The sequence below is a fragment of the Apodemus sylvaticus genome, chromosome 4 (assembly GCF_947179515.1).
Source record: "Apodemus sylvaticus chromosome 4, mApoSyl1.1, whole genome shotgun sequence".
Taxonomy (NCBI): Eukaryota; Metazoa; Chordata; class Mammalia; order Rodentia; family Muridae; genus Apodemus; species Apodemus sylvaticus.
This window is the reverse complement of record NC_067475.1, coordinates 90,186,180-90,258,268: the sequence shown is the minus strand read 5'-3', so window position 1 is coordinate 90,258,268 and position 72,089 is coordinate 90,186,180.

The window sequence follows — 72,089 nt, the reverse complement described above, 5'->3', positions numbered from 1 at the left end:
CTATGTTTAGATATGGGCTTTGAATTCCTGTCCTTTCCAAGACTTTTAGCATGAAAGGATGCTGAATTTTGTCAAATGCCTTTTCAGCATCTAATAAAATGATCATGTGTTTTTTTTCTTTGAGTTTGTTTATGTAGTGGATAGCATTTATGGATTTCCTTATATTGAACCATCCCTGCATCCCTGGGATGAAGCCTCCTTGATCATGGTGGATGATCGTTTTGATGTGTTCTTGGATTCCTTGGGCAAGAATTTTATTTAGTATTTTTACATCAATATCCATAAGGGAAATTGGCCTGAAATTCTCCTTCTTAGTTGGATCTTTCTGTGGTTTTGGTATCAGCATAATAGTGGCTTCGAAGAAGGAGTTAGGTAGTTAGTGTTTCCTTCTGTTTCTATTTTGTGGAAAAGTTTGAAGAGTACAGGTGTTAAGTTCTCTTTGAATTTCTGATAGAGTTCTGCACTGAAACCATCTATCTGGTCCTGTGCTTTTTTAGGTCGGAAGCCTATCTATGACCCCTTCTATTTCTTTAGGGGTTATGGTCCTACAGAGGGTTAATATCTAATATATACAAGGAACTCAAGAAGGTAGAAACAAGAGAACCAAATAACCCCATTAAAAATGGGGTACAGAGCTAAACAACGAATTTTCACATGAAGAAATTCGGAGGGCTGAGAAACACCTTAAGAAATGTTCAACATCATTAATCATTAGGGAAATGCAAATCAAAACAACCCTGAGATTTCACCTCACACCAGTCAGAATGGCTAAGGTCAAAAACTCAGGAGACAGCAGGTGTTGGTGAGCATCTGGAGAAAGTAGAACACTCCTCCACTGCAGGTAGGATTGCAAGATGGTTCAACCACTTTGGAAATCAGTCTGGCAGTTCCTCAGAAAACTGGGCATGGCACTTTCTAAGTACCCTGTTATACCACTGCTGGGCATGTACCCAGATGATTCTTCAGCATGCAATTAGGGCACATACTCCACTATGTTCATAGCAGCCCTATTTGTAGTAGCCAGAAGCTGGAAAGAACCCAGGTGTCCTTCAACAGATGAATGGCAAAATATGTGCTATATTTACACAATGGAGTACTATTCATCCATTAGAAACAATGAATTCATGAAATTCTTAGACAAATGGATGGATCTGGAGAACATCATACTAAGTGAGGTAACCCAGGCTCAAAAGATCAATCATGGCATGCACTCACTGATAAGTGGATATTAGCCTAGAAACTTTGAATACCCAGGACATAATCCACATATTAAATGATGTCCAAAAAGAATGGAGGAGTGGCCCCTCATTCTGGAATGACTCAGTGCAAGAGTATAGGGGAATTCCAGAACAGGGAAACAGGAATGGGTAGATGGAGGAAGAGGGGGAGTGAAGAGTGCTTATGGGACTTGTGGGGAGTGGGGACCCAGAAAAGGGGAAATCATTTGAAATGTAAATAAAAATTTGTGAATAAAAAAAGATTGTTATTTTTAAATAATGTTGTACAACTAGCAGATTTCAAGCAAATAGAGCCCAGTTAAAAAAAAATATCAACAGCCTCTTTAGCCATCATAGACAGCTGCAGCATAAAAGCTTCCTTCAAAGTAACAGCCAATGACAGTGTAAACTAAAGGACAAAAATATTGTAAGTAGTAAGAGAAACAGAAGACTACTGAAGCAAACAAACCATAAAATGACTGCAAAGGATTTTGTAAGGCTCTAGGGATACAATAGGATTGAATTTGAACCACCTAGAAAAAGATGCTATATGACTGACTCTAAGATAGATTTGATTATGCATTAAATGTAAGCTATTAGAATATGCATTTAATGTGAAAACATGTGAACTCTAAACATTATTACTAAGTGTGGTGGAACTACCTCACCAACTATGTAAGGTACTCTAGAGGCTGAAGGAGAGCTACAGAAAAGTTGAGGTCAGCCTAGCAATCTTAGAAAGTCTCTATATCAAAATTTAATAAGAAAAGACTGGGATTATCTCTGAGGAAATACCTTTGCTGAACATCTTCCAGACCCTTGATTCATTTCCTTATAGGCCAAAATTAGGATATTTTAAACAAGTGAACAAATAAGTACACTCAAATGTGTCTCATATTGAATGTTCAATTTAAAAAGATTTCAGAATATTTTTAAAAAACTTTTGAGTAGCACATATTTAATTAGAGTTTTATTATCATTTGTATTATTTTTGGAATCAGATGATTTTGTTATGTATTTCTACAAATCATAGCTGTATGATTTCTGAATATACTAAATAAATCTAATTTCAGGTTCACATTTTTGCTTTGATAGTGTATTTCTTAGACTATAGGTAGTATATATTTTATTTAGTAAAGTTGTCATGTTCCCAAAAGGCTATTTGTTTTACATACATACACACATATACATAAACACTCACACACACATTTGTGCATACCCAGTGACACATATATGTGTGTGTATACATTGAATTTAAGTTTAACATATATTTTATGTTTAAGTATATATCATTTTGTTATAAATATGAGTAGTTTCTAAATAGGAATATTTATCATATATAAATATTTGGATTATTTACATTTTTGTATTTTGATTCATAAGTAGATATTTGGATTGTTTCTTAATAGTACTTGAAAATTGAAAATATGTTGAATTCAATATTGATGTATTTTGAACAGTATTACAATTTGAATATATATTTCATACCAATCAGGTCATTTTTTCTAATTTACCTTTACTACAAGCATCAAATTTATGCTTCTTTCTGAATTGTTCTCCCCTTTTGTTCACAGTTCTCCTTGGCAATATAAATAGCATATAAGCACTTTACAATTGAGTTACAACTCGAGGAGACAAGGAATACTAATCACTATCATGTATATCTATCATTTCAGTACTCATAAGGTAAAAGCAGAATCATACTCACTTTGAGTCCATCCTGGTCTATGTAGCTAAATCCTTGTCTCAAAAGAATAAATTTGAAAACAGACAAAAGTAAAGTAGCTTCTTTAATGCATAATCTAGCATAAACTCAGTTCTCTAGATAGTTCTTAGAACTAGACACCCCCAAAAGCAATCCGTCAAATAAACCATCAGTTGTATATAGTCATATAGTTATCATTTTCCTAGAATAAAATAACAGCACCTCACTATGGTTGAGAGGATTTCATGTCTTCTGATTCTATAATAGGACTTTAACTGTTGATACAAAGCACACATGTCTACTCACCCCTGATAAGGAACTCAGGACAGACAAAAGTATGGATACCACAAAAGTCAAACTTCGTAAAGTAATGAATTTTTTTAGGGTTATTTGTAAAAGGATATTAACAGAATCAGAAAGGATTCATAGCTATGCCACCAAAGACCCCACGGGTATGAGTGATATCTCAGAAAAACTGGGCAACCTGGACCATAATGCACAGTCCCCAGGCAAGGTGGAATGTCCTTTCTGAGCGACTCAGACAAACTCTCTCAGGCAGATTGGCTGTGTTACATCAATGTTTTGTCTAAAGAAGTCCATATCTGTTGAAATTAGCTCAAGATGGACTATAGAAGGAGTTCTGGCTGTTATATAAAAACCACAAACCCTGATAAAACTAGTGGAATATGTGTTATGTGACTAAAAAGAATAATACACCCTCCTCCCTTGCAGAAGGGACATGTGATTCCATTGAGCTAAGATCGCATAACAAAATTCATGCTAGCCTCCAGGCTACTTCAATTCCCTACTCACATTTATTTTTATGTTTCAAAGCCTCCACACTAGGATCCTAGCACTTCTCACCTCCTCAGCTGTCCAATGGCAAGACTGTTTCTTCTGCTCTTATTTTCTTGTTAATCTCTTTCCAGTACTGTTTTGCTATCCCCACACTATCCTCTCACACTCTCTTCCTCTCTCACAGATATCTCTGGCTGTGTTCATTCTACTTCTCTCTATCTCTTATGGTCACTTCGGATGGCTGTGGGTGTTTCTCTGGTTTACAATAAAAACCTCTCTCTACAATCTTAATTACTGTTTTTAAATGATCTGTACTGCTAGCATACTAACAACAAGAACACAAATTACCTTAGGCATAACTACCTTATTACTGATAACCACAACCCAAGAAGAAGAGGAAGGGAAGGAGGGAGAGGGAGAGGAAGAGGCAGAGGGAAGTATGTTAAGAAAAAGGAAACGCAGTCAAAGGTATTAGAGAAATGAGGGAAAGCAAATTAACAACTACATGTAGATATATAATAATCAGGGGATTAATTGTGATACTACAGTATACACAGTTTAAGACCAAACCTGGTAAAATGCCTGGTCAAGGACACAAGATCATTGTCCCATGTCATAAAATTTGAGGCTAATACCTTATATTAGCATGTAACTTTGTTTTACTAATATTGAGATCTCTGCTATACCATACTAAAATTTTATTACAGAAGCATGGTGGGGAGAAATGTACAAAATAAATCAACTATAAACATGACCAACACCTATGCAAAGGGAAAGAAGTTTTTGAGAAGACAATCAACTCTATAACATTTTCTATTTCCAGTATTGTAATTTTAAAAAGGCATGTTTGTGCTGGAGAGGTGCCTCAGTGATAAATTTCAACTTCCAGAGGATCCACCTTCCAGAGGATCCATGTACACAATGGATCACAACTTCTAGATTCTCCAGCTTTAGAAGATCTAGCATATATGATGTACATGCTGCCCATGTACAAAAAGACAGGACATTATACATATAAACTTAGAATATTTTAAAATAAAAAAGGAAATTTAAGGAATATTGAAAGAGAGAGAAATGGCTCAGTGGTAAATTACCCCTTGCGCAAACATGAGCATTTTGTTCCATGGCACCAAGTGTAGAGTGTTGGACTGTATAGATTGGATTCATAAACAAGGAGATCCTTGCAGTTCACTGGTTAACCAGTCCAGACAGTGATCTGTGCATTCACTGAGAGAGAATGTCTCAAGAAAAAACAATGGAGAACTAAAGAGTTAGATAGCTTGAACTGGTTACTTTTCACTTCCACATACATCACACACACACACACACACACACACACACACACACACACACACACACACACAAGTGTTAGCAGCAGTGTACAGGACTCTACTCCACATCACTAAGAACTCTGAATATATAAGCATTTTTCTTTCCTTTGTGCTATCTCCTCTACCTGCTGTTTTATTCTGAGTTTGTAATCTGGTCTTTGAATTTGCTATTCTTCCTGTCAACTATGTTTTATTTCATGCATGCTGATTCTAGCAATTGAGAGCTTTTGAAAATGGTAAAGCTGCTCTATAAACTGATGCTCCTACAAATATTTTATCAGAGTAGCACATGGGGACCTGAACTAACAGGACTGTGATAGTTCATATTCTTGGTATAAATCTGGATGTTGAGAACATTTTGTAGAATAACAGACTCTAGATTATTTGAAACAAAAAATAAATCTCGCAGCTCATTTTCAATATTTTACAGTGATTTACAGTATCTAGGAAATAGCCTATAGTAAGTATAAAACTAGATTATTTCAAATAGAGTTAAATGGTTTTTACTTAACATTTTCTCCTGTTGTTTCAGTACAGTCTTTTACCTGAATTTAAAGAAACTTAAAGAGAAGGAGAATGGGGAAAAGGCAGTAGAAGAGGAAGAAAAATGCAGAAAATACAAAAAGCCTAAGAAAAGGATCCAGAAGTAAAGGAAGGGCTATTACCCTCTTTAATTATCCAAAAGATTTCGTTCCAGGTTTTATAAATAATTTTTCACTCATTAAATCTGCCACAGAAATAAAATATTTTGTAATTTCTCTAAATTATTAAGCAATTAATAATATTATTAGAATATAATTCACATGCCTCAAAGAAGTTCTTAAAGCTTTTTTTTAAACTTAACTTGAATTAAGACCTAAATAAAGGGCCAAAGTCACATAAGTTATGACAAGTGTTTGGAAAAGATAGCAGGTGCTGCAAGGTCGGGGCAAGATAGACATCAACACAAGCCCTGCAAACCTGAGATCAATCCAGTAATTGTTCTCACACTCTGTTTTTTTCATTTAAAGTAGAGATATCAGATGTCAGTCTGTGCTAAGTGATAGCTGCTCCTGCCACACTGAATCACAATTTGGGCTCTGAAGCAGCAAATGAAATTAACACAATGGCTGGACTATGCACAGTGCTTGGCAGGATTCCACAGGACTGCAAATGCAAGACATCACAAACTTCTAAGGCAGTTCTGAAGTGGATGGAGGACATACCCAAGTTTCCCCTCCCTGAACAGGTCAATTTTAAGAATATCATTGGACATCAGGGTTGATTCCAGTTTCTGGCTATTACGAATAAAGCTCCTCTGCTGTATGGTGTGGTGGAGAATCTTCTGGGTATATGCCATGGAGTTGTATGGCTGGGTCTTCAGGTAGAACTATTTCTAATTTTCTGAGAATTATCTAGAGTAGTTGTACAATTTGCAATCCCACCAGCAATGGAGAAGTGTTCAACTTTCTTTACCTCCTTGCCAGCATGTGCTGTTACTTGAGTTTTCAATCTTAGCCATTCTGATAAGGGTGAGGTAAAATCTCAGGATAGTTTTGATTTGCAGTTCCCTGATCAGTAAGGACTTTGAACACCTCTTTAAGTGCTTCTCATCCATTCAACATTCCTCTATTGAAAATTCTCTGTATATCTCTGCAACCCATTTTAATAATGGGATATTTGTTAGAATCTAACTTTCTGAGTTCTTTTTATTCTCTGAATATTAGCCCTTCAGTCAGATCTGGAGATAGTGAAGAACTTTTTCCCAATCTGTATGCTGCTATTCTGGCCTATTGATACTTTCCTTTGCCTCACTGAGCCTGTTAAGCTTCATAAAGTACCATTTATCAATAGTTTAATCTTAGGGCCTAAGACAGTGCTTTTCTGCTCAGGAAAATGGTCCCTCTACCAATGTATTCAAGGCTATTTTCAACTTTCTATTCTACTAGCTTTACTGAATCCAAATTTTTGATGAGTTCATCGGTCCTCTTGGTTTTGAGTTTTATGCAGGGTGATAGTTATGGCTTATTTAATTGTTCTACATGAACACATATTCTTAAACCAGCACCATTTTTTGAAGATGCTTTCTGGTTTTCTTTCTTTTTTAAAATTGTTATTGATTATTTTATTTATTTACATTCAAATGGTATCCCCCTTCCAGGTTTCCCCTCAGCAAACTATCTGATCACCCTTCTGCCTGGTTCTGTGAGGATAATCCTCCACCTTCAGTCCTTCCCCTAACACCTCTATTAGAGTCCCTGTGCTCAGTCCTGTGGTTGACTGCAAGCATCCACTTGTGTACTGATAAGGCTCTGGCAGAGCCTCTCAGGAGACAACTATATCAGACTTCTGTCAGCAAGAACTTATGGGAACATCAGCAGTGTCTATGCTTGGTGGCTGCATACAGGATAGATCCCCAGGTAGGACAGTCTATGGATGGCCTTTCCTTCAGTCTCTGCTTCACTCTTTGTCTCTGCATTTCATTTAGTCAGGAACAATTCTTGGTTAATATTTTTGGGATGGATAGATGGCACAATAACTCAAACGGGGTCCATGCCCATCTTCTGGATATGGTCTCTATAGGTTCTCTCTCTACTTTGTTGGATATTTAAGGTAATGTCATCCTGGTTGGGTCCTGGGAACTTCTTGCTTTCCTGGTATCTGTGACTTGCCGGTGGCTACCTCCAGTTCACCATGCTCCACTACTATATTCCTCTGTTCAATATCCTGACCTCTGTACATCTCCCCTGTCTCCTGCTACACCTGGTTCTGCCACACCCTTATTTTCCCCTCTGCCTCCTCTCTTCCTCATAAATTTCTCCCACCCTCTAGCTCCCTTGATTATTTTGTTCCCCCTTCTAAGTAGTACTGAAGCATCCACTCTTTGTTCTTCCTTCTTGAGCCTCATGTGGTCTGCGAGTTTTATTGTGGGTATTCCAAGCTTTTTTCCTAATATCCACTTATCAGTGAGTGCATATCATGTGTATTCTTTTGTCACTGGGTTACTTCACTCAGGATGATATTTTCAAGTTCTATCCATTTGCGTGGAAATTTCATGAGATCATTTTTTTTAAGTATAGAATAGTTTATTTATGGCATGGGTAGGAGAGTTAAAGAGGGTAGTAGAGGCAGAGAAAGGCAGAGAGAGGGAGAGAGTAGAGAAATAGAAGAAAATAGGGAAGGGAGAGGAAAGTAAAAGATCCCAAGAGGACAAGAAAGAAACAAGAGAACAAGACTGAAGTCATTGTTTTTAATAGATGAGTAGTAATGCATTGTATAAATGTACCACATTTTCTGTATCCATTCCTCTGTTGAGGGACATCTGGGTTCTTTCCACTCTCTGGTTATTTATAAATAAAGCTTCTATGAACATATTGGAACATGTGAACTTATTACATGTTAGAGCATTTTCTGGTTATATGCTCAGGAGTGGTGTAGCTGGGACCTCAGTTAGTACTATGTCCAGTTTTCTGATGAACTGCCAGTTGATTTCCAGGGTGGTTGTACCAGTTTGCAATCCCCAAAATGGAGTGGTATTCCTCTTTCTCCTCATCTTCACCAGTATCTGATGTCTCCTGAATTTTTTATTTTAACTATTCTGACTGGTAGGAGGTGGAATCTCAGGGTCTTTTTGACTTGCCTGTTTTGATTTGCTTTTCCTGATGACTAAGGGTGCTGAATATTTCTTTAGGTGCTTCTCCACAATTCGAGATTTCTCAGTTGAAAATTCTTTCTTTAGCTTTGTACCCCATTTTCTATTAGGGTTATTTGGTTCTCTCGAGTCTAATTTCATGAGTTCTTTCTATATATTGCATATTATGCCTCTATCAGATGTAGGATTGGTAAAGATCTTTGCCCAAACTATAGTCTGCCATTTTATTCTGATGATAGTGTCCTTAGCCTTACAGAAGCTTTATTCAGTGTTTAAAAAATAAGTGCAGTACTAATAATATGTTCATTGACCACCAGAACTGTCAATGTGGCAGACAGTTGCCACAGAACTACTTCTTCTCAGACAAAACATGATTTCCAGGAGGGCTGGATCTAGAGAACCATAAGACTCAGGAAGTTAAAGAAATTTCCAGAACAAAATCTTCCCAAAGTTCTAAGACTCACAAGTTTCTGTACCAAGGTTATGATAAACGCATACATACATACATACATGCATAATACATACATACATAAATACAGACATGCATACATAAATGAATACATTCTTGGCAGGGAAGGATCTCTAATTATGCATGGAGCTCTAGGGATTCAGCATTTTCAAATGGTCATTCCTACTGAGCTGGGATATTCAGTGAAGCAGCACCCTATGTCTATGTTTTCTGTGCTTAAAATAATATCTCTCCATACATTTCTGTAGCTAACTGGAAAACTTCCTGGTTCATTACACTCCACTGAGTGAAGTCATTTTTCCAGTCTTATATGGATGAACTCTATCTTAGAATAAAATGCTAAATAGCATTTTATATTGCCTCCAGAAAATCACACAATAGCAAAATATTTCCTAATAACACACCACAGAACTGGAAAAAAAACACAAAACAGAATATGGAGATGACAGGGCTAGGATTATTCAGTATTTCACTACACAAGGAAATTAATCAAAACCAACACCAATAACATTAATAAAGAAAATACTGTCTTCGAATAATTGCAATTTAAAGAGTATAAGACTTACTTATCATTAACACTTTCAATCATTACTCTCACTAGAGCTTGCAGTATATTGGCTCAAAATTGGACTCCTCATAAATAACCAAAGACCTAGGCATCCTTGCTCAGGTTGAATTTATTTTGTTTCATTTTTCAGGCAAGATCTCATTCTAACCAAAGGTGACAAAGAACTCTGACCAGGCTGCCTTTGGACATAGTGAAAATTTCTTATCTGGCCTTCCTATGGCTGCATTTATAAATGTGTGATATCAAGAAGAACAAGCTTGAGTTCGTGTACAATATTAACACAAGCATTTTTACTCATACATGACAGCATAGAAATAAGAGAGACAATTAACATATAACGCAAGGAACTCTGTACACTTTGTTGAGAAGTTCTTATTACTTAGGAAAAAAACATTGGTATTCTGAATCATGGAATTTCAAGGAATCAAAAAAGCCATCTATGAAAAAGGATGTAACTTATCTCATACAGCAGATGCCAAATATTTAAGATGTTTCCCTAAACTTCTCAATGTCATTTGTGTTTATCTTCCAAATTTTCTTGGAAGGTAGGATAATCTATATCAGATATTGAATGTCGATACATGATTTGATTTGGGAATCATTTCTGTTATTATGGGAAACAAAATTAGTTTTTGTTTTCCAGCTCTACAGAGTCCTAGATGCTCTTGATTCATTTATAAATTGTTTATCCTTTTTGTAAAACATTCATGAATGCTACTACAGCTGTGTGTGAACTTCATTCCAATCTAGTACTCCTCAAATTCTTTTTGCTTCAAGTTTCAAATTCCATTTCATCTCCTTCCAGTGGCATAATTAGGAAATAATTTATGTTGAAACAAATGCTTTGATTCTCCTAATATTTTCCAAATTATCTATTTCTACCTACCACCTCAAGTTGGTATATATATACCATACATTTCAGTACTTGAAAAGCGAACCAACTTGAATTTTACCTTTTTCCATGAAAATCAAGCATTCACTCAGTGCTGTCCTTTTCATTTTCAGTCAGTGTTCATATAGCATAAGATGGCTGACACTATCAAATGAAGATCAGATATACCATTTTCCAATGAAAGTTTCCTGTTAATTTATTTTGAATAGTTTTGTTTTTTATTAAGCTGCAATATTATAACTTTATATCTGTATAAATACTCAATATTTCTCTGTTTTGACTTACTGTTGGCATGCTAAAATGTATGCTATTTCCTAATTCATACAGAGAATTCAAGAGTGGTAAGGATTTGAAAGAAAATTATTATAAATGGAATCTCTGGTATTAAACATTTTAAATTTCTTATATGAATTTAAACAAAATTTATCTGTTTGAAATTATTTTTTTCTTTATGTAAGACATTTGTATTCATAAAGTTATATATATATATATATATATACATATATATTATGTGTGTCTGTGTGTATATGCACATTGGAATTTCATGGAAATTGTTAGAATTAAAAGAATAGCTTAATTTTGAAAAGTTTGTCTCTGACAGATGCTAAACTTTATATGTCATTTCAGGCTTTAAGAAAACCTGAACCCAAAATTATACTTTAGATATAGTCCCACTCTCTCTCTTTTCTCTCTTTGCTTTCTTTCTTTTGATGTTTGTACCAATCTCAGGTCTTCTCTCTTGCTAGGGAAATGCTCTATTATGAAGCTATGGCCATGGTCTGATCTTATACCAAACTTATTCATTATATTTGTAACAGTTATCTAAAAACTAAAGGTTATCAAATGTAGCATATTATCTACTTAGATTTTAAAATATTATCTCTCTTGATGAAACTATAAAAAGAAAACTTACATGTTAACTACTTAATCTGTTCATTTCAGTTTCTAATTTAATGCTTGCATTTTTCTCATCTTGGAAATATATGATCATTGTCATTTTAATATTGATTTTTTTAATGACACAAATAAAACAATTAATGATGAAGTCATTCTTTCAGCTTATTTCCTCATTGGTATCGTGTCATGATAGAATTCTACAAAGTATTACCTTTTCTTGGATAGTAACCAGAAAGTATTACTCAGGGTAAAAGTCAACAATACAAATAAGACTCAAAGTGCAATCCAACAGATTCTAACCAGATACTTATATCTTAACAAAATTAGAGAATAAGGTTTGAATCCATAAATTATCTTCTAAGATCTCCTGTGCTTTTAATAGTCTATTATTTTGCATGGTCAATAGAACTGCATTGGCCAACAACTTCAATTAGTCAATATTTACACTGAGCTTATTATTTGATGGGTTATGGTTTCTAGAAGAGTGAGTTTTATCTCTATTTTAGAGTAACTACATTTAAACATTCTTTATATGTCTACATTTTAGAAAGCTTCTATAGTACCAATTCATATTGCTTTTTTAAAGATATGACCACTGGTGCTCTGCTGGCACCAATGTTGTTGGAACAACAAACTGCTTTCCTAATTGTATTAAGTTCTATTAACAAGGTGAAACCAATGCCTTATAGCATTACCAGGCCAAGAACCTATATTTATATAGATCACTGCCAATAGCTGAGAAACTATTACTATCATTTTTTTCCTAATGAACACAGTAGTGAGACACTCCCTAAGTTCTTAATATTGTACCTATAATTTAGAATATTTTAACACCCATTAACAAAGATTCTTTTCACAATAGAGGTTGATTAATATAGAAATCCATATCTAGTCATTTTGAAGAAAATAACAGAATGCTTAGTTCAAAATGAAACATCTATATCACAGTCTCAAATGCTAAGTACAAGAAATCATTGAAGAAGAGGGGGCTTTGTAACATCCACAGGCAGTTGATAATTAAAAGGATAATTCATTTTCCAGGAATGACAATACCATTGCACAAATGAGCTCACAGTCATTACAACTAAAAATGCAAGATATGCAAAATATTGTGCCATCCAAAATATAAGAACTTACAGGGTAAAATCTTGTAGGGTAAAAACTTGTAGATTTGAACAAAATGCATTTTGTCCATGAATAAAATTCTCAAACACTGATAAAGAAATTAAAAAACAACAATAAAACCTCTCATCAAAATACTCCTATATTGTAGCTTTGAAAATTCTGTCCTATTTAAATGTTTCTAATAACTATAATAAGTAAAATAAGTAGTTAGGATATTAAAATGGAGCAGCCCATGCCATATGCCCTGCTTTGTCTTCTGCTCAAGTAATTGTGGTCATGTAGCTCTGACCTTTGTTTGGGCAAGATATTTATCTTTCTTTGCTCTAATCTGACCTAATTACTGTGTATCCTACACCACCATCACTCAGGAAGAACCTAATTGCTTTCTCTGAGACACCAGCCCTACTTGAAATCGCCAATATGCTCTGTCACTGAGGGAGAAGCAGAGCATCTGTTATGGCATCACTGCCTCTGCTTCTTGCAAGCCCAACTGCAGCTGTTTTGGAAAGATTTCCCATTTCATGTTCAGAGCTGCAGAGAGGTTGATGTCTATTTTTGCTATGAAATGATCTACTGCAGGAAGACAATCTAAAAAGCTTTTAAATATGCAAGCCTTGCAGTATACTATATTCTGTCCTGAACTCATGCAGAGATTTTATTTGAGCCTTCTATGATGTGTCCACACCATTTATTGATAATTTTCCAATTAATTATAGATTTATTTATGCCACAGTGTGACACTTCTAGACAAGCTGTCAGTGGATATGCAGAAGATATTTCAATCTGTTCTATAGCACTTTCATATAAATGGTGTTATACATTCATTTTTACTGGAAATAATATTTTTCATATATTATTATATTATATAAATAATATAATGTCTTTTGAACATGGTATCCCCTACATCATTTATTCCCAGATCTTGTCTATCTCACTCCACACTGATCTCTATAAATACACACATGCACACACACATACACACACACACACACACAGAGAGAGGGGGGGGAGACAGAGAGAGACAGACAGAGTCACATGCACATGAACACCACAAAAACATGGCAACATTGGCAAATATAATTTATAACAAGAGAGAGTCAAGATTTTTTAAAAGGCTCAAATAAAGCATTATGAATTACAAAGAAAGAAAGAAAGAAAGAAAGAAAGAAAGAAAGAAAGAAAGAAAGAAAGAAAGAGAAAGAAAGAAAGAAAGAAAGAAAGAAAGAAAGAAAGAAAATGTTTAAAAATATTATTGACTTACTTTTGTTGTTAATTTATGATTAGGCATGAAGCAATGAGACTCCCTTGATAAAAACAAAGTTTTCTTTTGTGAGTGGTTATCAGTTGGAGGTAGTTTCTTGGCTAGGGATTGGAACCCTTTTCTGCTTATACCTCAATACCAACAACCAATCCTGCCTTGGTCCTGTGCAGGCTCTGTGCATGCTCCCACAGTGTTTTTGAGATCATACATGTGTCACTCCTCTGATTAATTTTTCAGTAGCACACATTCCTTCTGACTCCTAACATCTTTATGCCTATAGTTCCAGGAACCCTGAGAAGAGGAGTTTTATGAAGGCATCTTATTCAGGACCGAGTATTTCAAGGTCTCTCAGTGTTGTCACATTTTCCAGTTCTGGGTCTCTATATTAGGTTCCATCTAATGTAAAAGGAAGCTTCTTTGATGATGACCGAACTAAATCCAGATCTATAGGTATGTCTGATTGTTGTCAGGAGTCATTTTATTGTATATAATTTAGCAGAACAACAGTACTTGGTTTACCAATATACCCATGGCTTGTCTAGTCTTAGGTTCTTGACAACCTGAGCAGAGATAGGAATGGGTCCCCATGATTTTCTAGATTTTTGTTGTGTCTGTTGTATGTCCCTCATGTTTTCTGAAATTTTATATTTTTTGTTAGTGTTGCTTAAGAATTATTAGTGTTACTGATTTTCTTAAAGAAACAAGTCTTTATTTCATTATCTATATTATTATTTTTATTTCTATTTTATTGATTGATTTCTGCTCTCTAAGAAAGGCCTTAATTATACCCTATACATTTGAGTGTGTTATGTTTTACTGTCTTTAAATTCTAAAAGTTTTTGGATTTTCTTGTTAATTTCTGTCAAGAATCTTTTCCTATTCAGTAGTATGTTTTTAGTTTCCATATTTTTATATACTTTCTGTTGTGTTTTGTTTGTGGTTTGTTTTTTATGATTATTATTTATTTATATTCTACTCATTGTCCCTCCTCCCATAGTTTCTCATCCCATTACTCCTCCCCCTGTATCTGAGAGGATGCTTCTTGCCCCCTTACTCATCAGGCCTCACCCCTCCTCACGACTCCAAGTCTCTTGAGGATCAGGCACATTTTCTCCCACTGAGGACTGACCAGGAAATTCCATTCTATGTATGTGTCCAGAGCTGTAGAGAAGTTCTTGTATGCTGCTTGGTAGGTGTCTCAGTGTCAGGGAGCTCCCAGTGGCCCAAGCTAGTTGAGACTGCTGTTCTTCCTATTGGGGTAGCCTTCTTCTCAACTTCTTCCATTCTTCACCTAATTAAACCATAGGAGTGCCTGACTTCAGTCCAATGGTTGGGTGTAAATACCTGTGTCTGTCAATGTCAGGTGCTGGTTAGGCCTCTTAGAGGAGAGGAGTGCTAGGCTTTTGTCTGTAAGCACAACAGACAATCAATAATAATGTCAGGCCTTAGTGCCTCCCTGTGTGATGGATCCCAAATTGAGCTGGCCACTGGATTGCCTTTCCTTCAGCATCTTCTCCATTTTTGTTCATACAGTTCTTTTAGAAAGTAACAATTCTGGATCCAAAATTTTCACTGTGAGTTGGTAACCCTATCACTCCACTTGAGTCCCTATCTATCTACTGGAGGAAACTCTTAAGCGCTCTCTCCCTACTGTTGGGCATTTCACCTAAGTTTCCTCCCTTTGAGTCCTGAGAGCCTCTCACCTCCCAGGTCTCTGGTACTTCTCGAGTCCCTCTCATATCTTTCAAGGTTACATACTTCCTTTCATTGTGCTGGCCCTCAGGGCTTCTCTCCTGTTTCCCACCCATACCTGATGCTATTTCTCCACTTTCCCATTCCACCCAGGTCCTTCCATTCCTCTGCTTCCCATGATAATTTTCTTCCCCCTTCTAATTGTGATTTAACAACGCTCACTTGGACATTTATGCTTATTAAACTTAAGTTCTGTGGATTGTACCCTGGATATTCTGTATTTATGTTTTGCTAGTAGCCACTTATTTTTAAGTATATACCATACATGTCCTTTGGGGCCTCACTCAGTATAATATTTTCCAGTTCCATTCATTTGCCTGAAAAACTCATTGTGTCTTTGGTCTTAATAGCTGAAAAATATTCCATTGTGTGGATGAACCCACATTTTCTATATCCATTTTTATAGGAACATGTGGATTGTTTCCAGCTTCTGGATATTACAAATAAGACTGCTGTGAATGTATTAGGAGTGTGTGTCCCTATGGTATGGTGGGGCATCTTTTGGATATATGCCCAAGAGTGGTATAGCTGGGTCTTCAGTTAGATCTCTTTCCCTTCTCTGAGGAATCTCCAGATTGATTTCCAGGGCGGTTGTACCAGTTTGAAATCCCAGCAGCAATGGAGGGGTGTTCCTTTTCCTCTACAACCTCTCCAGTATGTGCTGTCAGCTGAGATTTTGATCTTAGCCAACCTGATTGGTGTAAGGTGGAATCTCAATGTTATTTTTATTTTCATGTACTTACTTTGAACATTTGTTTATGCTTTGCTTGGCCATTCAAGATTTCTCTGCTGAAAATTCTCTGTTTAGCTCTGCAACATATTTTTTAATTGAGTTATTTGTTTTTTTTGGAGGTTAGATTCTTTAGGTTATATACATATATATATATTTATCCTCTCTCAGTTGTAGAGTTAGTGAAGAATTTTCCCAATCTGTAGGTTATCAATTTGTCCTATTGACAGTGCCTTTTGCCTTACAGAAGCATTTCAGTTTCATGAGGTCCCATTTATCAATTGTTGATCTTAAAGCCTGAGCCATTGAATTTCTCTTCAGGCAATTTCTCCCTGTGCCAATATGTTTGAGGCTCTTTCCCACTTTTTCTTCTATTCAATTCAGCATATCTGATCCTATGTCACAGTCCTTGAACCACTTGGATTTGAGATTTGTTCAAGGTGATAAATATGAATCTATTTTCATTTTTGTACACACATAATGCCAGTTAGACCAACAAAATTTATTGAAGATACTTTCTTTTTCTTATGTATATGTTTGGCTTCTTTGTCAAAGATAGAGTGTCCATGAGTATGTGGGTTTATTCCTACATCTTCAACAGTATTCAATTGACCCATCTGATTGTACCAATCCCACGTGGTTTTTAGGACTATTACTCTGTAGTACAGTTAGAAGTCTGGGATGGTAATTTCTCAAGAAGTCCCTGCCAGAGACTTACAAATACAGAGGCAGATGCTAGCTGGGAAGAACAATGATTTCGGCCACCCAGTTGCCCCAAGACTCCCAGGGACTGAACCATCAACCAAGGGTAACACATGGTTCTAGCCAAAAATGTGGCAGAGGAAGGCGTTGTTGGGCATCAGTGGGAGGAATGGTCCTTAGTCAAGTAAAGGCTAAACAGAGGGCCCAACAAAGAGAAACCGAGGGGGAGGGGAGGTGGGAGTGTGTCGGGAGTGTGTCGGGTGGAGAGGCATATACCTGAAGGTAGGAGGAGGGAGAATGGATTGGGGGTCTTTGGGGAGGGGGGAAATTGGGAAAGGGTTTACCATGGCAATGTAAATGAAGATGATATTCAATAAAAAAAGAATTTTTTCTCTACAGTTTTTTTGTTTTTGTTTTTGTTTTGTTCTGTTTGGGTTTTTTTTTTTCTTTTCTAATTAAAATTAAGATTTTCTCTTTCCATGTCTCTGGAGAATTGTGTTGGAATTATGATGTGAATTGCATTGAATTTGTAGATTACTTTTCATAGAACTGTACAGTAATGTTCACTATTAATGGAAAGATACAATTCTTAGACGCAGCAGGATGATGGATCCTGTTTTCTAGTCCTATCTGCTTCTCTGTGTCTTTTTATTTGGGAATAGAGGCCATTAATCTTGAGAGTTATCACTTAGCAGTGTTTATTGATTCCTGTTATTTTGTTGCTATGGTGTGGGTTTTTTTTTCTTGCTTTTGATTAGTTGGTCTAGAATTCTGATTGCCTTAACAAATCAGAAGGCATTGTGCTCCCAAAATATTGAATTGGGAACACAATGCCTGCTTTGTTAAGGCATTATGAACAATGTGAATTGTTTTATATCATTCCCAATATATTTTTCATATTTCCTCATCAATGCATCAGTTAATTATCAAATCTAGAAAAATAACACGATAAAAGGCTTCTTGTCATACTCAGACAAATAGCTTTTCTATATATGCTTTGTTAGTGATTCATCCTATCTGGAATTTTTCAGTCTCTATAGTACTAGTCATTGTGATATTATTTTAGACACTAAAGCTCTTTAAAACATTGCTATTATTAGAGTTTTGAGACTTTTTCTCAGAGTTTATTTTCCAGGGAAGCAATGTGGGGGGTAAATGTACCTTTGTGATGTGTGCCCTAATGGATTATTTTTCGTCATTTTATTCATTTGAGCAGTTTCCCTCACAAGAGATTAAAGCAAATTCCCTGAAGGAAATTAATTTCTCCCCAGTGAGATGTGGTAAGATAAATTCCTGACTGGGATGGTGGTACTTGCCTTTATTCACTGTACTCAGAGGTAGGGAGGAACAGAACCCTTAGTTTGAAGCTAGCCTGGTATACACCATGAGTTTAGGACAGCTGGGGCTAGACCCTACAGTGAGAAACCCTGTCTCAAAGAACAAAACAAAAATGAGGAAAGAGATCAAGAGTCATTGATGCAAGCATCACCAACAGAATACCAGAGATAGAAGAGAGAATCTCAGATGCAGAAGATTCCATAGAAAACATTGATTAACAGTCAAAGAAAATACAAAATGCAAAAAGTATTTCCTAGGTTATCTATTCCAAGAGTATTCTCACTTTGTGATTTCTTTATTTTTTTCTATTTTCACTTTTAGATCCTGGATGGTGTTGTTCAATTCTTTCACCTGTGGTTGTGTTTTCCTGTAAATTTTTAAGGGAGTTTTTTTATTTCCTCTTTATGAACTTCTAGTAGTTTACCTCTATTCTCTTGTATTTCTTTAAGGGAGTTATATATGTTCTTCTTAAAGTCCTGTATCATCATTATGAGATGAGAATTTTAAATCAGGGTCTTGCTTTTCTGGTGTGTTGGGATATCCAGGTCTTGCTGTAGTGGGAGAACTGGGTTCCGATGATGCCAAATAGAGTTGGTTTCTGTTGCTTATGTTCTTGCCCTTGCCATCTGGTTATCTGTGGTATTATCTGGTCTTGCTTTCTCTGACTGAGAATTTTTTCTCCTGCAAGCCTGTTTGTTGGTACTCCTGAGAGACCAATTATCTCCAGGAAGAATTTGGGTGTAGAGAGCTGTAGCACATGGTCATCTCCAGGGTACAGATGAAAACTGGAAGAATCCTGTCCCTGGCTGTTCCTTGGTTCCTTTGTAATTATGGCTCTGGACGAGTCCCCCTTGGACCACGAAATTGAGAAGAAGAGGTGCTCTTAACTATGCTCACAGGCATGTAAGCTCTCCTGGGAGACCTGCTCTCTCCTGGAGGCATTTGGTTATGGAGCACTGTGGCACAGGATCAGCTCTAAGCACAGGCAGAAACTGGAAGAATCCTGTCCCAGGCTGCTCTTTGGTTCTTGTATCCTAAGGGTTCTGAGTGGGTTCCTCTGAGCAGATGTGCTAGTCTGACCTGCGGTCATAGGCATGGCTGCACTCCTGGGAAACCAGCTCTCTCCTGGTGGTACTTGGATATGGAGCATTGTAGCACAGGATCATCTCTGGGCACTGTGGCACAGGGTCCATAATTTAGAATTTTTAAAATGCTTTCAGGGCAGTCATTTAAAATTCATTGTAAATATTTTCTAGAAGTATGAATTGAATTTGTATCATTATCATGTTGGATTGCTTTAAAAACTAGACATTCTGTGGAATTAACTTTTTCAAGCAAGTGAGTTATACATAGAACATTTTTATAAAATAATGTATTTGTTTGCAAAATAATGTCAATAATCATTCCCTAAATCTGTCACATATGTACTCAAAAATAGTGTAGATTCCGTGGTAAGTCAAAAAGATGTGGAGCAAAACTTCATAAAAACAATAATGAGTACGAGACATTTTAATATTAGTACAATATTTCATCAGATTGAAACTTTATTTTTTTTAAAATACACAAGAACTCATTAGAAGTGTCCCTACACACATTATTCTCATTCATTATTTTCTAAGGATTAAGAACTGCTGTCTTTACAAGTGATATTTATATGTGCAAGAAAACATTGAATTGGTGAGCTACAGTCTCAATACATGTAGATTAACACTATCCACAGAATCTACACACATTATAAGGAGTGTATAAAATTTTATTTTAAGATTTATGCAACTTCTTATTATAGTTATTCTGGAATTTACTTAACACTCTTTATTTATGGCATTTATGTCAATTATAATTTCATGTTCATTCCATTACTGTTATGTTTTTTTTAAGTGTCCCATAACGATCCATATAGTTCCATGCCTGTGGTAATATTGAGAAGTTGCTGAACCTTTACAATATGAGGTCTATTGAAATGAAATTGGGTCCTTGGGAATGTTCCTGAAAATACTTACTTATTTGAAGTAAGTGACCCAACTTACTTCAAGGCCCTCTTCTCCCTCCCTCTCTGCTCCCAGGTTACAGAGAGGTGAGTAGCTCTTGTACCACTCAGGTTCTACTGTGATATTCTAACTAATCACAGGCCCAATGACAACCTGTATAACTAAATAATAGTCTCTAAAACTTGGAGCCAAAATTAACTTTTTAATTATCACATTGTCTCACATACTTGTGACAATAGTGGAGAACTTGACTAATATATCAACCGAGGAGATGGCAAAGAATTTCTGAATGTGTATCATCTTCTTATATACTTGTAACATATACCCAGAAAATGTAACATCAATGTTGATGAAGTTCCTATTGATGTGATAAAACAGCATCCAAAAGCACCATGATGTGCAAAGCGTTTATTTCAGGTTATAGGTCCACATCACAATGTATCATCAAAGACACAAACCAGGAATTAAATAGAGCAAGAACCTGGAGGCTGAAGATGATATGAACTGCTTACTGGCCTGCTCCTCATGGCTTGCTCATTCTGCTTATTTTGTAAAAAAAAAAAAAAAAGCACACACACACACACAAAATCCTAGGGGAGTCACTATGCATATTATGTTGTTCCTTCCCACATGAAACATCAATCAAGAAAATGTACCAGAGACTTGTTCAAAAACTACTGAGGGCATTTTCTCAATTAAGCTTTCCTATTTTCAAATGATTCTGGCCTGTAACAAATTGACATTAAAATCCAGTCAGTACAATACCTTTTCACGTCTCTGGTGTACTTTTTGTATATTGTATATGAGCAAATGGTCATTTGTGATCTGAAATGTAATATGTAACTGATTGATAAATTTGCCTCTTCTGTCCTGTCACACTTAATATTTTCCATTCAAAAATCTCCAGTTTCTTAAATAAGGGACAAAATTTTGAAGTTCATGTAAGTATGAACAATTTTTATAAGGAATTGTGGGATATTTTACCTTCTAATAGAATTCTCAGAAAATAAATGCATTTCATATTTATTCTCAAATTCTTGGATAAAATAACTACCCCAGTTTTCTCAACAGAATTCAAAGCATCTGGTTTTGTTCAATGTGAACTGGATGGATCATGGAGATTTTTGCCATTGATAAGAAATTACATGACAAATTATTTAAGTACTTTCTAGAAGAAAAGTCAATTATGCTTTGTTGCATTGTTTTGTCTATTTAAGTTCTGAAGAGAGGGTCTCTCTTCTGTTATGGTATTGTTGAACTAGAGATCTTTACTGTTGAAGCTACCTGTACAGCCAGTGTCTACAGATGGGCTATTGTAATTCTCTCTTAATCTGCTTTCTTACTGTCCTGGCTTGACTTTTCTCTTTTTTCTTTTTTTTTAAGATTTCATGAAAAACAACTAAAATCCTTCAAAGCAATTAAGTTCTATTCATGTGTAATCATGGTACATGTTGAACTCAATAGTTATCGATCACACCAACCAGTTTATTCTTTTTTAAAAATTAAGAAACAGCATAGAGCCAGCATATTTTTCCTGTCAGTGTTTTAATTTCTTTCCTTCTTATTTCTATCTTCCTTAGTTCACAGTGCCACTGAATGCAGATGAAAAGGCAATGTCCAATCTACTCAGCCTTGAGATAATTACTCGAAGTACTTAAACTCTCACTGCCCTGAAATATGATGAAATGCAAGGATTCACGGTACCCGTTTTCACAGCAAATAGAGGCAATTGTCAGTCTTATGCTTTGCTAATCCAGTTGATGTTGCTGCCTAATATGCTTGTCAAAGGGTACCTCTCTAACAGCATTCTGGCTTGCTTCATCATTGAGGCTTAACTTTTTTAAATGTTGACATCCAAATACCCTTATTTATAATTAACTTTGAAATATACTTATTCCCAATGGGAGAGCTCTGAATAGGAAATAACTTCACTGAGAAAATAAAACATGTTAGATTATGTAGATAGATTGAAATATCCAAATAGTGATTTCAAGACCAATTCAGTAGAAGTTATATGTGCTGCTAAATATAATTAAAAGTAGGGGGAAATTATGCATTGAGAAAAAGAATTTAGTCATTCTCTAGCCACACAAGGAGTCTCAAACATGCACATATTTCAATTTTGTTTATTTACCTGTAACGGCTATGGAAAGAAAAATAATTATATCTGTCTTTCTATAACATGAAATATAGAGGTGATCAAGACAGCTTTCTCATAAAATTAAAACTGACTGTTGACTCAGATAATACTGTCTCCATTATGCAATGTGATTGCGATTTCCAATAATGACTTGGCCTTGGATCATACAGAAATCACTTTTCTTCATCTCACAGAAAGGTCTTCAATATTGCACTATTGTATTTGTTAAAAGTACCAATCTTTCACTTACACTCATAGCCCAAGAAAAATGAGACCTGTTATAAAGTTGGACATCTTTTTCCACTGTGAGTAGTTATCAGTTTGAGACAGCTTCTGAGTTATAGATTGGGATCTGTGCTCATTTCCCACTTATCGCGGAAGAATCATCTAGCTGGAAACTTGATAGGCCCTGTGCATGTTGCTACAGTCTTTCTGAATTCAGATATACACCAGTCCTGCTTGGTTTTGATAGTCTGTTTGTTTCCTTGGTGTCTTCTATGCTCTCTACCTTTTATAACCCTCTTGACTCCTTTTCCAAGTAGTTCCATGAAATCTGATGGTAGGAGTTTGATGAAGACTTTCCATTTAAGACCTAGTAATCCAAGGTCTCTCACTCTCTGAAACTTTTACATTTGTGGGTCTCTGTATTAGTTCCTATCTACTACAAGGCAAAGCTTCTTTAATGATGGCTAATCAAGACACTGACCTATAGCAGAATGTTCTTAGGCATATTGCAATGTACCTATATCACAACCATAGTGTTGAGTTTTCCCAAAGGGTTATGGCCTATTTAGTCTCAGGTTTATGACTACCCAGTCAGTTTCAAGCATGGGTTTCATCCCATGGATTTGGCCATAAATCTGATCATGGAGTTGTTATTTCTACAACTTTTGTGTCACTATTGCCTAAGTGTAGCATGATGACCGGCTACTATTTTAGATCAAATTTTCAGTAGCTCAGTTGATATTTAGCATCTTCCCCTTGTAGCATAGTGTATCGTCTAATACAATGAACCCACTTCAAGCAGGTTCCATCTCAGGAGTAGACTGACAAAACAAAATGAATTCAGTGATAATTTTGGGCATTTATCTGGTCATTGTCTGATCTTTGTTTGGTCATTTGCTTACTTTATTGAATTTTGCTCATATTTTACATCCAAATATTATATTTAACATTCTATTTGCTTATATGTTATGGTCATATATTTTGATTTTGTAGTTTGTGTTTATATATGTTTTGCATATAACTATGTGCATGCCTTTGCATATGTTTGTATTTCTTATGCTTTTTCCTTATATTTTATTGTTTTCTTTTATTATAATTTGTGTATTTCTGTTTTCTTTGTAGACAGAAAAATGCTTAGAGTGGGTACATGGGAAAGTGGGTAGGGTTTAGGAGGAGATGAGGCAGAGAAAACTATGATTACAATATGTAAAAATTTTATTTTTTAAAAAAATTAAAACAGTACAGGACAGGAACAAAAAATTACACTAGATCTTTTGTTCTCTATAATTTTGGGAAACAGTATATTATTACTTTATTCAGCCAATTTCATAATGAGATTCATTTGCTATTTTCTTGGTTTTAGTCAATTTCAATATTTTTCACAATTTACTAATCTTGCAGGCTTAATAATGGTCAACATTTAACAACTCTTTCCAGTACTCAATAAGATCCATGGTTCCCTGCATATGCTAACACATTCAAATTCTTTCTTTGTTTATCTCTATGGAACCTTGGACAAAACTCCGGGCTTTGGTTGAACAGGTATCCAAAATGACAAGGTAAATAGAGTCACCCCTTTGGATGTTTGAAATACATCCTTATTTTTGTATGAGCAGGCTTTAAAGTATCAAGTGACATATATGCAACAAGATGAGGCTTAATGGTCTCAGCTACTGGTTCAAATTCTTTCTGAGAAATTTATTATTGTATGTTGTGTATTTTCTTATCACCAAAGTCATGTAGTCTACCTGACAAATTGATCTCATCATTGTAATCTAAATTATATCTTCCCACATTTATGAATACATCTTTTTTTCTAAAACTGTTCCTCATTTATCATTATCTTTACAATCTATACTTTACAATTGTTTTCTCTATTTAAGTACAGAATACTTTGATTAAATCATTTTATTACATCTTCAAAGTTTAGCGAAATAATGTCAAATTATGATACAATAATTTTGTGCCTCTTCTCTCAAAGTGTACTTTAAAATATGATATGAAATTCATGTCCTAACATGTAACAATATGAAGTTGTGACATCACAGGTTAAAACCACAGCAGTTGTGGAAGTGCACTTTGTGAGGAAATGAATATAGCCTTTGCACTTCTAAGATGAAAAGCAGAATTCTTATGTAGAGAATATCAGTTAGCTGCATGCTATTTCCTCTGAGAGTGGTAATAACTGGGATGACAGCTAAAGCTTCTATAATGACATCAGGTCTCTGTGATCTACAGAGAACATGAATTCTTGAGTATACTAGGCATTAGTCTTCTTTTCCATTAGATCAGATGGATAAAAAAAGAGCATCTAGGTTGAGTTCAAAATCATCCCAAAGAAATTTAGGAGGGAAATACAAACCAAAGCCAAGGATCATGAATTTCAGTGAATAGGGATTTGGTGTGGCCTTGTATCTGGTGATCTCCAATTTAGAGACTTGAATATGCATACAATTTTACAGCTTCATAAGAACATGTCTTTAACTGAGAGATAATACTTTATCTTCACATTGTCACCTTTTAATATAATACATATAAGAATTCTCAAATGGTTAAATATTTCATCTTAATTTTATTCTTGATGTTCAAGAACCCTTCTGTTAAAGCAGATGTACTGAAATGATGGGTGACTGGGCACCCTTCTCTGCCATGAGTTCTGGCTGATAGTAGCAATCTCTGTGCTTATTGGCATACAAGAGCCTGTAAGGTAAAATCATTTCCATTATTCTACACTTTTAGTTATAAAAGCAGTTAAAAGAGTAAGGATATATTGTAACACATCAATAGACCTTGCCTATCTTGATGGCTATTGTTTTAAACAAGGACTTTTTAAATTGTTAGTATTTGGACATATTCCAAGAGACACAAATAAATCAGTGTTACTCTGTGAAGATTTTATATTGTCATTTCTTTTTTTCCTGAAATTGCTGGTAGTACCTAGTCTACTTATTTTTTGCTGTAGTTCCTACCATCTGCAAAGGTAAGACTATGCTCATGTATTATGGTGAGTAATCTTGGTTGTCATCTCTGATGTCTACTCTTGAATGTCAACTTGACTATATCATGAAAGAACTACAGTCGAGAAATGGAGGGGATGCTCATTAGAGAGAGCAGGTGAGATATACAGCCTTGTAGACTCAGCAACTTCTTGATTCTTAGGCTTTCCATTGATACCTAGGCATTGTTCAATTAGTTGAACAATGTAAATGTAAACCTGTAATTTACTCAAATATGCATATGTGTGTATGCATAAACATATTTTTATTTTGTGTGCATATGTATACACACACAATCCCCCCACATGAATATATATAGAGACATTATTCTATAAATTCTGCTACTGTAAGGAACGTTGTCTAATACATATAATGTATCATGTTAATGGTATCTGTAATCACCTAAGAGATGTGCCTTTGGGTGAGGAGTTCCCAGAAGAATTAACTGAAGGGAGAAGATCTGTCTCAGAGTAGATGGAACATAGTAGATGCTCAGATGTGAATAGGTCCATGAGACAACAAATACTGTTTATTCTGCCTTTGTACATTTTTGGTGACTGCACACATCTTGTTGCTGTTCTTTCACTGTCTACCAGCATTGACCTGAAAAACACTGGCACTTCAGGAATCATCTATTGCATCAATGCCAGCTGGGACACTAGTTCAAACAGCTAGTTTCATGAACTTGTAGCTGCTGGCCAGAGCAGAAATCTGTCCTTTATAATGATGCTTCACTTGGTGTTGGTAGGAATAGAGTCTAGGGCACAGGCATTATTGTATAATAGTAATAGAACAAATCTTTGGGCCATTGAATATTTTCCACTTCCTTTGAATTTGTACCATATAGGATAAACTTAAAATCACATTTATTACTTATAGTTCAATACAACAGTTTTTCTCTTGAGATACCGGGGTGGGGGGCTGGAATCAATCTTAAGCACAGAATTTTTTGTTCAAACAATGGATTCTCATGTTTTCTAGAATGAACTATTTGTGAGGAAATAAATTTGCTGATTGACATGTGTGGCCACAATTGTTCTGTATTTTCTTTGAATACTCTCAACTCCTAAGGGATTCTGCTGATAACAAAAGCTTCTTATTTGTTCTGTTGAAGAACGAATGTTTAAACTTTTTAAGCACCAATACATTAACATTCCTTAAAAACAGAATGAAAATAGAGACTTTATAGAGTCATTTTGCTATATCTAAAGCCAAAGATTTATCTCTATAATATCATATATCATATTTGAATTATCATAGCCTCCCTTTTATAATTGAATTATATTCATCCTCAGCCTTCTCTCTATATATATAGTGTTTAAGCTGAATAGGTATTTACTGTTGAAGCATGTATATTTTGCTAATGGGACCTGGCAAGGGTACAATATGAGAAGATGTCTATTGGAGTTTCAGACTGGAAGAGACACTTAGAGAGTTTGTGTTGCTTTTTCCTGGTTCTGCATGCTGTTGTCTGAACTGAGAATAGTTCTCTAGGCTATCTGCATATTGCTATTTTTATCAATAAAATTTCATTTTAATCTGCAGGCATGTTATGTCATTCTGCTACCTATTATCAGCACCCTGTCTACAAAATTATTCATTCTACTGAGCAAATATTCTTTTCCATCAGTGGAAGGGTAACATAACTTTGACCAGAACTTACGTCACTGTGGAGGAACCTAAAACTTCATTTAAATAAACAAAAGGAACTTCATGGAGGAATTATCTTAATATTATAAGCCAATAGTTTGAAACAGGTAGTACTGACAGAAGTCTCCATCTAGAACACATAGAAACCCAGGTGTTTTAAATGGAAGGCATTGTCATTAGTTCTGCTTATTACCATTAGTAGGAATTACACATTCATATCAGAGCAGCCATGGCCCCACTCAACAAAGTAAAATTTTAATTAAAAAGACATATTCAGTGATCAGCCAGTCATACCAATGGACTTGGTAAAATGCCTATGTAAGCAAAACTATAAATTAGCACAGCTTATGGAAAATATTTAGTAACAATACTGGATTAAAGATAGGCCATCTATTAAACCACTAATACCTTCAGCTTCTGAGGGTTATTTAGAGAGTGATAAAAAAGAATCACAAAAAAGTCTTCTGTTATTCACAGTCTCAAAACAACCATTAAGTAAGTGTTTTCTAAATAGTATTATTAAAGATGGTTGACAAAATATCCTCAAGAAAGCTATTGTAAATTCCATAAATCTATGGAAAGTAGCCTTTTATTTTCTAGAGTTTTCGAAAAAAAATACGATAAATTGCACCAAATGTAAACTTGTAACTTTATAGTCATTTTAGTTTTGGATTATGTGAATTGGTTCCCATTTCCATCTTTTGTGTTTCTTTTTGAATAATCCTGAAATTCTCCACTTGTTACTATTTTCACTTCCACAATAAATCATATTTTGGTGTTGATAATAGTGCCCTATAGTAGCATTTGAGCATCACATTATTTCTGAGATCAGTTCTACAGCTAAATGTTTTTATATGGATCCTGCCTATTCTTGCATATGCAAGATTAGAGCTGAATATGAACATTAAAGAATTGGTGAAGATTGACAGATGAAGAAGAAAATACTCAATACTATCCATGTTAATTTTGGCTGCCTTGTCCTTGATTGCAGGCCCAGACCATCAATATGCAGCGGCCATAGTCTTTCACTAAGGCCATAGGATGTCATTCTAATCTTTATTGTAGCTTGCTAAATAAGAGATAAAGGAGACCTGGATATGGTTTACCAGTGGAAGTTATACGATTCTTCATTTTAATTGCTTTAATTTTTATTTTTCACATTTTACTTATGAAATACACACATGCACACACACTCACACACACACACACACACACACACACATATATATATATATGTGTGTGTGTGTGTGTGTGTGTGTGTGTGTGCATTGAATATGGATTTGTACCTTTGTTAGCATTGCAAATCTTAGAGCCAAATAGGCAGGAACTGTTCAATGACTTGATATTTAGTTCAAGAAACACAACAATCTAAAGTTTCTAAATAATTAGGTACTTAAATAAAACATTTGTAAAACACAATATTTTCTTTACTAAGTATTATATGTTTAGAGGTTCACAAACCCTGCATTTAATAAAGCAATGTAATTTTAATGAATTTTCTATGGATAGTTGTAAATCTTACTCATTTCAATAACTAAGTGAGGTAACCCAGTCTCAAAAGATCAATCATGGTATACACTCACTGATAAGTTGATATTAGCCTAGAAACTTTGAATACCCAGGACATAATCCACAAATTAAATGATGTCCAAAAAGAATGGAGGAGTGGCCCCTGGTTCTGGAAAGACTCAGTGCAAGAGTATAGGGGAATTCCAGAACAGGGAAATGGGAAGGGGTGGATAGAAGAACAGGGGGACGGAAGAGGGCTTATGGGACTTGCAGGGAGTGGGGACCCAGAAAAGGGGAAATCATTTGAAATGTAAATAAAAATATATCAATAAAAAAATAACTTCAGTGATTCAAAGAATATCTGTACTTGTTTCTGAAAGGAAGTTCTCTAAGACATTAACATGTTGATATTACAAGTTTTGAATTTATCTGTATGTAATACATACATACACACACATAAACACACACACACACACACACACACACATATATATAATCTACAAGAACTCTAGTTTCTATTATTTATGTGGAATATTATCAATTTATCTGACCTGCAGTTCATATTCTATTAATCTTGGCTGTCACTAATTCTCCCTCAAAATTTTCTAAATTAGACATTCTCTTTACTGTAGATATATCAGCTGGTATTTCTGTTAGCAATCTTGTAAATGGGAAATAGCTTGACAATCATAAGAAAGTGCTTCCCTTGCTGTTTCCCTCATTGGATTTAATTTCTTTTATTCTATGTTCATACAGATCTTTTCCCACATGATATCCCCTTCATTTATGACATCATTTCTGTCTCTATGGATATCTTTATTAACACGATGGTTATCTATGTACACGTACATAATGTTATTTTATTTAAATGTTTGTTTCTAAGAAATAATTTAAAAACAATAGTATAACATGGTGTTTTGCTAGATATACATTGTATAATTTTTAAAACATAGTGCTATATTTAGATATATAGTTTAGATATCCAAATGACAGGTAGAGGAGGATTTTTCACAGGTATTGTAGTCTAGCTGCAACTGAGAAGCTATTGATCTGTTAAGAGGTAAGGACAGGCAAAATGGTCATTTTAACTATATTAATCCTGCCAATCCATGAGCATTTTGCCAAAAGCAATATACAGATTCAACACAATAACCATCAAAATCCCAACTCAGTTCTTCATAGAGTTAGAAAGAGCAATTCTCAAATTCATCTGGAATAACAAAAAACCCAGGATAGCTAAAACTATTCCCAATAACAGAAGAAATTCTGGGGGAATCAGTATCCCTGACCTCAAGCAATACTACAGAGCAATAGTGTTAAAAACTGCATGGTATTGGTACAGTTACAGGCAGGCAGATCAATGGTACGAGATTGAAGAACCAGAAATGAACCCACACATCTATGGCCACTTGATCTTTGTCAAAGGGGATGAAAAGATCCAATGGATAAAAGATAACCTTTTCAACAAATGGTGCTGGTTCAACTGTTGGTCAGCATGCATAACAACGAGAATTGATACATCCTTATCTCCTTGTACTAAGCTCAACTCCAAATGGATCAAGGACCTACACATAAAGCCAGACATTCTGAAGCTAATAGAAAAGAAACTGGGGAAGACCCTTGAGGACAACGGTCCAGGGGGAAAGTTCCTGAACAGAACACCAATAGCATATGCTCTAAGATCAAGAATTGACAAATGGGACCTCATAAAATTGCAAAGTTTCTGTAAGGCAAAGGACACCATCAAAAAGACAAATCAGCAACCAACAAATTGAGTAAAGATCTTCAACAACCCTACATCTCACAGAAGGCTAATATCCAATATATACAAAGAACTCAAGAAGTTTGACCCCAGAAAACCAAATAACCATATTAAAAATGGGGTACAGCGCTAAACAAAGAATTTTCACCCAAAGAACTTCGGATGGCTGAGAAGCATCTTAAACAATGGTTAACATCATTGATCATTAGGGAAATGCAAGATGATGTAGCCCTTGTCTTTCCTTGCCTGGTTGATACACACACACACACACACACACACACATTCATACATATGACACTATCCTTATCCATTTGCCATTTGTCTGTATTTCTTTGCTTTGGGCAGTGATGTAGTAAATGTAATTAAGTAGATGTCTAGTCATTGTACTTCATTTCCATTGGACTTATTCTTAGGTGCAGGAATAGCAAGTGTATGCTAGATTATAGGTTTATTTTTTTTAATTTTTGAAGCTACTCTATGAAGTTTTCTTTAATGGCTGTAGTAAGTAGGTTATCCACCTACTCACAGAGTATTAGAGTCCTTTTTCTATACATCCTTGCCAGGTCTACCCTATAATATTTAATCATTCTCACTATACTGAAATGACAACTAGTGCAAACTGGATTTGTACATTTGTATGTTTGCGATTATATGGAATTGTAGGACATTTTTCAAATACTTGTATTTTTGTTCATGAATAAATTCATCTATAATTATATATAGTAAATAAATATATACATGTATATCAAAGTGACTACTGCTTCAGCAACTAAAAACATTAATAATAGGATATATGGTTAACATACTTTAAATGATGCTAATGCCAAAATTATAGACTCATTAGCTTTCTTATTTCAAACATAACCATATATAAAGGCTTCATTAATTTTAATTATAATAGTAATCAAAAACAATTGTTTAATAAGTACAAGTACTTATGTGCTTCCTTTTTCTTACATGTACAGGATTTTCATCTTCCACATTCCTACAACAAAATGCATTCATTCCCCACTGCAATTTACAGACATAGCTTGGACTGATATATTACCTATGATCTTTACAGTGTGTATTGAACCTATCTTTCCTTTTTTCCTGATACATACGTTGATTTATACTTATAGCTGAAATAGGTGTGGGACTGAAAAAAACGTTATCTTTCATTATAATGATGCCATCTTTTAAATCCCATAACTTCATTTGCTTAGAGTTCTCAAAAACAAGACTTGGGTATAGTAAGTTATCTCTCACAATTCTGGGGTGGTCACTACTGATGTTGATTCTTTATGAGGTTATGCTAATCAAAACAAAGGTACTAGGTCAGAGACAAAGAGTATTCTTTGCTCTCTGCTATATAAAACCCTTACAGGTGTTTAGCTTGATTGCTTTGTCCCAGAAATATTCCTCATTGCCTAATAATTTCACAAGGTAATTCACAGTTGTGAATATGAACATATGTCTATAACCATGAGAGTGTTTGCCTGAATAAAAACTAACTCCTCCTAAATGATTGGCCCTAGCCATTTTGCTATTAAATTTAACAAATGCTATCCAAATGGCAAAGTACTATATGAGATAAAGCATGGATCAAGATATTCTAATATATAAAAGTATATGGATTTTTCTCATATTTTATACAAATTATTCCTAAAGGAGAACAGTTTTAGTATAACTTATTCTATCTCTCGAATTGTTCACTTTAGAAGTTCAAAACTGTGGGCTAGCTAAAAATTCAAGAACATCATGTTGAAAATGTTTTCTGGTTTTAACTTTTGGTAGAAGAAATACATAATGCTGTTATTGCCAAGAAAATTATTAGTATGCAATGAAATATGTATTATCACCATAAATCAGATAAATGTTTGCAATGGCCAGTATTTCGCAATCGATCTGCATATGTGTCCATGGGTAAGGATCAGGTTTATACTTTTGGCTATAGTAGATTCTTTATCATTCCATGTGCATGTATCAACAACTTCTCCATGGGATATTGATTTCAGTCATCACAAAAGATTCATTTTAACTGAAATTTTATAGAAAATTTCTGCAAATATGGATAAAATTGACATTTTTTCCTTTAGCCAATGTAACAAGTTTTACTGCACATTTTATATACTATCTTTGTGGTATAAAATATGTATACAAATGGTATACATATTTGTGCAGAAATTATGAAAATATATGATACAAAAATAGATTATTTTAATATAATTACATTGAACTTTGGGCCTAAAAGTTCTTTTATTAATTGTTTATGTTATCTTCTTAGGGTTTGTCCTCTAGTATCCAAATATAATTTGACAACATTTATAGTGTTATAGACAGAGAAAGTGTACAGTAGCCATAGAAGTCAAGTATAAGTAATAGATGTCTATCAAATATGAGCTTCAGATTATCCCTTACTTCATAAAATAGTCTCTCCCAATTGTGTTTTCTTAAGCAACAGTAGCTTGCATACATTCTTATGACTTGCAAATACATATAGGAATAAAATTGTTTTTGTAATTGTTTTCATAATAAAGTGTAACAATTCTCTTATTATGATATGAAAAATTAGGACATAATTGGTTGACATGTTAATGCCTATAGGAGCAGCCACAAATTACCTGAAGCTTGTATTCTTTATCTGATCTTGGTGTAAGTCATGTATTCAATGTCTATATTCAGATGTGTTTTCAAAATATTAAATGATAGAGAAAATTCATAAATATATGTCATATTATAGAATCTGACTACCACTGTAGAATATTGATATATACATTGAAAAGTATTTCAAAAGATTTTAATTATTATTCTAACAGGAATATTTTATGAAAAGGCTTCAATAAATAAAGTCTATATTTGTAATGTGAATGTCAATGAAACATGCAGAACACATATAATCTCCAGTGGATTATTAAAAACACATGAAGAATTGATTTTAGGAAAACATTAGGGGTTGGAGAGATGGCTCACTGGTTAAGAGCACTGAGTCCTCTGCCAGAAGTCCTAAGTTCAAATCTCAGCACCCACATAGCTCACAACCATCTGTAATGGAGTTCTTTGCATTCTTCTGGTATGTGTCTGAAGACAGCTAAGTATACTCATATAAATAAAAATAAATAAATATTTCAGGCAGTGGTGGTGCACACCTTTAATCCCAGCACTTGGGAGGCAGAAGCAGGTAGATTTCTAAGTTCAAGGCCCTCCTGGTCTACAGAGTGAGTTTCAGGACAGCCAGAACTGCACATAGAAACCCTGTCTCAAAAAAACAATAAAAAAAGGAAAACATTAAATGTATTCATTTTATAATAATAAACAGCAATTAACTATCTTACTACATTATTTGACTCTAGTACTCATATTTTTTGAAGTTTAAATACATTTGCCTAAAATTAAATTTGCCACTGCTAAGTTGTATAAAGATCACAGAAATTCCAATCAATATGGTAAACTGAAATAACCAAGGCATTGGAAAATTAAGAACATTGGTAAAAATATATTAATAAAAGGCACCGATATGCACATTGCATTTTGGTATTAATTTTTTGTAGTAGCAGCCTTCACCAGATGTATAACCTAAGCTTTAAATGAGACAAGGTAAATTTTAACTTTTCTGGGCAAAAACTGAAATGCATTCAAGGAGCTGAACATAGTGAATTTACATTTAATAAAATCATTAGCATGTTATATCTAAATCATCCTCTTTTAAAGAATATGTGAGTTCATGCAGTTAATTGACATCATTTTCAATAGTATCTATTGAAAGAACTGAATATGCTTTACTTTAAAAGCACATGTCAATTTGAACTAGCTGAATATCTACTACTCTGATCCATCTTAAAACCTGTGAGTATATTAGCTGTGAAATCCAGTCTATTATATCAGTGAATAAGGTATTCAGTATTTGGTGCAGAAATGTTTTCATGACACTTTAACATAAATTCACTCCAGGTTTCTATGTGCTCCTTTGCAGCTGGTAGAGGTCTGCAAAATTATTCCTGATACGAGACAATTTAATAGCATCCCTGGACTGTTAGCTTTCCAGCTGTCATGTCTCAACTGCAGTAACCAGATGATGTAAGGCAATGCATGTGACCAAGCCCATGGATATGCAATAGGGTCTTATTTACCATGTGAGACAAAACAAAAAGAAATATGTCTGTTATAGTGTACCATATGTTCAGTGCTGAACACTGAAGACAAAAGAAGCAAAAAGAGAAGGATACAAATCTGGTGGGGGTGATGTGCACAGTACAGGTCCTCGAAAAGAACTCATTTGAAAGGTTTCTCTAAGGCTCCAAGTTACAACTCCTTCTTGATTGTGATCCCACCATTGTCCTAGTGGTGACTGGAGTGATGGCTTAGAAGTGTACATGGTCCTTCTCACTGCAGTCACAACACCAGAAGAATATCTATGAGGCAGGAAACTGACATGTGAGTCTATGGCCTGGGTTTGCTTTTCCTCACTTTCCAATGCATTAAAATGGTATGTTAATATTTCATGGTTCATTCAACCTTCTGTCTAGTAATGTCTCTTCTCTTTATATTGTTTTATTACATCTTCATTTTACCATGTTTGTTAAAAAATTTAATGACTACAAAACTATAAACTTCCTTTGGTTGCATAGACACACCTAAATTCATTGTGTTTAAAACAATATTTTAAATGAAATTTCGTCATTATTTCTAATTTTTTTCATTTCTATATTCTTTATTTACACTCCAAATGATTTCCCTTTTTTCTTCCCCCCCTCCCCATAAGTCCCATAACCCTTCCTCTGCCCTTCTCCAATCATCCTCCCCCCCCCCCATTTCTCTGTCCTGGTACTCTCCTACAATGCTGCATTAAGCCTTTCCAGGACAAGGGCCCTCTCCTTCCTTCTTCTTGACAATGATTTGATATGTTAATTGTGTCCTGGGTATTCAGAGCTTCTGGGCTAATATCCAGTTACCAGTGAATGCATTCCATGTGTATGTTTTTGTGGTTGGGTTACCTCACTTAAGATGATATTTTCCAGTTCCAACCATTTGTCTAAGAATTTTATGAATTCATTGTTTTTAGTTGCTGAGTATTCCATTGTGTAAATATACCACATTTTCTGTATCCATTCCTCCATTGAGGGACATCTGGGTTCTTTCCAGCTTCTGGCTATTATAAATAGGGCTGCTATGAACATAGTGGAGCCTGTGGCATTATTGCACGCTGGGGAATCCTCTGGGTATATGCCCAGGAGTGGTATAACAGTGTACTCTGGAAGTGTCATGCCCAGTTTTCTGAGGAACTGCCAGACTGATTTCCAGAGTAGTTGTACCAGCTTGCAATCCCACCAGTAGTGGAGAAGGGTTCTTCTTTCTCCACATCCTTTCCAACACCGGCTGTCTCCTGAGTTTTTAATCTTAGCCATTCTTACTGGTGTGAGGTGAAATCTCAGGGTTTTTTTAATTTGCATTTCCCTTATGATTAATGATTTTGAACATTTCTTTTTTTTAATATTTATTTATTTTTATATGTAAGTACATTGTAACTGTCTTTAGACACACCAGAAGAGGATATCAGACCTCATTATGGATGGTTGTGAGTGACCATCTGGTTGCTGGGATTTGAACTTGGAACCTTCAGAAGAGCAGTCAGTGCTCTTACCCACTGAGCCATCTCACATTTCTTAAGGTGCTTCTCAGCCATTTGAAATTCTTCAGATGAAAATTCTTTGTTTAGCTCTGTATCCCATTTTTAATAGGGTTATTTGGCTCTCTGGAGTCTACCTTCTTGAGTTCTTTGTATATATTGGATATCAGATATAGGGTTGGTGAAGATGTTTTCCCAATTTGTTGGCTGACGAAAAAAGATATTTCTAATTTTTATTCCCTACTTAATCACAGCACTTCAGCTTTCTTTCTTCTACCTGATTGTCATAAGTGGTTATTGTTAGAAGTGTAAATTACATCATCTTTTTAACTCTATATGGAAACTGTTTTGTCCAGGCCCTTCATTCCCTTCCTTTCCATTGTACTCAAGACTTTTGCCTGTACCTCTCACATGGCCTCATAAGCTCACACAATTTCTTATATCCAAACACTAATTCCATGGGTTGGCATCTCTTGCCACATAATTTCACAGCCCATCAGAGATGTGCTTCGTGTCCTTCATTATTTCACTCACTACAATTTCTAAATCAAAAATGCAAATCTTACCTTACATTCAAATCATATGTCAAATTACCCATTGTATATCTCTCTGAATATCCAAATGGATACCTCAAATTTAACAAGTTTTCTGTATAACTACATTTCTTTTTCTCAAAATTACTTCTCCTTTTGTTTCCTTAATTTTACTTTCTAGAAAAACAATTAAATTAATTTCTTTTTCTTTTTAATTCTAAAGAACAATAGAAAGCATTGAGATTTCACTCTCCATTTCAATATACATCCATTATGTTCCATCCTTGGTTACTAACTGAACACATTTTTTTTTTATCTCCAACACATATACTGTCATGGTTATGGTCATGATATTTATATTATCAGTTTACAGGGTAAGGTTGACAGAATTCAATTAAAAGTGAATATTATCTGTGACACAGAGACATCTTGTAGTATATGTAAGTTTAGTTTGTCTGAAAATAAAACCAGCAGAAAGGCTAAAGTCATGTTCACATGTATTTTACTTCTCATAATTGTGGCAGATGTGATGCCAGATACAAGGATCTTAAGGGAAATGTGATAGTGAAAATGAGTAGATTGGCCGTACCATCTTTTTCCCAGTTTGGTGTGTGTGTGTGTGTGTGTGTGTGTGTATGTGTGTGTGTATGTGTATGTGTGTGTTATATTTGACAATAGCTCTAAAAGTAGAGCTTTATCATGACGTATAATGAATGAATATAATAGGTATGAATAAAGGGAAACATTATACATCTTCCAATAACAAAATTTGATAAAATCAAAAGGCACTAAACAATAAAATAAAATTACTAAAGACTACATATATGATAGATATAAACTTCAGATATATAGTATTGTAAGATACATGATAAATAGATGATATATATGATAGATTAAAATAGATTTTATTATTATTAGTGAGAACTAAGCCCTTGTAGTTTGACCATTGTCTTTCTAAATGAAATTTTTGTTTCTTCTTTAATGTAGATTAAAGCTCCAGGATATAAAACACAACCTATGTTCTGTTAGATAACCATTTCCTAAATTCTACATATTCAAATCAATAAATTAGATGATTGAATATTTGGCAAGTATACAATAAAATTCTTTGCTGAGCAAATTCATATTAGAGTTCTGGAAATGTTTCAAAAAGAAAAACAGGGAAATAATGCATAGTATTGATAGTGGGGATATTTCTTCAGGATCAAAGATTTGCTTACTCAAAAAATATTAGCATGATCATATAAAATACTTTAATTAATTCTTCTTTGAAATGGTTATTTATACATAATGACTCTAGAGATTCTAAAGAATCAAGCAAAAGCTGGGAATGTTTGAATCTCAAGGAGTCAAGGGGACAGTGCTTAAAGTCATAAGATAATGAATTCAGTTTCATTTCTTATGCACAGTCAGAAAGAAATTTTGAGCAGTTAGAAAATTAAAGAAAAAAAATGGATCAGATAAAAGTAGAAGGGGTAAATTTATATCCCAGAACTACAAAATTGCTGATAATTTAGTTTAAATTTTATGAGTGAGTGAACATATTTGCTTATATTTTATTTGGTTTTTGCCCTGCAATTTATGTAAAATTTACAATGCATGATGAATCTTACCTTTTACACTCAAACTTATATTATTTGGTATTACTTTCAATACATATCTACTATTTTGTGACTATTCAATTATCCAATTATATATGCCCATCTATTAAAATTTGCATTGCTATTTTCTTTTGGTAAAACAAATCACAAGAAAATTAATTAGGGAAAGTAGAGAAGACATAAAATAGATGAGGCAGTTAAAAATTAAATATGCAAAACTACTTTAAAGATAATTTTTTAATTATATATTTTTATTTTCTATATTCTTTGTTTACATTCCAAGTGATTTCCCCTTTCCCAGTTCCCCCCTCCCCATATGTTCCATAAACCTTCTTCTCCCCACTCATTCTCCAATTACCTCTCTCCTTTTTCTCTGTTCTCATACTCCCCTCCAATGCTAGATCAAGCCTTTCCAGGATCAGGACCCTCTCCTTACTTCTTCATGGGAGTCATTTCTTATGCTAATTGTGCCTTGGGTATTCAGAGCTTCTGGGCTAATTAATATCAGAGATTGCATTCCATATGTATTCTTTTGTGATTGGGTTGCCTCACTTAGGATATTTTCCATATCCAACCATTTGCCTAAAATTTTCGTGAATTCATTGTTTTTAATTGCTAAGTAGTATTCCATTGTGTAAATATACCACATTTTCTGTACCCATTCCTCCATTGAGGGATACCTCATTTTCTGTCTCCAATTTCTCCATTGGCCCAGGCTGTTCCCAATCCTGAAGCTGAGGCCTGAAGGTTCCCACCAGAGGCCTCAGGGCTGGATCCTTCACTCTGCAGGGCAGGACTTACCAGAGCATGCTGCTTGCTCCCAACCTGGCCTCCGGGTGTACCGCTGGCCTCTTGCTCTTCCTGGAGACCCTAAGGTTCTTTAAAACCATGTTACAAAATATAAAGTCCACGAGAGTAATCACCTGACAGGGCTAACTTGCAAGCTTTCCTGAACCTCCATGGCATGGACTACACATGATAGTGCCCATATTTGCCTGTTAGATAGATGATACATTCCTTTGAAATCTGTATCCACATAACTTTAAGATATTTTCATTAACATTATTCATACAGCTTAACTAATAAAAACATACTAACCAAAGTTTTACTTACAGGGTCTCTTAGTGATCAGCTATCTCAGTAATTCTGTATATTACAGAGTAAATTCAATACAGAATGGAGGTGGTGGCGAGTATAACTGGCTTTGTTGATCTATCCAACTGTTGAGAAATCTACAGTTAGAGAGGCATGCTCTTTAAGCAGGGTGAAATAGGAGACTCAAAGAAGAATCATGATTATTTTCATTTACAAAATAAGAGGTAGACATGTTCAAATCAGTAATGCAAATGCCTTACCATTGCTTCTGTACTTACAGTCCTTCATGGTCTCAGCAGAACATTCAGAGCTACAAAATTAGTGGCCACAAAAACCTACACACACACACACACACACACACACACACACACACAAATATGCTCACCACACAGAGAGAGAGAGAAGCAAGAGAGAGAAGAGAGAGAGAAGAAAGAAAAGAGAGAGAGAGAGAGAGAGAGAGAGAGAGAGAGAGAGAGAGAGGCTACAGGTAGACAACTCTCTTATGCAGGGGTTTAGTGAACAAAAGCTGTCACTTTTTGAGGTTGCGTCTGAGGATAGATGTGCTGATTGATACTGGGAGAAAGTCTTCTCTGCATACAAGGAAACGGAATTACAAATGGAAAAGAACAAGAACTCTAGTCCATCACTAATATTAATGCAAAGGGGAAAGCTCATTCATTTTGATACCTCTGATGTATAATTTAATATGAAAAGAATAGCCAGTCTGTACTATTACTACAAAAATGAGAAGACAGAGTTTTCCACTTAGATATAAACTGTGCCAGATTGAGGTTAAAAAGCAGTATCAGTTACACTATTTCTAAAAATCTCCTTAAACAGTGTGATGAAAAGAGGTTGGTTATAGACTGTTGCTTGTTTTTGTTCCCTTCACACTCTCCATTTAAATTTTCTTGGGATAGCATTAGTTTGAAGGCTCAAAATGCATGTATCATCCTCTCACAGGGAGGCCCCAATGCAACACAGTATAGGGTGTTAGGTTCAATACCTCCAAAGGCTTTTGGCATAATACCAGAGCCAACATTAATGGCTAAGACATTAAAATGAATTAAATTTTCATGGTCTCTGAACTCCATTTCTAGTGTTGATACACCTGATCATCAGTGTGAAGTGGTGTTGGGGCATTCAGTGTTGATTTCCAGCATATAGATAATCTTTATCTTTATGTACCCCGGGACCTACTCAGTTCTATAACTTACCCTTACCTGACCAAAAATCATGTTCATAGAATTCCATTAAAATACCTACAGCAGTTATCTACATTTATATACAATTAGGACAGATATGAAGAGACTAGGAGAATGTAAAGGAAAGCAAATGATAAATAATTAAATAACATAAAAATGAATGTTTTCTGGCATAATTTCGCTAGCATTATACCAACTATATAAGGTAAAAATGAAAGATGGTCATGGCTCCACTTTTGTGGCTTTTAAGGCTGATGTACATGATAAAATAAAAGATAATGTACTGTTGCTGGGAAGAAGAGGAGGAATGAATGCAAGCAAATTCCCAGTATGCATATATGTATATACTCCACATATATATTCCATAAGTATGTACAATAAATATATGTATAATATATATGTAAATATGTATATATTTACTCCTTAAGGTAACACATTTTGATCATTCTTTTTAAAATTTTTTCTCATACATATTACAGAGCTAAAATTCAACACTTTCTGTACAATAGGAAATTAAATTTAATCAAATATATTTGGATATGTACAATATGTATGCACATACATGCAAATTACACTGTGTAATTATTTTTGAAAGTATATGGAACACTTAAAATGATTTAAATACTCAGTATTTTGTGAAAACAAATCTTTAAAAAGTTTTCAAAACTAGCACTTCCAAAACAAATTATCTCATCACAACGCATTTCAGTGAAGTTAGCTTTTCATTCTATAACAAATAAGCAACAAAGAAGAGAAAGGCATATTTTTGGTTGTTGCTTGGGGGGGGGGGGTTGTCCCATGCATGATTCACTGGCATCAATACTTTAGGTCTATTAACATACATTGTGGTAGAGAGAGATGCCAGAATAAATTGACCACCTCTTAGCCAGGTAAGAAGGAATATGGATCCTGTCTCTTCTTTGCTTTAAGGAAGGCAAGAAATGTCAGACTTAGTAGGAAGTTTGAGCTCTTAATGTGCTCTCTGTTTCTAATAATCTTGAACTAGGAATACATTCATTCACAAACAAATTTGAGGACTATCAAAGATCTAAATCATTTGCCCTTGGAACGAATACACAGGTGCAAAATCTTACTACCTGGAAATAATAGAGAACATTTCTTTATTTTCTTCTTTATCTCTTTTCTTTTTTTGTATTATTTTTCTACATTCTTTTTTTGTTTTCAAAATGATTTCCCCTTTCCTGTTTCCCCCCTCCCATAAATCCCATAAGCCCTCTTTCCTCTGCCCATTCCTATATCACCCCCTCCCATTTCTCTGTCCTTGTAATCCCTTACAATGCTGCATTAAGCCTTTCCAGGACCAGGGCCCTCTCCTTCCTTCTTCTTGGGAATCATTTGATATGTTAATTGTGTCTTGGGTATTCAGAGTTTCTGGGCTATTATCCACTTATCAATGACTGCATTCCATGTGTATTCTTTTGTGATTGGGTTACTTCACTTAGGATGATATTTTCCAGTTCCAACCATTTGCCTAAGAATTTCATGAACTCATTGTTTTTAATTGCTGAGTATTTACACAATTCCATTGTGTAAATATACCACATTTTCTGTATCCATTCCTCCACTGAGGGACATCTGGTTTCTTTCTAGCTTATGCCTATTATAAATAAGGCTGCTATGAACATAGTTGAGCATGTGTCCTTATTGCATGCCAGGGAATCCTCTGGGTATATGCCCAGGAGTGGTATAACAGGGTCCTCTGGAAGTGTCATGCCCAGTTTTCTGAGGAGTAGCCAGACTGATTTCCAGAGTGGTTGTACCAGCTTGCAATCCCACCAGCAGTGGAGGAGTTGGATAATAGGTGGAAAACACCAATATAAGGAGGAAATTGCACCCTGGAAAAAGCAAGATAATAACCTTCTTTCATCAAATCCAAAAGAAGATAACCACTCAAACATAAAAATAACATCAAAAATAACAGGAAGTAATAATCACTATTCCTTAATATCTCTTAACATCAATGAACTCAATTCCCCAATGAAAAGACATACAGTCTGGATGTGTAAACAGGACCCTACATTTTACTGAGTACAGGGATCTCTTTTCTTTTACTGGATATTTTCTTTATTTACATTTCAAATGTTATCCCCTTTTCTCATCCCCAACCCCCCCTTTCCCTTCCTCCTCCCCCTGATTTTATGAGAATGCTCCCTGACCCACCCATTCCTGCCTCCCCACCATGGCACTTCCCTGCTGGGCAATGTGCTTTCAGATGACCAAGGGCCTCTCCTCTCATTGATGCCTGGCAAGGCCATCCTCTGCTACATATGTGGCTGGAGACATGGGTTGCTATATATGTATTCTTTGGTTGGTGGTTTAGTTCCTGGGAGCTCTGGGGAGTCTGGTAGGTTGATATTGTTGCTCTTCCTATGGGATTGAAAACCCCTTCAGCTTCTTCAGTCCTTTCTCTAACTCATCCATTAGGAATCCTGTGCTCAATCCAATGGTTGGCTGTGAGCATCTGTCTTTGTATTTTTCAGGCTCTGGCAGAGCTTTTCAGGAGAGAGCTGTATCAGACTCCTGGCAACAAGTACTTCTTGGCATCCACAATAGTGTCTGGGTTTGGTTACTGTATATGGGATGGATCCCCAGGTAGGACAGTCTCTGGAATTCTTTTCCTTTTGTCTCTGCTTTATACTTTGTTTCCATATTTAAAATACTATAACTTTTGTCATTGAAAGACTTGACTTTGTAAATCCTAAGAATCCCAGAACACTGTCCATATGAAACCATTCACTCTCTATTTCTCTCTTTGCCTCTATTTCTGTCTCTGCCCCATTTCTGTGTGTGTGTGTCCAATTTATTTTATTTTTTTAAAAATATTTTTGCTTAATTTTTTTATTTGAATAGTTACTCCTCTTTCTACTCATCTCATTTGCTCCTTACTCCTGCTTCTATTTATGCCTCTCATTAGAAAAGACTACAAATATTGCCTTAGAAATATTTGTAGGCAGGACTTAATATAGATCACAAGCTTTGTGTTTGGGTTGATGTTTACTTTTTTTTTTTCTTTCTTTTTTTTTTTTTTTTTTGGTACTTAGCCAAGTACCTTTCCATGTAATGGACTCTATAACATGTAAGGTTTTGTATAAGCACTAGCTTGACTTCTCCATGTTGAATGAATTATGTGGGTATAGTCCTTAGCAATGGGGCCTTACTGGCAGAGAGAAAACTATTGTCTTGGTGACAACCTGGCTTATTTGGGAATTAAAAGAAGATCAGCATCATTGATGTAAAATGTACTGGGAAGTGTTTCCTGTGATTTAGCACATAGAATGTGTTACGCAAACATGGCAAAAGTTGAGGCTGGAAGCAAAGCTGAATCCCATAAGAGATTACCAGATGGGGCCAGTTCTGAATGTGTGAAGGAGTCATAGAAAACAACTGAGGCTTGGCTCTGTATGGCAGAACTAGAGTCTCTGAAGAGAGGCCATGAAAGTTTGTTAGTGAAAATCCATCAGCAGATCCCAGAGCTACCAATAGCAATGCTTAATTACCAAGAGCAGCAGCAGCAAAGGAGAGCATCCAGGAGGAGCCCAGAAGATAGGCTGTGTGTGTGTTGCAGAGGGTACAGCTGGTAAAGTGGCACAAGCCTTTGGGAGGAGACTAGATCATGAAAGAATTCCCAGACGTTGGACACTGAGTTGTTTCTTCTGTTGGAGTTTGTTTGTTTTTTTTTTCTCTGTTTATATTTATCTGTGCCCTCATTATTCCCTCTTGAAGTGATAAAGTATTTTGTTTGTTTTTGACTTTTATATGATTGAGTGAATTTGAACCTTGCAAATTATAAGAGATTGGCTATTTTAAAGGCATTCAATTTTTAACTGTTTTAATTTATGAAGACTGCGGGATTTTTAAACTTTGTAATGTTAATATTGCAATATGTTATTAATGTTTAATTTGGGGAAGAACAAGAAAGTCATGTTTAATGTAAATTAAGAATATATTTAACAATAAAAATAAAAAAGTAATATGGTTGTTTCAAGTTGAGATGGTATCAGTTATACAGTATAGTTTTATGCCAATTGACACAATCTAGACTTATCTGAAAAGGAAAAAGTCATCTGAAAAAATAACAATATAAAACTCAAGTGTAGGCTAGTTTTTTAATTAGTGATTGATGGGAGAAGACCCAGCCAGTTGTGGGTGTTGTCATTCTGAGCTGCTTGTTAGCAGTTCTATAAAAAAGCCTATTAAACAAACCATGATGAGCAAGGCAGTAAGCAGCGTCCCCATAGCCTTACATTAACTACGTCCTCGCATCTGTCCTGTTTGAGTCCCTGTCCTGACTTCCTTCAATGATGGACTATGATCTAGAACTGTAAGCCCAATAAAGCCATTGCCCACTAACAACAGAAAAAGAAATTTGATGACTTTGTTATGGAAGGATTACAGTGGCTGATAAATATTTGCTGCACATCCTGAAATCCTAAATCTTATCCGTAAAACATATGCTTGTTGGCTCAGTTGCCTGTAACTCCAGCTCCATGAGACGCAATATTCTCTGAACTCTTCAAGCACTCTATGTACTTGAATACACACACACACACACACACACACACACACATACACACACACACACACACAGGCATAGGCACACACAATACACAAATAAAATAATTTTAAAAATAGAAAGTATTATGTTCTTTGAAAGTATCCAGAATCCATATTGTGTGACTTACAACCAACTATAACTCCAGATTTAGCATGCATGCCACCATCTTGCCCCTCCACATTACACACCCATTAACACCATTCTCCATCCTGGTATATACACATACATAGAAAGAATTATAAAAACCAAGTTGACAGAATCTAAAGAATGATACAAGAGGAAGTCTCATGGCATTCAAAAGCATGTGCAAACATATGCCATCAACACTCATACACCAACAAATAGAAATATGTGCCAACACATAAAGGAAGGCTAAATATTTAGTGATACTCAAAATGTAGAAATAGTGCAATGTGGCTTGGTGTTAAAACACATACCTCGTTTTAGTGAGGCTCTAAAAATCATTCCTATACCACAAAATGAAACACACACACAGATAAACACACACACACACACACACACACACACACACACATTGAAAGAAATAGAAAAAGAAAGAAAAGAATAGACAAGAAAAGAAAAGAAAAGAGAAGAGATGATAAAGCAAACTTCTAGTTATAGCAGTCTCTTAATCAGACAAAATCTCCTTTCGATGAAAGCATAAAAATATATTCAATCCCAACCTATCATTAAATGATAAACATAAATAATAATAAATTGACTCAGTGACTATAGTACTTATATATGACCAAACATAAGGACCTGGGATTTGTTTTCCTGAACCAGTGTTTACAAGAGCAAGAGAGACTAATGTCTTTAAATGAGCCCCTCAAAAAAAAATGAGCCCCTCAAGGGGCTCAATAAAGTGGAAAGGAAAGAAATCAAAGATAGATATATATATACATACATACATATATTCTAATTAAACTTTAGCTGAACATAAAGTTTATCTATGGCATAGGGTTTATGATTTGGAATTGATACAGTACAGAATCTCGGCTAATGATTAGGTATGATTTCATCATTTCCCTCAAAAGTTTGAGGTATTGAATTTGGACTCAAGGAGGTAGTTTCAGAAGGTGATTTGAGCTTTATTTAAAACATTAATGTATGTTCCCTCAAGGAAACTGCTATGAAAGGATAAGCCTGTCCCCATCTTGCGCTCATGTTCTCTTTCCATGATACTGAAACTTGTTCCTCTAAACTGCTCCAGAGGTGCTCTGTCATGGGATGCAACCAAGACTACCATCACTGTAACCTGAGAAAATTTAACCTTCTTTCTGCCTAAATTATGTTTATGGTATCAAAGGACTGAGGAATAAAAAATTTTAATTTTCAAAAGCATTTAAAAAATGATGTTTCCTGAACAGAACACCAATGGCTCATATTCTAAGATCAACAATTAACAAATGGAACCTCATAAAATGTTAAAGCTTCTGTAAGGTAAAGGACATTGTCAATAGGATAAAACAGGGACCTACAGATTGGGCAAAAACCTTCACTAACCCTCCTATGGATCCATCCCATCTACAGAAACCAACCCCCACACTATTGCTGATACAAAGAAGCACTTGCTGACACAAGCCTGCTAGGGCTGTTCTCTGAGAGGTTCTTCCAGCATCTAAACAATGCAGATGCAGATACTCACAGCCAACCATAGAACTATGTGCAGAAAAACCAATTGAACAGCTAGAGGAAGGACTGAAGGAGCTGAGGGGGATTGCAACCCCATAGGAAGATCAGTATCAATTAGCTGGATCACTCAGAGCCTCTAGACTCTAAACCACCAACCAAAGAGTATACGTGGAGGGAGTCAGGACACCACATATATATGTAGCAGAGGATAGCCTTATCTGACATGAGAGGGAAGGAGGGAGGTTTGATGCCCCAGCATAGGGGAATGCTAGAGGGGTAAGGCAGGACTGGGTGAGTGGGGAGAGGGACACCTTCCTAGAGGCAAAGGGGATTAGGGAGAGGTGGAATGTGGGGAGATGGGTAACCAGAAAGAGGGATATAATTTGAAATGTAAATGAATAGAATAGAATAATTAATGAAAAATCATAATTTCACCTGAAAGAAAAAGATCTATTTAGTGTTGCCCATTTTTAAGCTTCTAGAAACAATACAGACCATTGCTGAACTAAATATCATCCACCAGTCCTGAGTCCAATCCTTGCCCACAACCATTAGAGATATTTATGTCATTCAAAAAATGAAACTATAGACAACATTCCTCATAAAAATCACCACTAGGGTACAGTGACAGGCAGAAGGATCAATGGAACAGGATTGAAGATCCAAAAATGAACCCACACACCTATGGCTCCTCGACAAAGAGGCTGAAAACATCCAATGGAAAAAAGACAGCATTTTCAACAAATGGTGCTGGTTCAACTGGAGGTCAGCATGCAGAAGAATGCGAATTGATCCATCTTTGTCTCCTTGCACTAAGCTCAAATCCAAATGGATCAAGGACCTCCACATAAAGCCAGACACTCTGAAGCTAATAGAAAAGAAACTGGGGAAGACCCTTGAGGACATCGGTACAGGGAGAAAGTTTCTGAACAGAACACCAATAGCGTATGCTCTAAGATCATGAATTGACAAATGGAACCTCATAAAATTACAAAGTTTCTATAAGGCAAAGGACACCATCAAGAGGACAAATGGGCAACCAACAAATTGGGAAAAGATCTTCACTAATCCTACATCAGATAGAGGGCTAATATCCAATATATATAAAGAACTCAAGAAGTTAGACTCCAGAAAACCAAACAACCCTATTAAAAAATGGGGTACAGAGTTAAACAAAGAATTCTCACCTGAAGAACTTTGGATGGCAGAGAAGCATCTTAAAAAATGCTCAACTTCATTAGTCATTAGGGAAATGCAAATCAAAACAACCCTGAGATTTCACCTTACACCAGTCAGAATGGCTAAGATTAAAAATTCAGGAGACAGCAGGTGTTGGAGAGGGTGTGGAGAAAGAGGAACACTCCTCCACTGCTGGTGGGGTTGCAAATTGGTACAACCACTCTGGAAATCAGTCTGGTGGTTACTCCGAAAACTGGGCTCCTCACTTCCAGAAGATCCTGCTATACCACTCCTGGGCATATACCCAGAGGATTCCCCACCATGTAATAAGGATACATGCTCTACTATGTTCATAACAGCCCTATTTATAATTGCCAGATGCTGGAAAGAACCCAGGTATCCCTCAACAGAAGAGTGGATGCAAAAAATGTGGTATATCTACACAATGGGGTACTATTCAGCCATTAGAAACAATGAATTCATGAAATTCTTAGGCAAATGGATGGAGCTAGAGAACATCATACTAAGTGAGGTAATCCAGACTCAAAAGGTGAATCATGGTATGCACTCACTAATAAGTGGATATTAACCTAGAAACCTGGAATACCCAAAACATAATCTACATATCAAATGAGGTACAAGAAGAAAGGAAGAGTGGCCCCTTGTTCTGGAAAGACTCAGTGAAGCACTATTCAGCAAAACCTGAACAGGGAAGTGGGAAGGGGTGGGTGGGAGGACAGGGGGAGAGAAGGGGGCTTATGGGACTTTCAGGGAGTGGGGGGGCTAGGAAAGGGGAAATCGTTTGAAATGTAAATAAAAAAATATATCGAATTAAAAAAACACCACTAGGGAATTTATATTTGGTCTTAATCAATATATAGCTACAAAATCTACATTCACAAAAAATTATGAAAAATTGCCAATAAATGGTATTTATTTTGTACCAGTTAACAGAATTCTTTGGCTCATATAGTGTTTTTGGAGAAAGTATGTTCCTAGGCCTTTGCTTTGAGGGTATACAGATTTCCCCACTTTTTGTGCATACTTTCTGTTTGTATTTGCTATTGAAGATTTTATTTTTGAGCTTTTCTGGGTTTGCTAGTATGCTTATCTGCCATGTTGGATATTTTGGCCCTCTGGAATCAGAGAACCAAAATAAACTTTCTTTAATAAAATAAAATAAAACTCTTATAATATTAAAAAACATAAGAAAGTTGTATGCTGACAAGAATAAATTTACATTCATATGTGAAAACTGTAATGCATAATTTTATGATGAAGTGATTTAAATGTGTTTTAAGTATGAACTTTGACTTCTGAGATACCCAAAGGCCATTACTATACTCATAATTAAATGGATAGAAAGTTGCTGTTTTAAACAGAAGACTGCTGTAATTTATTACTCAAATGAAGTTAAAACACAATAAAAAATGTGTCTTTTACAAGACAAAGTCCAAGGAAACACAAATTCCAAGCTAACCCTTACCTTCCAGTTGCAATTGATTTTGAAAGTCATACTTTTATTCATTGAGAAATGCATGTAATTTAATGTGATAATTTGTATACCCTTCTTTTGCAAATATATTCAGATCTAGTTTTACCAATCCAAATTGAAGTATTATTTATTTTAAAATTGCAAACAAAGTAACAAAACAAAAATCTAGTTCAACTTATATTACCCAAATGCTCTTGAGATGAGTGGCTCTCCAATATAGCAGAGTTGACATAACACCAAAAAAAGTGAGTCTCTTCTGTCGGCTATCAAATACTAATAGCTCCTCATCTGCATGTAGAATTTCATATCCATCTCTCCTTCATGTATCAATTTTTGTGGATTTATTATACAAGACTTGTCCATGTTCTCACAACTGAGTTTATATATGCAACTGCCTGTCTCCAAACAACAGCTTTCTTTTGTTATCTATCACCTCTTACACTATTTTTTTATTAGATATATCCTTTATTTAAATTTCAAATGATTTCCTCTTTCCTGGATCCCCATTCCCCAAAAGTCCCATAAGCCCTCTTTTCTTCCCCTGCTCCCCAATCAACCCCCTCCTGCTTCCCTGTCCTGGTATTCCCCTACACTGCTGCACTGAGCCTTTCTAGGACCAGGGGCCTCTCCTTCCTACCTTCTTGGGAATCATTTGATATGAGAATTGTATCATGGGTATTCCAGACTTCTGGGCTAATATCCACTTCTCAGTGTGTGCATACCATGTGTGTTCTTTTGCGATTGTGTCACCTCACTCAGGATGACATTCTCCAGTTCCACCCACTTGCCTAAGAATTGCATGAATTCATTGTTTTTAATAGCTGAGTAGTATTCCATTGTGTAAATATACCGCATTTCAGTATCCATTCCTCCATTGAGGGACATCTGGGTTCTTTCCGGCTTCTGGCTATTATAAATAAGGCTTCTATCAACATAGTGGATCATGTGTCCTTATTACATGCTGGGGAATCCTCTGGGTATATGCCCAGGAGTGGTATAGTGGGGTCCTTCAGCAGTATCTTGCCCAGGTTTCTGAGGAATCGCCAGATTGATTTCCAGAGTAGTTATACCAGCTTGCAATCCCACCAGCAGTGGAGGATTGTTCCTCTTTCTTCACATACCAGCCTGCTATCTCCTGAGTTTTTTATTTTGGCCATTCTGACTGGTGTGAGGTGACATCTCAGGGTTGTTTTGATTTGCATTTGCCTCATATGTAATGATCCCTGAGACTCTAGGTAAGGGATGCTGTCTTAGTCAGGGTTTCTATTCTTGCACAAACATCATGACCAAGAAGCAAGTTGGGGAGGAAAGGGTTTATCCAGCTTACACTTCTACATTTCTGTTCATCACAAAAGGAAGTCAGGACTAGAACTCAAGCAGGTCAGAAAACAGGAGCTGATACAGAGGCCTTGGAGGGATGTTCCTTACTGGCTTGCTTCTCCTGGCTTGCTCAGACTGCTCTCTTATAGAATCCAAGAATACCATCCCAGAGATGGTACCACCCACAAGGGGCCCTCCCCCTTTGATCACTAATTGAGGAAATTCCTGACAGTTGGATCTCATGGAGGCACTTGCCCAACTGAAACTCCTTTCTCTGTGACAACTCCAGCCTGTGTCAAGTTGACACACAAAACCAGCCAGTACAGATGCAATACAGGTGATACACGTATGCTATTTAGAGCTGAACAGTTTGCTGTTTCTCAATGAACTCTGAGCCAGTTGTGGGTTTCTGAGCTAATTGCTATTTATTTCAAGCAGAATCTTATGAGAGGACATGAAAGATGCTCTCACCTCATTAGATTTGATGTTAATAATTTGTGCATTTAGCAGAATAATAGTACTAGACTCTCCTGTATGGTCTGCAATCTGTCTAGCAGTACGTTATTGGCTGCTCTAATGGTTCCAGGTATGAATCCCATCCTCTGAATTGAGCCTTAATCCATCACTAAGTAGACAGTTTTCCCCCATAACATTCATATCACTATTGAACTATGAGAGTATATATCATCATAATTATTTTTATTGTAGCTCATAGGGTTCAGCTAAATAGGACTGATGATGAGTTTTCTACTCTGGTAGAATTCATATCAACATCTAGCATTATGAAAACAATTCTGTAAGAATGAACATTCTAAGTCAATATCAGCTTGATTTTCCATGTTCTATCACTCAAGTATGTGTGGCCTTTCGCAATTAGGCATGACTATAAAATGCTAGAGGGTCACCAAGAACCATAGCAATAGCTTGTAATTTTTGATAAGTCTAAGAGTCACAGCCATTCTAAAAGAGAAAATCAATTCTAGGACCTGGGATTTTAATTTGTTCAACATAAACTCAGTTATGTCACATAAAGTCATGTCTGATTTCCTAACTTAAATAGAAAGGATAAAAAGGAAATAAAGTTATTAAAACCATAAGAATTTTAAAAACAGATCCAAAGCCTAAACATGCTAATGTAAAATGAGACAATTTAGAGCAGCAAGATGACTGAGTAGGTAAAGGCATGGTGTGGTCAGACCTGATGATCTGAGTTCAGTACCCAAGACACAACTGGATGAACCCCCCCAGCAAGATGACCTCTGATATCCATATGAGCATACTCATGTTCTCACACCAACACAATAAATATATGGATTGAATTTTAAAAATATAGCATGCTTCCCTTCCCCAGCCAAACATTTTTCTTCGTTATCCTGATATTATAGCTTTGCCAGGTGACAAAACTGTTTTTATAGAAAATTATTTTTCTTGATAGAAAAGTAAGTGACAAAATCCTAGAATTGATTTTTCATTTTTTTAATTAGATATTTTCTGCTGAACGTGGTGGCATACACCTATAATCCCAGCACTTGGGAGGCAGAGGCAGGCAGATTTCTGAGTTCAAGGCCAGCCTGGTCTACAGAGTGAGTTCCAGGATAGCCAGGACTACACAGAGAAACCCTGTCATGAAAAACTAACAAAAAAATTGCATATTTTCTTTATTTACATTTAAAATGTTATCCCCTTCCTCCTTTCTCCTCTGAAAATTCCTTCCCCCATGCCCTACCCCTGTTAACCAACCCACCCAGTCCCGATTCTCTGACCTGGCATTCCCCTACACTGGGGCTTCAAGCATTCACAGGACCAAGGGCCACTATTTCCACTGATGACCAAAAGACCATTCTCTGCTACATATGCAGCTGGAGCCATGGGTCCCTCAATGTGTACTCTTTGGTTGGTGGTTTAGTTCCTGGGAGCTCTGGGGTTACTAATTGGTTCATATTGTTATTTCTCCTATGGGGCTGCAAACACATTCAGCTCCTTGTATCCTTTCTCTAGCTCTTCCATTGGGGACCCTGTGCAATGGTTGGCTGAGAGCATCCCCCTTTGTAATAGTCAGGCATTGGCAGAGCCTCTCAGGAAACAGGTATAACATGCTTCTGTCAGCTAGCAATTGTTGGCATCCACAATATTGTATCGGTTTGGAAAATGAATATGGGATGGATCCCCAGGTTGGGCAGTCTCTGGATGGTCTTTTCTTCAGTCTCTGATCCACACTTTGGAAAGAATCCAGTTGTACCTCAACAGAGGAATTGGTACAGAAAAAAATGAATTCATGAAAATCTTAGACAAATGGATGGGGTGAGGTAACCCAATCACAAAAGAACACATATAGTATGCACTAACTGATAAGTGGACATTAGCCCAGAAGCCTGGAATACCCAAGATATAATTAACAGACCACATGAAGCTCAAGAAGGAAGACCAAAATGTGGATACTTTGGTCCTTCTTAGATAGGGTATAAAATATCCATGGGAGGAAATACAGAATTCGTTGTTTTTAATAGCTGAGTAGTACTCAATTGTGTAATGGTAACACATTTTCTGTATCTATCCCTCTGTTGAGGGACATGTGGATTCTTTCCAGTTTCTGGCTATTACAAATAAGGCTGCTATGATCATAGTGGAGCATGTGTCCTTATTACATAGTGGAGCATCTTCTGGTATATGCCCAGGAGAGGTACTGCTGGTTCCTCAGATAGAACTATGTCCAATTTTCTGAGGAACTGCCAAAATGATTTTCAGAGTTGTACCAGCTTGCAATCCTGCCAGGAATGGAATGTTCCTTTTTCTTCATATCCTTGCCAGCATCTGCTGTTACCTAAGTTTTTGATCTTAGCCATTCTGACTGCTATGCGGTGAAATCTCAGAGTGTTTTGATTTGCATTTCCCTGGTGACTAAGGATGTTGAATATTACTTTAGGTGTTTCTCAGCCATTTGGTATTCTTCACTTGAGAATTCTTTGTTTAGCTCTGTACACCATTTTTAATAGTGTTGTTCCTCTGGAGATTAACTTATTGAGTTCTTTGTATATACTGGATATTAGTCTTCTGTCAGATGTAGGATTGATAAAGATCTTTTCCCAATCTTTTGGTTGCCATTTTGTCCTATGGACAGTGTCCTTTGCCTTACAGGAGCTTTGTAATCATATGAGGTCCCATTTGTCAATTCTTGATCTTACAGCATATGTTAATGGTGTTCTGTTCAGGAAATTTTCCCTTGTGCCCATGTACTTGAGACTCTTCCCTACTTTCTTTTTTATTAGTTTCAGTGTATCTGGTTTTATGTAGAGGCCCTTCATCCACTTGGAGTTGAGCATTGTACAAGGAGATAAGAATGGATTGATTTGCATTTTTCTACATAATGACCACAAGTTGAAGCAGCACCATTTGTTAAAAAGACTGTCTTTTTACCACTGGATAGTTTTATCTCCTTTGTCAAAGATCAAGCGACCATAGATGCATAGGTTCATTTCTGGGTCTTTACTTCTATTCCATTGATCTACCTGCTTGTCACTATAACAATACCTGCTTGTCACTATAACAATAACAAAGCCTGGATATTTTTCATTTCCTTGGCATTTCAATGTTCCAAACCCTTTGGACTGGATCCTAGATGCACTTCATTATCTGCCCCTGCTTATTATGTTTGAACCATTGTCTGCTACTAAAGAAATACAAAAAATTTATCATCATCTATTACATCTTTCTAGTTTCCAATCACTGTTAGTTCCCCTGTCCAATATTTACTCAGTTCTAGTGGGTTTTTTCTTTTATGTTGTGTTCAGCATGCATTTATCTAATCCAATTCCTTGTATCTCCATTCCTCTCATTTTCAAAATGTCTTTGTGCTAAATCAAGCAAGAAAAGGACAGAAAGATAAAAATTAAAATAATAACCCAAATACTTGCATCTTCTTTGAATAGAATTCTTCTGAAGGCATCAATTTTCTCTAGGTCCAATTTATTTAAATGTAATAAAAATGGAAAAATATTTATAATTAATGGACCAATATTTAAATTATAAGCTTTAAAAGCTATCTTTATTGGTCATATTTAGTATATGTAAACTTCCATATATACATAATATCTTATAGTTAATACTTTTAATCTTACCTAATCTTTAACCAGATATTTTTATTTTTCCAAAATAGTTCTAATAATTTATTTCTCTACATTATTGCAGATTAACCTTGCCCTGTATTTCTCTTTTGAACACACACACCTATGTATGTTGACTAAGAGCAAGGCAATATCAGAGAAAGCACCCTTCCACATGACCAGCCTAGACTGTTGTACTGAATCTTTCCTGTTTGCACTGGTTTAAACATTATGAATCTGTGCCATTCCTGGGCTTAAAACCAGCAGGATCGATACCCATAACATCCTGTATATCAGGTGTATCCATCTGTAAAGCAAGCATTGGAAGGATCTGCAACAACTTGTAGATAATAAAACTGTCCACTTGACAACTTGCTTAGGGATGTTAACCTGCAGCTTCTTATTCTTTTTGTAATTGAAGCAGTTTCTATAAGGAAAGGAAGACGTCATATAAGATTGTGAAAAATATGAATGAATCAGTGGTAGACACTAGCTAAGTGATCACTGTTAAAATTTACACAAAGGGTATCTTTTACTAATATTTCTTCTTCTCTCAGGACTCCTGATAATCTTCTATAGTTTCCTGTCATCTTTTTTATTTTTTCAAGACAGGGTTTCTCTGTGTAGCCCAGGCTGTCCTGGAAATCACTATGTAGACCAGGCTGGCCTGGAACTGAGAAATCTGCCTGCCTCTGCCTCCCAAGTGCTGGCATTAAAGGCATGCAGCATCACCACCCTGCTTCCTGTGATCTTCTATTTAAATGCACAATCCTCACGTCCAAGACATAAGGCTCTGTATGGAAGGGAAAGATGATGGTGATGATGATATGAAATGTCTTTTACTCTGTCTATGGAGGTATGGTTTACCATCTGCAATGATTTTCCCAGATCTTCAGTTTCTTTCAGTTGAATTCAGATAACTGTTTCTTGTGGCTCATTGGAAGTCTATATTGTTCAGGAAAGTTATCTAATAATGTAACCTGAAAGTATTGAGAAAAAAATCTATAAGAATTACAAATTTTTACATGAAATTTTTGTTTTATATTTGATGATTGCCTGCACAGTTTCAATTACAGAATTCCCATAATTGGGGTTGCTCTTTCTTATAAGTACCTATGCAATAATTATTAGTGCTGTGCTGATTTTATTAACAGGTAGGTAAAAGAAAGCCTATATGATAATTTTTTTCATCAAAATATTAGATACAACTTACACTATTCTTTTTTATTGAATATAATCTTCATTTACATTTCAAATGGTAAAACATTTCCTGGTTTCCCCCCTCCCCCCAAACTCCAACCCCTCCTCCTACTACCTGCCTCCAAGTATATGCCCCTCCACCCGACCACTCTCACTTCCCCCCACTTGATTTCCCTTTGTTGGGGCATCTATTGACCCTTTCCCTGACCAAGGACCTCTCCTCTCACTGATGCCCAACAAGGCATTCCTCTGCCATATTTTTGGCTGGAACCATGTATACCCCTTGGTTGATGGTTTATTCCCTGGGAGTCCTGAGGCATCTGGGTGGCTGACATTGTTCTTCACAGGGGACTGCAAACCCCTTCACTTCCTCCAGACCACCCTCAAACTCCTCCATTGGGGACCCCATTCCCAGACCAATGGTTGGCTGCTAGTGTCTGCCTCTGTATGTGTAAGGCTCTGGCAGGGCCCCTCTGGAGACAACCATGGCATGCTCCATTTGCTATGCACTTCTTGTTGTCCTGGTCCTGGAAAGAATTGATGCAGCAATGTAAGGAATTAACAGGACAGAGAAGTGGGAGAGGGTTGATCTGGGAATGGGCAGACGGAAGAGGGTTTATGGGACTTATGGGTAGGAGGGAACCAGGAAAGGGGAAATCATTTGGAATGTAAACAAAGAATATAGAAAATAAAAAAATCAAATTGAAGAAGAAGAAGAAGAAGAAGAAGAAGAAGAAGAAGAAGAAGAAGAAGAAGAAGAAGAAGAAGAAGAAGAAGGAGGAGGAGGAGGAGGAGGAGGAGGAGGAGGAGGAGGAGGAGGAAGAGGAGGAGGAGGAGGAAGAGGAAGAGGAGGAGGAGGAGGAGGAGAAGGAGGAGGAGAGGAAGAGGAAGAGGAAAAGGAAGAAGAGGAGGAAGAGGAGGAGGAAGAAGAAGAAGAGGAGGAGGAAGAGGAGGAGGAGGAGGAGGAGGAGGAGAAGGAGAAGAAGAAGAGGAAGAAGAAGAAGAAGAAGAAGAAGAAGAAGAAGAAGAAGAAGAAGAAGAAGAAGAAGAAGAAGAAGAAGAAGAAGAAGAAGAAGAAGAAGAAGAAGAGGAAGAAGAAGGAGAAGAGGAAGAAGAAGGAGAAGAAGAAGAAGAAGAAGAAGAAGAAGAAGAAGAAGAAGAAGAAGAAGAAGAAGAAGAAGAAGAAGAAGAAGAAGAAGAAGAAGAAGAAGAAGAAGAATATTACCAGGTGTCAAGATGACCACATGGAGGGCTGCATCAAAACTGCAAACCTTATAATACAGACAGGGTAATCAGAAAATAGTAAGCAAAATTTGAAACTAGGAACAGCCCAGCTAGCAAGTGACCACAGTGGTCTGTCCTGCTTAGTGCTGGAAGACCCCTAAAGATGGTAGACCCTTTATGATTCATATGTAGAAACTGAACCCCACAGGCCTCCTGGCCATTGAAAACTCCATTTGGTCAAACAGGTTGAACTGGAAATACAGATGGCAGCACACAGTAATAAATTCATAAACAACTCAGAGAGAGGAAGAGTCATCTTAAATGGTAAAAGAGAGAAGAAAGCTGCCTGTAGCTTAACTAGTCCATACTTCTCTATAGAATGAGGTTGTGTTTGTGTTTTCCAACATCCAAGGACATAGCACCTATCTCTCTAGAGAACAAGGTGGTATTTATGTTTTGCAACAACCAAGAGCAATTTGGAAAATGTGGCTCCTCTTATCAATGACCACAAGATATGTGTTGTATAAGTAAAGGAAACTCATTATAAATCTACACAGGTTCCATGGGTTCACAGCATGCAGGATCACAGCCCTGGAGTCAAAGAAGTAAACACAAATCCACATCCCTAACCAATAGTCTGTTTCCATCTGACATCTACTTGCAAATGAAAATTAGTTTCTCCAATGAAGTCTCACTGGGTATGCAAACTACATTTAAAGGCAGCCCCCATATCCATCAGTAGAGAGAAAGAATCCATAGTTTTTTATAGACGTTTTCTCTTATATCAATTCGAGCATTGATAGTCTTACTGATCCTTTACTCACATATTATGATGTCTAGTTTTGGATTTTAATGAATAGGCATGGTGATGCTTCTTTGTTTTAATTCTGTTTTTGTTGTTGTTTTCTAGGCCCTTTGTTTTCTTTTTTCTTTCACTGTTTTCTTTTTTTTTATTCGATAAATTTTTTATTTACATTTCAAAGGATTTCCCCTTTTCTAGCCTGCCACTCCCCAAAAGTCCCATAAGCCCCCTTCCCTCCCCCTGTTCTCCCACCCAACTCTTCCCAGAACCACTTGTTCTGGTTTTGTTCTATACTGCTACACTGTGTCTTTCCAGAACTAGGGGCCACTCCTCCGTTCTTCTTGTACCTCATATGATGTGTGGATTATGTTTTGGGTATTCTAGTTTTCTAGGTTAATATCCACTTATTAGTGAGTGCATACCATGATTGATCTTTTGAGATTGGGTTACCTCACTTAGTATGATGTTCTCCAGCTCCATCCATTTGCCTAATGGCTGAATAGTACTCCATTGTGTATATATACCACATTTTTTGCATCCATTCTTCTGTTGAGAGATACCTGGGCCCTTTCCAGCATCTGGCAATTATAAATAGGGCTGCTATGAACATAGTAGAGCATGTATCCTTATTACATGGTGGGGAATCCTCTGGGTATATGCCCAGGAGTGGTATAGCAGGATCTTCTGGAAGTGAGGTGCCCAGTTTTCTGAGGAAACACCAGACTGATTTCCAGAGTGGATGTACCAATTTGCAACCCCACCAGCAGTGGAGGAGTGTTCCTCTTTCTCCACATCCTTGCCAACACCTGCTGTCTCCTGAATTTTTAATCTTAGCCATTCTGACTGGTGTAAGGTGAAACCTCAGGGTTGTTTTGATTTGCATTTCCCTAATGACTAATGGAGTTGAGCATTTTTTAAGATGCTTCTCCACCATCTGAAGTTCTTCAGGTGAAAATTCTTTCTTTAACTCTGTACCCCATTTTTAATAGGGTTATTTGGTTTTCTGGAGTCTAACTTCTTGTGTTCTTTACATATATTAGATATTAGCCCTCTATCTGATATAGGGAGAACTTCAAGACTCTGAAGACGGAAATGGAAGAAGACCTCAAAAAAATGGAAAAACCTCCCATGCTCATGGATCAGCAAGATTAATATAGTTAAAATGGCCATTTTTTCAAAAGCAATATACAGATTCTACACAATACCCATCAAAATCCCAACTCAATTCTTCACAGAGTTAGAAAGAACAATTATCAAATTCATCTGGAATAACAAAATATCAGGATAGCTAAAACTATTCTCAACAACAAAAGAACTTCTGGGGGAATCAGTATCCCTGACCTCAAGCAATACTATAGAGCAATAGTGTTAAAAACTGCATGGTATTGGTACAATGACAGGCAGGCAGATCAATGGAACAGGATTGAAGATCCAGAAATTAACCCACACACCTATGGCCACTTGATCCTCGACAAAGGGGCTGAAAACATCCAATGGAAAAAAGATAGCCTTTTCAACAAATGGTGCTGGGTCAGCTGGAGGTCAGCATGCAGAAGAATGAGAATTGATCCATCCTTGTCTCCTTGTACTAAGCTCAACTCAAAATGGATCAAGGACCTCCACATAAAGCCAGATACTCTGAAGCTAATAGAAAAGAAACTGGGGAAGACCCTTGAGGACATCAGCACAGGGGGAAAGTTTCTGAACAGATCACCAATAGCTTATGCTCTAAGATCAAGAATTAACAAATGGGACCTCATAAAATTACAAAGTTTCTGTAAGGCAAAGGACACTATCAAAAGGACAAAACGGCAACCAACAAATTGGTCAGTTTGCTTTCTAAAGATGTTGAATGAAAGTATTTTGTGTCAGGTGGGGAGAAAGGAGGGATTTAAAAGTGTTTGGAGACAGGAAATCATGATAAGATTATATTATATATAAGAATATAGAAAATAAAAATATGTAAAAAAAAATAAAGAGGAAAAAAGATTATATTATATGAAAACATTAAAATTAAAAGTTGACCACGGCATCAAGGCAGAAGGCAGGTGATTCTCTGAGTTCAAGAACAGTCTGATCTATAGTGAGTTCCAGAATGGCCAAGGAACTAAAGAGACCCACTGACTGGGGGGAAAAAGTAAAGTTCAGTTCATAAGACTATGCAAAGTTTATATCATTCCTAGATTTTATAGAATTAAGCAATTTTAGCTTTGCCGGGTGCCTGTGAAATTATACTTGCTCATAGTAAAAACTACTACTTTTAAATGTTCTGAATATCAATGGGAAAGAGTTTTTCATTGAATGAGACTAGGAAAATGGCCAACACTTTTGGTCATTTTTTTTTAACATTCTGGCTAAAAGATGAAATAAAAACCACTGATGGAACATTTGCAACAAGCTTCACAAAATATAAAAGAAATAACTGTACAGCTGTACCATATTGTGCACTTGTTAAATGCAGCATTGATGCTGCCATCAAAACATATACGAAGGAAGAACTTCTCCACAGGGTAACATATAAACATAATAAACATAATAAAATATCTATTCAGCCATTAGAAACAATGAATTCATGAAATTCTTAGGCAAATGGATGGAGCTAGAGAACATCATACTAAGTGAGGTAACCCAGACTCAAAAGGTGAATCATGGTATGCACTCACTAATAAATGGTTATTAACCTAGAAAACTGGAATACCCAAAACATAATCCACACATCAAATGAGATACAAGAAGAAAGCAGGAGTGGTCCCTGGTTCTGGAAAGACTCAGTGAAACAGTATTTGGCAAAACCAGAACGGGGAACTGGGAAGGGGTGGGAGGGAGGACAGGGGAAGAGAAGGGGGCTTACGGGACTTTCGGGGAGTGGGGGGGGGGCTAGAAAAGGGGAAATCATTTGAAATGTAAATAAATTATATCAAATAAAAAAAAAGACAAAAAAAAAAAAAGAAAAGTTATTGATAAAGTGATATTTTGTTATTACACATGACTAAAGATTTTATAATAAGTATCAATTTATGTCCTAATATTGACATTATTTGAACAACTTAGGAAATCATTATTAAAAATTAAATTGAAATATGAAAATAAGTGTTTTCATTGACATGTAAAAGTTTTAATCATATACAAGTATCAGCTTGAATAAAAATATAGAACCATTTCCCTCTAGTCAGTTCACTAGAATAAGTAGAGATCAAAAAATGGGTTTTTTTGGATTTCTAATATTTAAGAAATATAAATAGATGCTAATTTTGAAGAAACAGTTATACTTTACAGAAAGATAAATAAAGGTTGAGAAAGTAGGTAATTATATTGTTATAAATATACTAGACATATAGATAATCTTATTTTGGTCATATATTTTTCATTTACACATGTATTTATGAGTTGTTATATTATCATTGATATTAATTTGTTCATACATATTTTTCTTTTCCATTTATTTATTAATCAGCATATATGTCTTTCTCCGTGTGTGTGTGTGTGTGTGTGTGTGTGTGTGTGTGTGTTGGCATGTATGTGCCATGGTACATGGGAGTTCAGAGTACATCTTATATGATTTGATTCTTTTCTTCCACACTAGAGGTTCCAGGGATCATATTTTGGTTATCAACCTCAGTGATAAGAGCTTTTCTTTACTTGAGGAAACATATCATTATCCCCCAAAACTAATTTTGCTTCTAAAATAAGAAAATCAAGACTGGCAATATTGGTCAGTTGGTACATTGGTTTGAAAGAGATTGGTCCTCTTAGGATCATATTCTTGACTGTTTTCCAGTAGGTGAATCATTTGGGAACAATTAGGAGGAATAGAGTTGTTGACAAAGGTGTGGACTTGAAACCTTGTTGGAGCAGGTTTGGTAGTAGGAGTGTGCATTGAGTTAAAAAAGCCTGTGTTGTTCCCAACTCTCACCCTTTTCTGCCTCCTGCCTGAAGATCAAGGTGTAATGTTTCTGCTACTGCCCCACCACCATACCTCTCTGCTGGCTAACATTCTTCCTAAAATGATGATCATGGATTATGAAAGTATAAGCAAGTCTCCAATTAAATGCTTTCATTTATATGCTTTCTTGGTCATGATGCCTCCTCACAGCAGCACAACAGACTAGGATAGTTAATAAAGTGTTTACCAACTGAGCATGAAAACCTGAATTGTGACATCAGTTTCTTTATAAAGAGAACACACAGATATAATCACAGTTCTTGTGGGGCAGCGGAAGGAAAGTCCCAAAGGCTTGCTGTCCAGCCAGTTTTGCCTAAATTAGCAAGAGGGTTTAATGAGATACATTGCTTCAAAAATAAATAGGGGAATGATTGAAAAGGACACCTGATATCATTCACTGCCCTCTAAATGCACATGTGTGCATTTGTGTGCTCACACATACCCCCCATGCACTTTTGACTCATACCTACAAACACAAATATTCAAATATTCACATAAAATAAAATGAAATAGTAAATATTTCAGATCATAGAAATAACAATAAGGATGAGATAGCTGAAACAAAGCTGAGGATTGAAATAGGAGAAATTTTCTGATTTCTACGGTGATAGTACTTTAAATGATAAACAAATGATTGGTAATGGAAAATAATGAGAAATGTAATGTATTTTGTATCAAATTTCATAGCTTATTACAGCAAAAGTATAAGACATCTACCTGTGTCATGTTTCAAAACTAATTTTTGTGACCCCAGTATTTCCAAGCAAATCTGTACTGTTCTTGTGTCTCATTCATATTAATGATGAGGAAGAACATGCAAAACCCTGGGCTTTGCCATCATTATAAATTCTTCTCAGGGAAGATAATGAAGCATTTCTGGCAATGTAATCCATGGTCATTTCATTTTTGTGTGTTCTTGCAGTCACTTGGCCTATAGATTGGAGCTTATTAGACCTTGCTTGAGTGATTGTTACAAGAATAATATTCTCTTGGGTCATGTCTAAGGATCTCTGTTCTACTCAATTATTCTGTATTATTTGAACCACAGCTGACCTCAAATATCTCATTATTTTAGATGAACACAACAAACTGATTAAAAATTTTAGGTGATATTGTACTTTGAAGTCATACTTCACATACCCAAGCACAGTGTGTGTATTTATTCTGTTAAAATGGAAATAAGATTAAATAGTACCTATAAAATTACCTATACAATGACAATATTACAATGTATATATTGTAGCCAGTAACATGAGAGAATGCTTCCAGATAAATATTATTTAGTTATTATAATAGTATCTTATAATCATATTTTACATTGATTAACGTTTTAAATCTTAAGACATGGGTGAACTACACAGTATTTTCTTTTCTTTAAATTATTATCTTCACAGAGCAGAAATAAGTGAAGAAAATATTAGCACTTAATATATTGTACTTTCTTCCTTAACAAAAACAAGATGCAAATCCTAGGGAGAAAGTCACACCTTACATTATCACTAATGTTCAAGACACAGAAGTCATTAGAAAGGACAGCAAGATAATAGAATTATCATATAGGAAAACAGAAGTGTGGAATGAGAAGTTACAGTGAAAATAGAAAAAAAATCTATTGTCTGGAATATAAACACTATACATAAGTAATTTAAAAAGAAATCACTATCTCACATGTAATCTGTTTTTCCCCCTGTAAAGACAGTCTGTGACTAACAACTATGTCAGCCTATTGTAATTTGAAAATGTCATCATTAAAGATGCCTTTTATATTGCTCATATGTCAAACTTTGCAATTTAACAAATGATACATTATATGATGCTTTTCCTTCCTCCTAATCTGATAACTCCATAGGAGTTGGGGTTCACTGCTCCTGCCCAATATCATCAGAGTATTATGGTATAAAAAGGCAGTTCAGAGTTCAGGAAAAATATCCAAAAACTCAATATTATATTTATTGACTACTGAGGGCTTTCATTCCATTACAAATTTAGAAAAATGTAAGCTGATATATCATAACCAGAGGTTGTCTATATAAATTATTTATTGTGTGGGAAAAGGAGACTATGAGAAAAGAAGGTAGAAACGAAAGGGAGGGGGAAAAAAAAGAGATTCAGGTTTCCATAAAATGAAAATTGTAGTGTTGTAGCATTTTTAAAAAGAGTAGTATTTACTAATGATCTTTGTACATTTAGAGTATTTTATCAAACATATTAGGCATATAAATTTATATCCAGGAAATTGAAAATGTCAGATTTCCATTAGGGGTAGGAGCTCTCAATTTCCTAGTGAACACCCCGTTTTGAGTCCTCATAAGGCATAATCAACACACAAGCTTCCTCACATGTCTTTAGAAAGGGCAGTCATCTCACGCGGGAATATTATTTCCACCTCTACCTGTGGAAATACTCAGTTCTGTTTCATTTCCCAGCATAGACACACTGAGTCAGGAATTTAGATGATGTGAATACCTATTGTCATTGGCTTTCTGATGCTGAAATTGTATTACATCTTATTACCTCAATAACATTTTCAAGTTGTCCTTAAGAAAAATAAAATAAAACTCTTAATAATTAATGTCATTAAAATTCTGACACCTGAAGTATTTCTAGTGTCAATTTTGCAACAATGTTGTCATTCGGGATGCTACATTCAGAGAGATATAGCCAATTCTGATACTGAATGGGTTTAAACAGAGATGCAAATCTATGGGTTTAAACATTTATATAAATGTAAAAGTGGACTATTAAAGACTAGTCATGGGCTAGAGAGATGGATCAGTGGTTAAGAGCACTGACTACCCTTCCAGAGGTCCTGAGTTCAATTCCCAGCAACCACATTTTAGCTCACAACCATCTGTAGTGGGATCTAATGCCTCCTTTTGTTGTGTCTAAAGAAAGTGACATTGAACTCACATAAAATAAATCTTAAAAAAAAAGTCTGGTCACTAAATTTGCAGAGATGGTCAATGACTTAATACCTGTAAAGCAAACTAGCATGTTTGTTCAATTATTATTAGAGGAACAAATCAAATGACTTAAAATAACAAACTTATTTAATGGATAATGTGCAGAAAACAATCCTTTAAATATGATAAAAATAATAAATTTGCTGATTTTTTTCTATAGGATTTTCCCTAGGAATTCACTGCATATGAATATGTTGAAGAAATAATTTTAAGTAGTAGGATAAAAACACAAGCATATGCATTAAGATAAACACAGTACCATAAACTTCTACATCTTTTGATATTGATGAGAAGGCACATTTTATGAGCTTTACAAATGATTCATGTATTTGTATTTTATGTGTATGTGTACCTTGCCTGCATGTATGTCTGTGTGTCATGTGCAGGTAGTATGTATGGAGTCCGGAAAAGCATGTCAGCTCCCTGGAACTGCAGTCACAGGAGGTTGTGATACACAGTATGGGTACTGAAGATTGAACCTGGGTTACTTGCAAGAGGACTTATCAATGTTCTTAAGTGCTATGCCATTTTATCAAAATACACATTTTAACATTTTTTATTTGATATATTTTTTATTTACGTTTCAAATGATTTCCCCTTCTCTGGTGCCCCACTCCCCGAAAGTCCCATAAGCCCCCTTTCATCCCCCTGTTCTCCCACCCACCCTTTCCCTCTTCGCTGTTCTGGTTCCCTCATACTGCTGCACTAAGTCTTTCCAGAACCAGGGGCCACTCCTCCTTTCTTCTTGTACCTCATTTGATGTGTGGATTATGTTTTGGGTATTCCAGTTTTCTAGGTTAATATCCACTTATTAGTGAGTACATACCATGATTGATCTTTTAAGACTGGGTTACCTCACTTAGTATGATGTTCTCCAGCTCCATCCATTTGCCTAAGAATTTCATGAATTCATTGTTTCTAATGGATGAATAGTACTCCATTGTGTATATATACCACATTTTTGCATCCATTCTTCTGTACAGGGGTACCTGTGTTCTTTCCAGCTTCTGGCTATTATAAATAGGGCTGCTATGAACATAGTGGAGCATGTATCTTTATTACATGCTGGGGAATCCTCTGGATATATGCCCAGGAGTGGTATAGCAGGATCTTCCGGAAGTGGCAGGCCCAGTTTTCTGAGGAACCGCCATACTGATTTCCAGAGCGGTTGTACAAATTTGCAACCCCACCAGCAGTGGAGGAGTGTTCCTCTTTCTCCACACCCTCTCCAACACCTGCTATCTCCTGAATTTTTAATCTTAGCCATTCTGACTGGTGTAATGTGAAATCTCAGGGTTGTTTTGATTTGCATTTCCCTAATGACTAATGAAGTTGAGCATTTTTTAAGATGCTTCTCCACCATCTGAAGTTCTTCAGGTGAAAATTCTTTGTTTAACTCTGTACCCCATTTTTAAATAGGGTTATTTGGTTTTCTGGAGTCTAACTTCTTGAGTTCTTTATATATATTGGATATTAGCCCTCTATCTGATGTAGGGTTGGTGAAGATCTTTTCCCAATTTGTTGGTTGCTGATTTGTCCTTTTGATGGTGTCCTTTGCTTTACAGAAACTTTGTATTTTTATGAGGTTCCATTTGTCAATTATTGATCTTAGAGCATAAGTTATTGGTGATCTGTTCAGAAACTTTCCCCCTGTACCTATGTCCTCAAGGGTCTTCCCCGGTTTCTTTTCTACACATTTTATCATTTTATGTTTGTTATTCTTCAGTTTCTGAAGTGTGAACTTTTGTTTATAGAAGATATTCTGTAACATCCCCTCATGACAAGATTTAATTGTATTATAATGAGACACTGAAGAAACATAACTTCCAGGGACTGGAATTCTAGGTGTAGCATTAAGATATAGTTTGAAATTCTATATTTTTCAAGTATCAAAATACATGCACTGAGTATTAAATGATTCTAAATTTCAGAAAGCTTTTCTTGATAATTATATATCTTTTTATATATGTTTAATTAGTACAATGTTATTTCTTTAGCTGAAATACTAACATGTAATTAATTAATTTGGAATTCTCTCTAATCATAGACTACTAATTGCATTTTATCATAAATCATGTATTTTCAGGACTATAAATGAAAGCATCTTAAAGCTATAAGATTAGCATATTTTGTAAATATGTAAAATTTATTCACATGCAGAGCAGAGTACCAGTCTGGTGCAATATAAGGAAAACCACAGCTGTGACCAGCTCATGTACAAACTTTACTGTGAACTTCAGGAAATACTTCAGCTGCCTTTAATGAGCAAACACAGAACGCAGCTTATAACAGAACATGAAATTGCTGGGATCCTTTTCTAGGTCCTCCTGTGACCAAATACAATGGAATCACATTTTGCAAAGCTAAAGGTAAAATCATCACAACCAACAGATAAAAAATGGAGAAAGATCCTTTTCCAGCAGCAGGCAAGGGGGGCATAGGAAATAATTTTACAAAGCCCTCATTGACATAAGATGCATGTACACTTATCCAGGAAGCCTGTCCATTGCATGTAGAGCATGTTTAGGTAAGTTTTTAGTTGGAAATGAAAGAAATGATACTTTGAACTTTCAGTAATAAAAATCTTTCTCTGCAGGTACCTTTCTAGTTTAGTCACCAACACTACCCCTAGAATTTACAAAATTCTTCTTTGTAGAAGAAAAAGGAAAGAAGAAAGAAAAGAAAAGATAAAGAAAAATTTATTCAGCTTTTTAACTATTCAGCTATAACTTTGATCTTAATCTGGTTATGATTTTTCATATACATTTTAAAAGAACGCCAGGGCCTCTGATCAAATGAATGGTGTCTGAAAACAAGCATGCACCCAAAGCTTATTAATTACCTATGTGGGAATATCTGTCTACTCAGGAATGCACTCCATACAAATGGCCTATAATATAGAGCAACTCCTTCTCCCTCAACTTCCACAAAACACAGGCCCTTGCACTTTGTCCTGGAGCCAGCTCTTTGAGCTAGCCTGCTGTTTTATCTCTTTCCATACATTTCACTGAATCCTTTAATTGTCTGTTCATGCTTCTTATAGCTTCTTTTGCCACTTATTTCCCCCAATTTCATTTCACACAGTGCAGTCTTGGAACACTGCTTAATCCTCAGACCAAGCAGGCAAGAAGATATGAAGGAAATAGGACTATCATGGATATACATTGAATTGCTTTCAGTCATTATAGGGTACTTAAATTATAAATTTACTGGGTAGGTCGTCTACATTTGGGAATTAGTAAAGAAAAATCATTGACCCGGGAATGGATTTAGTGAAATTCCTCCTTTCTCTGTCTTCACTGCAACACTGTTACAATGTTATAGAAAATGATGCAAAAACCTGTGTGAGTTAGGTTGTGTGTGTGTGTGTGTGTGTGTGTGTGTGTGTGTGTGTGTGTGTGTGTATGCCCGAATACTACAAATTTAACTGTGAATAGGTTATCAGAACTGTGTGAGTTCTCTTCATGGGTGGTCAATTCCTCCTGTTGCTGCAGAAGGACTTCAACCTTTCTCTGATATCTTTCAGAAAATAGGAATACTGTGGAGATTTTAATCCTTTAAGATGTTATTTTAGTAAACTGATAGAGGCACGGGAGGAGTGTATTATAGTTATTGCCTCCTGAATAAGATCATGGTTACAATGATGACAAATTTTTAAAAGCAGAGATGAACTAAAGTGGAATTCCAATGTTCAGGACCCTGCATGTGAGATTCCATGCCAAGGATGCATGTTTCCCCTCCAGAAATCCCAGTTTCTTTTGGAGAAGTTAATATTTAGAAAAACAATGGATTTTCATAGCAAAGCTATACTTTTCAACAGTACAGGCTTCAAAAGAGCTTTCCCTGATTCCTACACTGTTGCCCATGTTTTCTCAAAGAATATAAAGAAGCAACCCAGAAAATACTTGCAAAGATTTCATCCTAAAAATAAGTACATAAGTACATGGAGAACTATGATAGTCACAGAATTAAACAGTGGTTCTCATAATATTGATAGGGAGAGCTAAAAGACTGTCAAAACCAAGATTCAATATAAAGAGAGTGCTTTTAGGGGGAAGTGACAATGAGGAAAATAAGTGCTTTAGAAAAATAAAAAGTCACCATCCAACATCTAAATGTCAGGAGATTGACCTAAAAACCTAAAAGAAAAAGAAAGAGTCCATTTAATTTCGTGCCCCATAACATTATATGTCATAAGCTTTTAATAAGATCTTGCAGCTTATGCTATATTTTGAGGATTCAGTAAAACACAAGAACCCGACTCAGAGATGACAGAGGTGTTGTAATCATCTGACTGGGAATATATTAATATAGATTCTATTTTGTGCAAGAACAGATGGACTTTGTTGGTGAAATTGAGAGCTCAAGCAAATTTTGCCAGTACACATATATCACACCACAGGAAGATGCCTGTACACGGATTTTGTAATCTGAGATATTGGAAGAAACTCATCAAATGAAAATACAAAAATAAATAACGAATCAATCAATAAGTATAATAGAAGTAACAACAGTAATAATTGTAGTAGTTTTAGTTTACAATAAAATATACAAAGGTCAAGAATTTAGAGCATGGACCATTTAGTTACGAAGAAAACCAAAAGAAAAATGTGGGGAAAGAACATACATCATTAGCCAGAGAAATATTTGACATGACCTTGAATAGGGTATTTTAAAATTAAAGCAATGGATAAAGGCATAGTAAAGAGAAACTAGTTAATAATAAAGACTATTAACACACACACACACACACACACACACACACACACACACACACACAGAGTCCATATAGTTATATGCATGTAATATTCTGGTGAAAGAAGATAAAAAAAACTTGCAATTGTAAAAGAAATAATTGGACCCTAAATACACATAAACAAGGAAAGGACTCATATTATACTTCTTTAGGAAATAATTGAGAGAGAATTTTTTTTTCCTTTTTTTAATTGGATATATTTTTTATTTACATTTCAAATGATTTCCCTTTTCTAGACCCCTACTCCCTGAAAGTCAGATCAGCCTCCTTCCCTCCGCCTGTTTTCCGACCCAAACCTTCCCACTTCCCTGTTCTGGTTTTGCCCTATACTGCTTCACTGAGTCTTTCCAGAACAAGGGGCCACCCCTCCGTTCTTCTTGTACCTCATTTGATGTGTGGATTATGTTTTGGGTATTCCAGTTTTCTAGGTTAATATCCACTTATTAGTGAGTGCATACCATGATTCATCTTTTGAGTCTGGGTTACCTCACTTAGTATACCTCACTCCAGCTCCATCCATTTGCCTAAGAATTTCATGAATTCATTGTTTCTAATGGCTGAATTGTGTAGATATACCACATTCTTTGCATCCACTCTTCTGTTGAGGTATACCTGGATTCTTTCCAGCTTCTGGCAATTATAAATAGGGCTGCTATGAACATAGTGGAACATGTATCCTTATTACATGGTGGGAATCCTCTGAGTATATGCCCAGGAGTGGTATAGCAGGATCTTCTGGAAGTGAGGTGCCCAGTTTTCTGAGGAACTGATTTCCAGAGTGGTTGTACCAATTTGCAACCCCACCAGCAGTGGAGGAGTGTTCCTCTTTCTCCACATCCTTGCCAACACCTGCTGTCTCCTGAATTATTAATCTTAGCTATTCTGATTGGTGTAAAGTGAAATCTTAAGGTTGTTTTGATTTGCATTTCCCTGATAACTAATGAAGTGGAGCATTTTTTTTAATTTTTTTTATTCGATATAATTTATTTACATTTTAAATGATTTCCCCTTTTCTAGCCCCCCCCACTCCCCGAAAGTCCCGCAAACCCCCTTCTCTTCCCCTGTCCTCTGAGCCATCTGAAGTTCTTCAGGTGAAAATTCTTTGTTTAACTCTGTACTCCATTTTTTAATAGGGTTATTTGGTTTTCTAGAGTCTACCTTCTTGAGTTCTTTATATATATTGGATATTAGCACTCTATCTGATGTAGGGTTGGTGAAGATCTTTTCCAAATTTGTTGGTTGTCGATTTGTCCTTTTGATGGTGTCCTTTGCCTTACACAAACTTTGTAATTTTATGAGGTCCATTTGTCAATTCTTGATCTTAGACCATACGCTATTCGTGATCTGTTCAGAAACTTTCCCCCTGTACTGATGTCCTCAAGGGTCTTCCCCAGTTTCTTTTCCATTAGCTTCAGAGTGTCTGGCTTTATGTGGAGGTCTTTGATCCATTTGGATTTGAGCTTAGTACAAGGAGACAAGGATGGATCAATTCCCATTCTTCTGCATGCTGACCTCCAGTTGAACCAGCACCATTTGTTGAAAAGGCTATTTTTTTTTCCATTGGATGTTTTCAGCTCTTTTGTCGAGGATCAAGTGGCCATAGGCATGCGGGTTCATTTCTGGATCTTCAGTTCTGTTCCATTGATCCCTCTGCCTGTCACTGTACCAATACCATGCAGTTTTTAACACTATTACTCTGTAGTATTGCTTGAGGTCAGGGATACTGATTCCACCAGAATTTCTTTTGTTGTTGAGAATAGTTTTAGCTATCCTAGGTATTTTGTTATTCCAGATGAATTGGAGAATTGCTCTTTCTAACTCTGTGAAGAATTGAGTTGGGATTTTGATGGGTATTGCATTGAATCTGTATATTGCTTTTGGCAAAATGGTCATTTTAACTATATTAATCCTGCCAATCCATGAGCTGGGAGGTTTTTCCATTTTTTGAGGTCTTCTTCAATTTCCTTCTTCATAGTCTTGAAGTTCTTGTCATACAGATCTTTCACATGTTTGGTAAGAATCACCCCAATGTACTTTATACTGTTTGTGGCTGTTGTGAAGGGGGTCATTTCCCTAATTTCTTTCTCAGCCTGCTTATCCTTTGAATATAGGAAGGCTACTGATTTGCTTGATGCCACTTTGCTGAAGTTCTTTACCAGCTGTAGAAGTTC